Source organism: Lolium perenne, chromosome 6 (genome assembly GCF_019359855.2).
Source record: "Lolium perenne isolate Kyuss_39 chromosome 6, Kyuss_2.0, whole genome shotgun sequence".
In the NCBI taxonomy this organism is placed as follows: Eukaryota; Viridiplantae; Streptophyta; class Magnoliopsida; order Poales; family Poaceae; genus Lolium; species Lolium perenne.
The window spans coordinates 152,389,545-152,461,633 of record NC_067249.2 but is presented as its reverse complement, the minus strand read 5'-3'; the positions used below and the strand labels follow the sequence as shown (position 1 = coordinate 152,461,633).

General features: G+C 42.7%; 1 protein-coding gene across 1 annotated transcript; it reads right to left on the bottom strand.

The window, feature by feature from the left end:
* Window positions 1-30,322: 30,322 nt before the first annotated feature.
* LOC127310297 (uncharacterized) lies at window positions 30,323-31,421 on the bottom strand. Its single transcript, XM_051340979.2, has 3 exons — window positions 31,197-31,421; window positions 30,864-31,113; window positions 30,323-30,336 (listed from the first exon to the last, which is right to left on the bottom strand). Exons 1-3 carry the CDS (start codon window positions 31,419-31,421, stop codon window positions 30,323-30,325), a joined length of 489 nt encoding a protein of 162 aa, XP_051196939.2.
* Window positions 31,422-72,089: the final 40,668 nt, after the last annotated feature.

The window sequence follows — 72,089 nt, the reverse complement described above, 5'->3', positions numbered from 1 at the left end:
ATGACGAAACTCCTGATGATGGGTATGATACCATTACTGATTTTGTCTATAAAGAAGTATGCAAGTACGATGCAGATCATCTATTACTGATAATCAAGATCCATCCAGCAGGGAACGCATGGAAAAATTTAGGTATCGTGTTTTGGCATATGTATTTACATTCAATTTAGAAACACTGCCTGACAAATAATTTATTAAATTTTCCCAGAAATCAGAAGTTTATTGGATATGGTGAGATGGATGTTACAATTGGTGATGTTGCTGACTCCTTTGAAGATGGTGCTCCTATTAAAACCAGTATAATGACAATCATGGTAGATTTAGCGCGGGATATTTTTCGAAACCCTGAAAAAACCGTCTAATAGTGCCATTCATGGCAGTGGTAAGAAATATTATTATTATTATTATTATTATTATTTTTCTTCATGCACATTTGTATGCGGAAATTTGAGGCAGCGCTAACATAAAAATATAACACCCAAACAGTTAAGGTGCAATAGGATTAAAAGGAACAATGATGGCAAAATGAATACGAGGAAATTGGCAAATCTCATCAGGGCAATTAATCCGGTTGAAGATTGTTTCCAGTTGGACAGATACGATATTGTAAGTTTCAGTGTGGTGTCCATAATTATCTTAAAATAAAAAGTGTGCCTTAAGACAAATAGCTGGATTGCATTTTTTTGTTTACGCAGATAAAAGTTCCATGTTTCGAAGAAGGAGATAAAAATTGTCCTGTGGGCACTATTTCGTCATGTGCGTGAATTTAAAGAAAAAGCGGTTTGAACTTCTAGACTCACTTGGAGGGGGAGGAGCTGAACATCACTTTGTTAACACGGCTGACGTGTTCAAGGAAATTTGGAAGGAAGCGTACAAACAAACCAACGGAAATTTGTCACCTGAAAACCTCGACGAATTTTCGTACCAGAAGCCTAAAGTTATTCCACTTCAGGGAGAAACGTAAGAATTGTTGCACATTTATTAAATAAGTATTGTTGAACCTTTATTTATATAAAGAGATATGCTAATGATTTACATGGTGATCGATGCAGGTTAAACTGTGGAGTCTACATGATGATTTTCCTCATGTTCTGGAATGGAAAGTCTATGTTGTTCATTCGACAGAACGATATATTGTACATCAGAAAAAGATTATTATACTTGATTCTTATGTGGGAAAGATTGGAGGTTAATATTGGTCTGATTAAAACAATCGACAAAGGTAGTTAGTACTTCACATTTCTTACTAAAGATTTACTGCGCATATAGATATTTCACGGCATATTTATATTATTGTTTTATTGTTTGGTGTAGGTGAGCTTAAAAAGGTCGTTTCGGGAGAGTGCAATCTAATCAGGATGAAATCACCTGTCAATCCAAACATGCTTGTTATCATGGACCTACCTGATGTCAATATACCAGAACCTAGGGTTGTTGATGATGGAAAAGAAAACTATACTGAAGAACAAGAATACATACTCATCGGTAGCCAGGAAGACTACAGCATGGAATGCTTCAAGGAAAGTCGTAGAACGGAAGAAACATCAAAGGACGAAAAAGAAGACAAAGAAAGAACAAAGAGCGGTGAAGAAGACATGAATCAGAAGCAACAGAAATCTGTTGTCGCCATAAACTATGAAGACAACAACACTGAATACTTGAGGACTAGACAAGCAAGAGTTGACGATCCTTCAAGGTTGCACCAAGTTTTGTTTACTCCAATAAACAGAACCTCTTCTTCATCGCCTGGTTACAAAATTGATAAAGATTTGCACTGTAGCCTCACCAGGTCACAAAGTCTTGAGACTCCACCGAAGGTTTCAAAGTCCTATCATGTAGAACCGAATGTTGAGCAAAGAACTAAGTTGGTCAAACTGAAGAGGGACATTGTTACCCCGTCTAACGTCACGACAGCAAAGAGACCAAGAGCTACTGCCAAAAAGTTTTGCGAGCCTGTGCCGGACCATAGACCAAGGAAGTTCAAGTACCAGAAACTTGCAAACAACCTATATGACCTCCTTCTGAAAAAAAAGAAATTTGATGTGTAAGTATTTCATCTTGCACTGCATAATCTTCATCTCTTCAATTATTTATTTTTTAACCTTTGGATTTTCATGCAGAACTGAGGTATTCAGATTTCAGAGCACCGGTTATGCACAGTTCTGTTCCTGACATGAATACCTCTTACACGGGCCTTGAGATTAAAAACAATTTGGACCTAAAGAGTTAATGGATGGTAATAGCATTGACTACATCATTGACGAGATGACGAGCACGTCCGATTTGTACGCTAGTGGAGAACGAGTGTTGTTAAGCCAAGGATTTATCATGGTATGCCTTGCAGTCAACAATGTATGTTGCACCATAAAAGTGATTATATTGTACACTAACTACTAATATAATATATGTTTGCAACGAATGATGCAGCATGTTCTCCAGGTGGCTGTTTGGGAACAGACAGAAGAGGAAGTAGAAGAATCCGTTCAAAAAATGAATGTTCCATCTAGCTACACAGAAGATTTCAACGTGGATATTGCATCGAAACTTTTCCATAACTATGTTGACAGAACAAAGTGCCTTCTCGACTCAAAACTTGTAAGCTCCGTTCCTCTATAGGTGCAACATCATTCCAGCGTACATATCTACTATTTCCATCTTGTTCTTACATGTCAAGTCTCCAAACAGATAATGATGACGTACTTCAAGAGTTATCACCATACTTTGTATGTGATGAACAAATATACACAAAAGTTCGAAATACTGGACTCTAGAAAATATAATGCCAAAAAAAGTGATGACGACCATTATACAAGGAGCAGATTCCACACAGAATGCGGGAAAATAGTAAGTATAGTAAAAATCCACATGCATGCTTTTTCACACAATACTATTTATTGTTGTCAATCATCATTTTTTACGATCATTTATTCCCTGATTCCTACAGATGGCAAGGATGGAACTTGTACTCAAGAAAGTATACAGTGCAGACAGATACAATAAAAGTAATCAACCAAACAGCTGGGTTGCCTGTGCAAACAAGCCAAGATATATTCCTTGCCCACACCAAGGAGTAAACCAGTGCGCATTTTAGGTTCTGATGGGTGCGTACCTATATGATGGGATTAGACTATTGGGTGAAAAGGAAGGATATGAGACAATTAAAAAGGATCATGTAAGTGTTACTGAAATTCATATTCTTTAATGAGATACAGTGTATATATGATATGCAGTACTTGTAACCACTGTTGCCTCCATTCATTGCAGCCCACTATAAACGCCAGAAAAGCTGAGTATCTGTACATTTTAATATTCAGCTTCCGCAACATGGTGAAATTCCCAACCGGAATCCAAGAGTTACAACCATCAAGCCCACTCTACGGATGATGCTGTCATAGTAAGCATGTTCACATGTACAACAATGAATTTTAACAAGAAAACTAATTTGTCTAATGTGTTTATTAATTAGTTTCAACTACTGTCTTTTGTAGCACATTCCCTATGGTGGATGGTGGACAGCGCACGTGCAACTAGTACCTGTCAAACATCTTGGTTAATACAACCGCACCATGAACCGTCGGATAGTAAACTTCACTACATTGTGATTTGTTAGTACTTGTGAATATGCTGTAGGTGTACTTTTGTATCAGTACTTTTGTATCAGTACTTATTAATCGAGAGAAGCAATCATATACTATTCTTGCTGCCTATGTTGTACTCGTGCAACATTCCCAACTGTACTCCTATTGCTAATCAGAAGGAAAAGCTTTCCTAACGAAGCCGTACCTTCATGCACCTGTAGCTTCATGCAGAAAGAATTTTCACCTGTAGCTTCATGCAGAAAGAATTTACACTCATAATTACTTTCAACTACTATCTTTTGTACTCGCCGTTGTGGTCGACCCTGTTGGCACATGTCCATTCCCAGATAATCAAAAAACACACATAAAACATAGGGAAACACTACTGTACACCTCTTCCTAACGAAGCTGTACTCGTGTGACCATCACCGCTGTACTCGATACACCTTACACATGTACCTTCTTGCGGATCACAAAATTTGCAGACAAATACAGAGAAACAGTAATGTATTCATCTTGCTGCCTAAGCAATACTCGTACGCCCTTCACCGCCGTACTCGACCCTGCTGGCACATGTCCTTTACCGGAGAATATAAAACATGCAGAAAACATAGGGAAACACTACTGAACCCTATTGCTAACAAAGTTGTACTCGTGCACCCATCACTGCTGTACTCAACACACCTTGCACCTGTACCTACCTGCAGAATCCACAAGTCGAAAAAAAATTCAGAGAAGCAGTCTTTTGCTGCCTATGATGTACTCGTGCGTCCATCACCTCTGTACTTCTCTTTCTCACGAAGCTGTAGTCGTGCACCCATCACCGCCGTACTCGACAAAACTTACACCTATACCTTCTTGCAGAATCCACAATTTGCAAAAAAATAAATTATAGAGAAACAGACATGTATTCCTCTTGCTTCCTAAGCTGTACTCGTGCGCCCTTAGACGCTGTACTCGACCCTGCTGGCACGTGTCCATCCCAAGAGAACAAAAAACATGTAGAAAACATAAGGAAACAATACTGTACCCCACTTGCTAACGAAGCTGTACTCGTGCACCCAGCAGCGCTGTACCCGACACACCTTGCACCTGTACCTTTTTGCAGAATCCACAAATTTCTCTTTCTCACGAAGCTGTAGTCATGCACCCATCATCGCCGTACTCGACAAAACTTACACCTGTACCTTCTTGCAGAATCCACAATTTGCAAAAAAATAAATTATAGAGAAACAGACATGTATTCCTCTTGCTTCCTAAGCTGTACTCGTGCACCCTTAGACGCTGTACTCGACCCTGCTGGCACGTGTCCATCCCAAGAGAACAAAAAACATGTAGAAAACATAAGGAAACAATACTGTACCCCACTTGCTAACGAAGCTGTACTTGTGCACCCAGCAGCGCTGTACCCGACACACCTTGCACCTGTACCTTTTTGCAGAATCCACAAATTTCTCTTTCTCACGAAGCTGTAGTCGTGCACCCATCACCGCCGTACTCGACAAAACTTACACCTGTACCTTCTTGCAGAAGCCACAATTTGCAAAAAAATAAATTATAGAGAAACAGACATGTATTCCTCTTGCTTCCTAAGCTGTACTCGTGCGCCCTTAGACGCTATACTCGACCCTGCTGGCACGTGTCCATCCCAAGAGAACAAAAAACATGTAGAAAACATAAGGAAACAATTCTGTACCCCACTTGCTAACGAAGTTGTACTCGTGCACCCAGCAGCGCTGTACTCGACACACGTTGCACCTGTACCTTTTTGCAGAATCCACAAATTACACAAAAATAAATTATAGAGAAACAGTCATGTGTTCCTCTTGCTGCCTAAGCTGTACTCGTGCGCCCTTAAACGCTGTACTCGACCCTGCTGGCACGTGTCCATTCCAAGAGAACAAAAAACATGTAGAAAACATAAGGAAACAATACTGTACACCACTTGATAACGAAGCTGTACTCGTGCACCCATCACCGCTGTACACGACTCACCTTGCACCTGTACCTGCCTGCAGGTCCCAACATTTGAAAAAATATATATAGACAAACAGTCATGAGTTCCTCTTGTGAAAACGGATAGAGGCTGTCCTTGGTGCATTTGCATCTACTGCATTTACTGCATTTGCTGAACTCAAGTATTAGCTATACTCATGCACCTGTCATTTCCCCCCAGTGAACAAAAAATATGCTGAGGAAACATAGATATACACTGATGTACTCCTCTTGGTGCCGAAGATGTACTCGTGCGACTGTCAGAACTGCACTCTACTCTGCTGGCACCTGTACCTTCCCAGATAAACCAAAACTTGCAGAAAAATTTGGAGAAACACTACTGTGTTCTACTTGGTGACAAATCTTTGCTTTTTCAACCTCCCACACTGTACGTTCCCAGTTAACTCAATTATTGCATAAAACATATAGAAAAACTTCTGTACTCCTCTTGATGTCGTTGCTGAACTCACGAGCCATTCACCACGATTTCGATACATACCGACACCTGTCCCTCTACAGTGAACAGAGAAACATGCTCAGAAAAATACTGCGACAATGGCAGGGTTTCGAGTGAATGTATTCCTTTGTATTTACTCTTTTTGTGCGATCTGATGCCTTTGTCAGGGTTTCGAGTGAATATATTCTGCACAGAATGACACGACAGTGGCAGCATAAAAAGCATATAAAGCATGCAGCGACAAGCAACTAACTGACAATTTTTTGACACTCATTGACATTGAGTGACAATGCAACTATAAAATGCAGTCATTCTGGTTAAACCATCTTATTATATTACTTATTTATTTATCCCATGTTCTGGGTGCTTGTTGAAATTATGTAATTAACACACGTTCTATGACAGCGTTTATGATACATTTATTTAGTACCTGTGCAATTCTGGAATCTTTCTCTCTCTTACTCTTCTTACAGTAGTTGCTTTAGGTCCTGTGCCCCGTCAGTGTCTCGAGTGAGTATATTCTGCAAAGAATGACATGACAAATGCAGCATAAAAATCATATAAAACATGCAGCGACAAGCAATTGAGTGACCATTGTCGGACTGACTGACAATGCAATTGAGTGATTCTGATTCCACTGACTTCTTGCAGTGACTTCTACTTTTTTTTCATATAAACAGTAGCTACTGCATTGTTGGTTTGGAGATAGAAGCCATTGTTACCTTCCTGCAGAACAAAGATTTTGCAGACAAATATAGATTTAGTCCTGCGCCCGTCAACGCTGTACTCAACACTGCTGGCACCTGTCTCTTCACAGAGAACAAGAAACATTTAGAAAACATATGGAAACATTACTTTACACCTCTTGCTAACGAAGCTGTTCTCATGCACCCATGACCGGTGTACTCAACATGTCTTCCCGCACAACCGAAAATTTGCAAACAAATATAGAGAAACAGTCGTGTACATTTATTGCTGCCTAAAATGTACTCATGCGCCCTTCACGGCTGTACTCGAGCATGCTGGCACCTGTCCATTTACAGAGAACAAAAAACACGCAGAAAACATAGGGAACCGGTACTGTACTCCTCTTTCTATCAAAGATGTACTCGTGTATCCATCACATATGTACACGACACACCTTACACCTGTACCTTCCTGAAGAACCCAAATTTTGCAGACAAATATAGTTTAACAGTCCTGTACTCTTCTTGCTGCCTAAGATGTACTCCTGCGCCCTTCACCACTGTACTCGACACTTTGCACTTTGTCTCTTCACAGAGAACAAGAAACATTCAGAAAACATAGGGAAACACTACTGTACACCTCTTGTTAGCGAAGCTGTATTCGTGCACCCATCAGCGGTGTACTCGACACACCTTACACCGGTACCTTCCTGCATAACCCAAATTTTGCAGACAAAAATAGGGAAGCACTTCTTGTAGTCCTCTTGCCGCCTAAGTTGTCATCGTACGCCCTTCACATCTGTACTCGACGCTGCTGGCACCTGTCTACAAGAGAATAAAAAACATGCATAAAACATAGGGAAAACAGTACTGTACTCCTCTTGCTATCGTAGCCGTACTCGTGCACCCATCACCGATGTACTCGTCACACCATACGCCTGTACCTTCTTGCAGAACCCAAAATTTGAAGAAAAATATAGTGAAACAGTCATATTATCTTCTTGCTGCTTAAGCTGTACTCGTGCAACATTCCCAACTGAACTCGACCCTGCTGGCACATGTCTCTTCACAGTGAACAAAAAACATGAGGAAGAAACACTCATGTATTCCTCTTGGTGGCCAAGATGTACTCGTGGCCGACACCTGTACCTTCCCAGATAAATCAAAACTTGCAGAAAACTTGGAGAAACAGTCATGTACCCTACTTGGTGACAAATCTGTACCATTTCAACCTTCCCCACTGTACTCGAGCCATGCTGGTTCCTGTACGTTCCCAGACAACTCATTTTTTTGCATAAAACATATAGAAAAAACTACTGTACTCCTCCTGGTGTCATTGCTGTACTCACGCGCCCTTCACCACTGTACTCAATACAGCTGACACTTGTCCCTCCCCAGTGAACAAAAAAACATGCTGAGATAAATAATGCGACAGTGGCAGGGTTTCATTTGCATTTGCTCTTTTTGTGCGACCTGATGCCTTTGTCAGGGTTTCGAGTGAATATATTCTGCACAGAATGACACGACAATGGCAGCATAAAAAGCATATAAAGCATGTAGAGACAAGCAACTGAGTGACAATTCTTTGACACTCAGTTACATGCAAATATAATAATGTCATGACAAATGCAGTCTAAAAATCATAGAAAGCATGCAGCGACAAGCAATTGAGTGACCATTTTCATACTGACTGACAATGCAATTAAAAAATGGAGTTATTCTGATTCCACTGACTTCTTGTAGTGACTTCTACTTTTTTTCATATAAATAGTAGCTACTGCGTTGTTGGTTTACAGATAGAAACCATGCAGTATTCTAGGAGATCCACTGGTTCCAGGACACAAGAACCTGCTCCTGCCAATCTCCTAGTTTACCACAGAAGGAGTGCAAGAGAAAGGGAGTTGGCAGATGAGAGGAATAGAGCATTCCTTGAGCAGGAAGCTGTGGGTGGTTTGCAGCAGCTAGGTGAGTGTCTTGTGAGAACAGCTATCATGGCACTCCCTTCTCCAAATGCCCCACCTAACATTAGAAGGGCATGTGCACCTAGCATGCCATCAATGTCTGAGTTGCCAAGAAGAGTCGATGGATTGCATCCTAGGGAGGCAAGAATTCGGCATATTTGTGCAGGGGAGTACCCTCCACTGGAACATTTGGAAAGGGCTCTTGAAGGACAATACCTCCATGCATTGGTACCTCCTGAGACGGAGAAAGAAGTAACTGCTTCAATTGTTCTGTGCAAGGTCAAAAGGGCCATGAAGAGATGGTTGACCAGGGTGAGAAATAAATTAAGGAAGTATTAGTGTTTTGTGTCTATGCAGCCATGTAGTGTATCTGTTTCTCTGCAACCATATAGTGTGTGTACGTGTGTGTACGTGTGCCACTATGTAATATCCTCCAAGGTACAATAAAACGTGTCGTTCTTAATTACCAGCATTTGCTACATACAGATAAATGCATGTGCAAGTAGTTTATTGCATTACTTACACGATTCTACATTAGAGCTAATACAAATAAGTACGGAATAGCCTGATGCGTAAGTCCAAAAAAAAACATAGTACACACGTACTGACATATTTTGTTTATAATTTGTAAACAGACAATACAGCGCGCGAGACATGGTAATCCCGATAGGCAGATCAAAAACTTTATTAGGCACATATTTATAAAATTTATAGTAGGTACCATAACACACTTGCCACTAATAGGTAACAAAGTGCATTGAGCCCGAGTACGGCTCAGTCTTATATGTAAGTACTAGGTTATATTCTGTACACTCACTTAAATTTTTTTTTTTTTTTTTTATAAAATGACAGTAATGCGTCAGACGGACAAGTGCCAGACTGGCTTATGCACGATACAGACTACGCAAGAAAATGAACCGCTTTGCGGTTAGACTAGTAGTGGAACCGCTTTGCGGTTAGCGGAATTGAATCGTATACATCTGTAATATAGCGCTCTACATTCCTCTCTAAATAATCACCACCATCCCCACTAACTCCCGCATTCCACTTTCTCCTCTATTTTGCTGCCCAACGATCGATCGCCGCGGCTTACACTGCTCATCTGTAGCGATGGAGCAAGGTGACAGCAGCAACTCGAAGACGCACGCGTATGTTCTTGCTTCTGGTCCGCTGGCAAACATCACTACGCGATCAGATCTTCTTACCACCGCTCGCATTGCATATGGTATACCGGAGATGCGCGATGCTATCAATGAAGACCGAAGCCTCCCGTTCGGGTCCCCGTGCATTTTACACAGTCTACGACCACAGGAGTATTCTGCTGATCGGAACTCGCATGTATTTATTTTCAATACTATTTTGTTTTTTATGTTATTTTTTGACATAAATTTGTGAGATTAATGATGCAAAACTCCTATAGGGAATTGACGCTTCCCTGACGCCGCTAGACTCTGCTGCGGTATCAGCATTCGTTCCATGTAGGGTGATAGGCCGTAATAATAAGCATTGGGTTGGCGCGAATGGGGACTGAGTTGCATTTGTTCAGGATCAGGCACAATGGACCTTGATGAACGTCTACACCAAGGCGGAGATAACACTTCCTTCGATTCGAAATGTTGGGATCCATCCGGATGACCATTTCAGGTATTGCTGGATAAGTCAAAAGTTATTTCACCATCTTTTTTGATTTATTTAAGCCAAAAGTTTTTAAAATACCACCCAGGTATCATTGGGAGATGGCTAGTCTCGTGTTACTAAAGATCCAGATTACTGGTGAACCATTCATGTTTGAAGGCAGATGGCACTACTGTGCCATAGCAGTGTTTGACAAGACATTGGCAATCATGATGGGTGGAATGGACTACGATCGAGGATCCTAAAAAATGACTTCCTTCGTCCGTCATTCTATGCTGATGCCATCTATGATGAAGGTAGGATCTATGCTGTTACGGAACCCTGTGGGGATGTTCTTGTGTGGCAGCCAATGGAATATGGTAAGTTCGTATTCTATTTAATTTACAACAATTTTGCACTTTTGGTCTTTATGCCATCAGATATATTTAATTGTTTCCTATATTAATTATCAGGCAGTATACAATCAAACTTATCTCAATATCAGATAATTTGTTCAAATTCCCTATGCATTTTTTAATTTAGTCACATTTCACCTGTTTTTTTTCTTCCAACCATATAAAATTTTAGTAATTATCACAAAGTATATGATCAATGCTATGTTGTTTACATAAATATTTATCATGTTAAATATACTGTAGCTATGTTCAGGATATAATCTGTCGTGTAAAATAATTATCATGTTAAATATTTATCATGTTTATTTATTTCTCGTGCTCACCGTTTTTTTTTGTCTTTTGCCTAAAACACAAAAAAGGTGCAAGTTCAGGTCCCCGTGTAATCTCAACGCCCTTGAACGAGGACGCGGCAAATGTTAACGCAGCCGGCCAAGATTCAAGAATCTGGTTCCTAGCGTCTGGTCTTGGTGGCAACATTATCTTGGTTTGTATCCGAGGACAAGGCGAGCCTGTGGGTATTCTAACCAATTACAAGGGCAAGAATGTGTGGAATTGTCCTTCCCTGCATTGTGATGTATATGCAAGGAATGGGCAAGTTACCGATCCCGTTGATACAGCCTGGCTGAGGTAGGGGGATCTACAAGGTAACTCTTTGTTCCTCGGTGTAAACTACCCATTCTTGCTAGATGCACCAGAACCAGAAGCTGGCAACGCTGGCAACACATTTCCGCTGTTCAAGCCGGACAGTGTTTTTGCTGCACCAAACTACGTCAACCATATCCCATGTTTCCCAGATTGGTGCCGCATACCAGTTGATGGCGGTGCTTCTGTAGGCTCGACTTTTGTTTGGCCTGAGCTCAACTGGGGTGAGTTTCACGAGGTACCGATGTGGTTTGTGCCAACTCTGCCATGGTCAGATATGTGAAAGTTAGGTCTAGCTTGTGATTTATGCTTGTGTGCTATGCTTTCTATCTCAATTCGTGGAACCTTGAATCTATGTATTGTATTTAAATATGTAAAATTATCATTCCATTTAGCATCGCTGATGTATAGATTTTGTTGATGTTAAGGAAACCAACAAAGAAAACCTGGTACTATTCTTCGTGCCACATTTGTACACATCTCAGTAGAACCGCTGTACTAGACTTTATTAGTAACTGTGCCTTTAATGCCGCAGAAAGTACGAAGAAAATCAAAACTACGAAAGCTTATTCAGGTATTGCATAGGCAACTCCTATGATAAACAAAAAACAACATACAGATTGCATAACATAAGACACGATTGCTGAAAAATAAAGATGACACACATACAGATTGCTTAACATAAGAAATTGTTCACATCACAGAAACATCGATGTCGAAGTTCAGGTACAAACATAATACAAAAAAAGAGAATAGTAGCAACGTTCACACCCAACAAAAGCTAAAACCATGTCCCAACTTAGATAAAGTAACACAAACAAGAAAATGTACTACATCTTCAAATGACATCAACAGAAATAACAACACCCTGCCTCCGTTCCATGATACCACCATAAGGATGGAAGAGAAACATCACCACTTGACCAGCTACTAGTCCATTCTTCTTAGCAAAATCTTCCCATGCATCAGGACTTATTATCATCCTACCATCAGTGGAGGGATAGAACTGTCCAACAACAACTGTTGTGTTATCTACTGATAAAACCACAGCACCTGAAGGTTCTAGTTGAAGACCTTGGACAACAGTGCTTGGAATTTTCTGCACAGCACAACAAAAAAGAAACAAAGTAAATATATAAGCAGGTGTGTACATGTGATGGTTTGTACTACAACAAAAAAAAAATTTTAAAAAAAATACATGTATGAATAAGGAGTCACGGATTACATACTTACCATCAGGGATCTGTTAATGTTTGTGGTAGTGAGTTTGTGGATAAACAATGGTCCCAAACCAGTGCCCCTCCTATTGATAATTGCCTTCCATCTAACCAATATGTTGGTAGACCAATCAAGTGGCCTTGTCATAACAACAACACTGTGTCTATCATACACTGATAACAAAAAATCAAAACGAAGAAAGTATGAATAAGCTAACGCTTGTTTAAGATGGAGACATATTGCATCATAAGTAAAAAATATGAAAAAATAAAAATCATGTAACCTTCATCTGGTTCTTCATCACTTGATTCACTGTAAGAAACACTCGAAGTACCAGCCTGGCCATTGATGATCTGGGACGTTGTTGCTGAATTGCAATGTCCTACTCTAATTGGTCTATCGGAGTTGTTGGTCATTTGAAACATAATGAAATCACCAGGACGAGAATCGGAATTGCATAGAAATTCCTTCCACCCCCAACCATAAAAACTAGTTACCGACTCAGTCTCCACTACATTGAAAGTGTAATTCTTGCCTACAGTATCAGAGACACGGACTTCACTACTGCCTGCACATATCATGTTTATCTTGTTCCTAACATAGCATGGGACATTCTACAAGAAATGGAAACATGCAAAATCAAAAAAAAAAAACGACAATAAGTTAGTATTTAAAAAAAAACAGGATAAAAATATAAATAATACGTTGGTGCATAAATATATATAGTAACAAAATGTACCAGCGAATCTTCAGAATTAACCAACAGCTCTGTTATGAAAAAGGAACAATCCCTTGTTTTGGCCCTGCATGGTCCATCTGGATTACCACAAACATTGCAGACCATATTGAAGAAAATCCTGCTCACATGGAAAAGGAGACCCGTAAGTAAAGTTTCTTACTCACAAAAGAAGAATAAAATGGATTGGTAAAGTATAAACAGGCAAAGAAGATGAGCTCAAAGAGATTACATGAAATAGATCTAGAAAGTACCATTTGTAGATCGGATCTATTATGGTTAAATCTTCAAATATGATTTGTTTTTAAAAGTAGTTGTCCATGGTACTTACCAGTTTTAGGATAAACATAGCAAAGAAAACGAAGAGACAAAAAAGGCAAAGGAAGAGGAAGACAAAAGAATCCAACGAGTTCCTAGTGCAAACACATGAGGGTACGGGAAACAACATAGATAAGAGAAAAGAAATCTATACGCGATACAGATATGGAGAAGACCCACCGAGATAGAGAAAGAGGACGATTGCTTCGATCTGGATTGATGGACCCGCTGCACTGGCAGAATCTCTCGGCGTGGGCGTAGACCTAGACGAGCGAAGATGGAAGAGGGAAGAAAAGTGAGAATAGCTGCAAAGTGATAAGGTTGTCTATATATTGAAGCCGAGCCGTCTCACCTCACCAACGCTGTAGCATTAAAAACACGGAGTAATATAATAAGTTAACTCATGCAGTAGTAAAAGCATTCTTGACTCAGATGCTCTCTCCATAACCTGACGCAGCGGGACGTAGGTAATCCGTGATTGGCTCTTAAATTTGCGCAGTTTCATGCATGCTAACATTTATTGCATGCATTGACCGAAATAAACAGCTGTATTTGTTCACACTGCATGAAGTGAACCAAACTCGGATCATTTCAAACGACATGTAGATAAAAGTAGAAACACGGTCTCTCGTACTCCTTCTGGTGCGGACGCTGTACTCGTATCTCTTTCATTGTTGTACTCCTCAAGCCATGCACTTGTACCTGCGCTATAGAAAACGGATATATTTATGGAGAACCAAACAAAAACACAGTCCCGTACTCCTATTGGTGCGGACGCTGTACTCGTATGTTATTCGTAGCTGTAATCTTCAAGCCATGCACCTGTAGCTGCGCTATAGAAAACGGAGTTCTTTCCAGATTAACAAACAGAAACACAGTCCCGAACTGCTCTTAGCACGAACACTGTACTAATTTATCCTTTACCGCTGTACTCCACCTGCCTTGCACCTGTATCTACACTAGAGAAAACATATATCTTTATGGAGAAATAAACAAAAACACAGTGCCGTACTCCTATTGGTGCGGACGCTATACTCGTCTGTTATTCATAGCTGTACTCTTCAAAACATGCACCTGTACCTGCGAAAAAACGAAGTTCTTTCCAGAGAAACAAACAGAAACACAGTCCCGTACTCCTATTGGTGCGGACGCTGCACTCGTCTCTTATTTATAGATGCACTCTTCAAACCATGCACCTGTATCTGCTATATAAAAAACGAATTCCTTTCCAGATAAAAAAAACAGAAACACTGTCCCGCACTCCTATTGGTGCGGACGTTGTACTCGTCTCTTATTCATAGCTGTACTCTTCAAGCCATGCACCTGTACATGCTCTACAAAAAAAGGAAGTTCTTTCCAGAGAGAAAAACAGAAACACGATCCCCTAATCCTATTGGTGCGGACGCGCTCTCGTCTCTTATCCATTGTTGTACTCTTCAAGCCATGCACCTGTATCTGCGCTAGAAAAAAAAGGAAGTCCCTTTGCACTTCATATGCATTGCACCTATACCTGCACTAAAGAAAGCGGATATCTTTAGGTAGAAACAAACAAAAACACAGTCCCGTTCTCCTATCGGTGCGGACGCTATACTCGTCTACTCCACATGCTTTGCACCTGTACCTACATAAATCGTAGATCTTTCCAGATAAACAAACAGAAACATGGTCCCGTACTCCTATTGGTGCGGACGCTGTACTCTTCTCTTATTCATAGTTGTACTCTTCAAGAATTGCACCTATACCTGCACTAGAGAAAACGGAAATCTTTATGGGAGAAACAAACAGAAACACGGTACCGTACTACTCTTGGTGCAGACGCTGCTCTCGTCTGTTAATTATATATGTACTATTCAAGAATTGCACCTGTATTTGCAATAGAGAAAACGGATATCTGTATGCGGAATTAAACAGAAATACGGTCCCGTACTACTATTGGTGAGGACGCTGTACTCGTCTGTTCGTCATATCTGTACTCTTCAAGAATTGCACCTGTACCTGCGCTAGAGAAAACGGAGATCTTTACAGTGAAACAGACATATCTTCTCGCAATAGGGCCTAGCCCGGATCATACCGAGTGTACACCCTGGCAAAGGCATCCGGACACAAGATACATTCATATAAAAAAGATGTCTACTTCAAACATTTCGGGTATACCAACAAAGAAGAAAAAACAATGTAGACAACAGACACATTCATATCAAACAAGGACTAGTTCAAATAAACAAGCAAATTTGTGTTCAGAAGAAACAACATTACAACTTTTACTGATAGGGTAACAGAAAAAAGAGGTGGGAACACACTCCCAGCAAAAGCTTAAGCAAAACAAACTAATAGTTCATACGAGCCATAACTAGTACTGGACAACTTAGGTGTGCCTGATCTTGCATTGATAACCAATAGATATCTTCAACTTGTCCTTCAGCAAACACTTGATCCCTCGTTAATCTGACATTGCAAGTACTTATACATATAAATTTATGCTGAATCAACAACAGCCCAGGTGTCATTGATGTTCTGCCTGCTATAAATTGGCTTGAACGATCCATCAAAAGCAGGGTGTTTCTTCCTTACAGTAGCAACTTTGTAAAACTTCAACATCAAGCGAGAACATATGAAGAAGTGATTTATGGAAGTGTAATCAAATGCGTAACGATTGGAGAACTTCAAGTACAAATGAGCCTTCCTCATCAACAACCCACTTCACATCTGGCAAGTTTGCAACACGCAATGCATAAACAAAATCCTTAGGGCCAGCAAAATACTTCAACTCCACCCTGAGCAAACAATCAGCAGGCCCTTCCTCCACACCAAGGATCCACATTGTTGTAGCAGACAGTGTTGGGTTCTGAAGCAGCTCCGCATCTTCAGGTGGCGTACCAAATCCCCTCGGATAATTCAGTATATCCATCCCTTCGTGTACAGCAAGGAACTGTTGCACATTGCCGTAGAAAAAGCTATCTTCACTTGGTGACATCAAACTAAGTGTTTGAACCTTAATACATATGATCAACTTATCATCATGCTTGAACATGATTCGATCGGAACCCAACAAGTACGTATCAACTGGATTACTGCATCTAACAAGCAGTTGAGAATTGTTGGATGTGTTGATCATGTATCTTATTGGAGCGATGAAAAGTGACACTTGCTGAGTGTATTGCGTTGAACAAACTCTCAGTTCGAAAACAGAAACGAACACACACAAGCATCACATCATTCACTGCACCAGGTTCCAGCCCGAGGTACTCCAAAACAAAACGTGAAACAACGGGCCTCCTAGTCTCCTCACGTGCCATAATGTGATTTCTGTCCAAACAAATATTCACATGTGTTACATGCATTCGATGATAAACTCATTAGACTATATCCCATCACATTTATTTTTCATTTATACCGTAAAAACCAAACAATAAACTTTAAGTTTATCAGTGCATGCATAGTGCATTTTACTTGCAAAGCAGAGTCAGAAAAGAAAAAACAAACTAAATGCATACAGCCACCCAAATACCATAAATGCATCAAAACACAAGTACAGTAAACAACACAATTACAAAAAATGGTACACAAAGCTAGCATATTTTATACCAATAATAGACAGATCTGTACTGAACATGTTTCCAAAACATATATGTCTACACATCAGGAGCATGCATCATACTAAAAAATACAACCATGTGCACAAACAGCAGCATCTACTATTTCTGAGTTTCAGATGAGGTTGTCGTACCAGATCTCTCAACTGCAGCAACCTATCGTACCAGATATATCAACATACATATGTCAACAAACTACCAATGAAATACGACAGCGAAAAAATATGAACAAAACATCAATATTAGGTGGACGAAAAAATCAAAATCAATGGTCGGATATGTCTATTGAAGCAGTTGAAGGTTAATGAATTTTTTACCAGGAGAAAAAATGCCACCGGTAGAGTAATGAGGGTCTTCGAGGACCCTGGAAGCGAGGAATGAGGGTCTCCGAGGTCTCTGGCCACGAAGAATCCTCCCGGCGACGAACCACCGAGGCAAATATCTTCCTCCTCCACCCCCACCAGGCGAACTCGTTTACCTTGCAAAATGTCTCCCACACTACAGTTTGAACAGGGGGAAGAGGGTCCCGGGTCTTATCCAGAACAGAGAGGGAGTGGGTGGTGAGACACGTGCTCCCGCGCAACGCTTACACCTGTGACATAAATGAGAACACTTGGCCACACACATTAATGATTTAAGTTCAGAGATTTGAGACTTTACCATTCCAATCTCGAGGCAGATCCAACGACACAATAGCATATCCTAGCAACGTGTCTCCGACATGCCACCGGGTACTGCCAAGTGCCAACGCGTACCCTGACAGCGGCACCATGGCAACCGCAGTATCGTAACATCGCTTCCTGCCTGCCACCGGGTAGACATGCAGTTTGGTTGAACTCTCATCATCATGCTGTACTCGTGTTCGTGCCGCATCTGTACGCGTGTATGTACCACCACTGTACTACACACTCCCAGCAACAGTACACTATACCATGGAGAAAAACCACAGATTTGCCCCAAGAACCGACCAGTCCACGACGCACCGTTCCTCCTCAATGTCGACTCCCAGCGACTACGGCGATGGGTTAGATGGTGGAAGACGCGGCGGGCATTGCGACGAATATGGCGATAACGTCTCAGAGTCCTTCGACAACTCAAACACAGTCGAGGGCGACGTGTCGCTGTTCCCGGCGGCTGCGTCGCCATTGGCGAAAGTTTGGAAGGAGCGCCCGGCTGATAGCCATCGGTGGACCTCATCACTCGGCGGCGTCGAGTAAGCTTGCTTCCCTCCTCTGTAATTTTTTGCGGCACCGCAACACAGGAAAATCTAGGGTTTGGCAATATACAAAATTTCGATTTGATTTTCCTGTGGTTTTTTCGTAGCCTGGAGGATGAAGTGTGGGAAGTTAGGTTTCACCTAGATGGAAAAGATAATTTGGAGAGGAAACTAGGCAAATCTTACATTACCTATACCAATATGCTAGCAATGTTAGAGATACGGGGATATGGCCAAGGTTTTTTTTTGACCCTGGACTGTGAGGCAAAAGCCCCACAGCAATTTTCTTTATTTAAAACATAAGAAAGTCTGCAATATATACAAAAGAAGAGAAGAAGCTAAGAAAAAACTCAAAAACAGCCTCTAAGGTAGAGACTTTAACCAAGAAAGAAAACTATCTCTATGTTTGTCTTTAATCCTATATTGCAGTAAAGACATATCATGGATAAACTTGCTTCTCCACTTAGTGAAGGAGCTCCTTTCACTTCTGAAAATCTTCTCATTTCTGATTATCCAAATGTTCCAACATGCCACCATCATTACTTCCATAAAGAAAGGGTGCTGAAAGCTTCTTCTGGCCTGATCTATCACATCTTGCATCTGATCATGTTGATGCCATTCTATCTGCAAATAGTTCCAAATTCTGACACTGAAATTACACTGAAAGAATAAATGTATTCTATCCTCATAGTTTCTTCCTGGACATAGCACACAGTGTGTATCATCCGTCACCTTCCAATTTCTTCTTTGCAACAAGTCCCTGGTGTTAAGCCTATCCACCAACAACAACCAGGCAAACACCTTCGTCTTCATAATACAACATGACCTCCACAACCACTTATATACTCTGGGTACTTGTAAATGGGAATGTATATGTCCATAAAAGCTTTTAGAGGTATACTTCTCACCCCAGCAATACTTCCAAACATCCCTGTCCTCAGTTAAAGGATTATTATGCATAAGACTTTGCAGCTCCAAAAGTTCCTGGTAAGCCTGTGTGGACAGTGGCCTATGAAACAGATTCCCCATTTCCTGAGTATGGTACACCTGGGCCACTGAACAATTTTCATTGATCACAAAAGAGAATAATCTTGGGAATCTTCTACACATTGGTCTAAAGGAATTCTGTAACACCCAATTATCAGACCAAAATAGCAAAGTATCTCCTCTTCCATGGTGAACCCTAGCCACCCCTCTAAAGTTATCCACTTGCTTTATAACATCTTTCCACCAAAAAGACCCACAAATGTTTTCAGCATGTGGAACTTTGTCCTGATAATAAGCCTCCCATACTAAGTTCACCCAAGGCAAATCTTGCTTATTGTAAAACTTATCAAGAAACTTAATCAGTAGTGCAGCATTTTGCTTCTGGAAATCCACAATCCCCAGACCACCTTTAAACTTAGGTTTACACACCATTTCCCAAGCTGCTAGTGACTGTTTTGGTTCCCCTTCCTTATCCCTCCATAGACATTGTCTGAGGATTCTATCTAACTGCTTAGTTAATCCAACTGGCAGCTGCAAAGTGCAAAGGAAATGAAGAGGCATGGAGGCAAGGGCAGAGTTAATCAACTGCAATCGAGCCCCTTGAGATAAGAAACTAGAACTAGCAGTTAACTTCCTTTCCAATCTACAAACCAGGGGTGATAACTCTGTGATTGTTGGCTTAGTTGTACCCAGGGGTAAACCTAGATAAGTGAAAGGCATTTTACCCACTTGACACCCAAAGGCCTGGGACAAATGCAGTAACCTATCCTCAGACACATTGATGGGCAACATATAAGATTTCTCATAGTTTATCCTCAAACCAGTAGAAACAGAAAACTTCTGCAATGTTTCCTTAAGGGCCAACAACTGTAACTCATCAGCAGGCAAAATCAACAAAGTGTCATCTGCATATTGCACTATTGGGAAATCCTCATCACTGGTTTCAATAGGTCTGCATAATGTACCCATCTGCACCATATCATTAACTGCAGACTGTAGCAGGTCTGATCCAAAAATATAGAACAAAGGTGAAATTGGATCACCCTGTCGAACCCCACGTTTACACTGAAACTGCTTCCCTGGAATTCCATTCAACAAGATGGAAGAGGTACCAGAAGACATTATAGCTCTAGCCCAGTTAATCCATTTTGAGTTAAATCCTTTAAACTCCATCACTTTGAGAATTGCTTCATGCTCAATTGTATCAAAGGCTTTAGCAAAGTCCAATTTCAAAATAACAATTGGTCTTTTTGAGAGCTGACAGAGATATAGATATTCAAAAGCCCAAGCTAAACAATCCTGGATAGTTCTAGACCTGAGAAACCCATATTGATTTTTATGAATACAACTCAAAATTCTGTCTTGCAATCTATTAGCTGCCAATTTTGTTAAGAACTTCACACATACATTGGTCAAAGAAATAGGACGAAAATCAGTCACCCTAGCAGGCACTGGCTTCTTGGGTACTAAAGTAATGTAAGAACCATTGATATTCCCCAATTGTATAGTTTCATCATGGAAATCGGCTGCTAACTTATAAAAGTCATGCTTGACAATGTGCCAACATTTCTTGAGGAATAAACCATTAAAACCATCCGGTCCAGGTGCTCTATCCACTGGCATTTCCTTAATTACATCATCCATTTCTTTTTGCTCAAAGGGTTTTGTAAGATCTTCCAGGCCATCCACCCTCTGCAGAATTCTTGCAAGATCAAACTGCATAGAAATACTCTCAGAGCATCCCATCCTTCCTTTATATTCTTTCCATAACATTCCTGCCATAGTCTCATGATCATTGATTTCATTACCCTCCTCATCTATCAACATAGCAATAGTGTTCCTCCTATATCTTTCAGTTGCCATTGCATGAAAAAACTTGGTATTATCTTCCCCTTGTTTGATCCATCTGATAGTGCATCTTTTCCTCCAATAATTGCATTCTGCCAACAGCAAATCATCCAAATGAAGCTTGACAATATTCCTGAAGTTAAATTCCACTCTAAAAAGAGATCTCTTTTCTTCCAAAGTATCCAGGGCCAAGATCACTTCATTACATTTTTGTATCAAAGCTTTTAATTTGGTCAGACTGACATGCCATTTTTTCAACTCATATCTTAACCTTTTCATCTTATCAGCCACTATAGCTGAGCTATAAGATTTATGAGACTCCTTTTCCCAGGAATTAGAGACACACTCCAAAAACCCAGGCATACTGACCCAGTAATTATCAAATCTGAAAATTTTAGCCTTGGGTATATTAGTATCAATATTGACAATACAAGGCACATGATCAGATCCATTTTTGGCTAATGGGATAACCAATGTGTTAGGGAAAGTAGAGATCCAATTTGCACTAGTAAGAAACCAATCCAACTGCTCTAGAAGAGGATCCTGCTGCATGTTTGACCAAGTGTATGCTCTCCCTTTAATGGGAATTTCCAGGAGCCCCAACTGCCCAATGATTTCATTAAACAGAAACATGTCATTGATGTCCCCACCTGGTTTATTTCTATTATCTTGTGAGCGCATAAAATTGAAATCACCAAGAAACAACCAATTTTCTTCAGCAGGGATTTGCAAGTTGTATAACCAAGAAACGAAATTATCTCTCTCCACACCCTGACAAGGCCCATATACACACACAAGCGTCCAGGCTTCATTATTATGCATAGAAGAGAAATTAATTATTATGCCATATTTTTCAGTTTGAACTAGAACTCCTGAGAAAATCGCTGAATTCCAAAGAACCAAAATACCCCCTGATGCACCTACTGAAGGAGCACAGGCAAAGCAATCAAACCTCTTGGGGCAAAATTTTCGAATAGTTCGCCAATCAAAACTCTCACACTTTGTTTCTTGCAAACAGATGATATCACATTCACCTTCTTCAATTTTTGATCTTACTTGTCTTTGTCTATTATCAGCATTAATTCCTCTAACATTCCAACAAAGAATTCGCCACTTTCTCTTATGGAATGTACTCATAGATAATCACCATAAAATAAGCAACAGATAATAACTGACATATAATATCAGCCAAAAGCAACCACCAGCACATAAACCATGTCTCATCAGTAGTATCACCCACTCCACCCATGACTGACATAAGTACAACCATGAGAATACAAATAGGAACACAAAAGCTAGCCAGAACCAGATTGAGAATACCCCACATCACTCCAAACATAAAATCACACATATCCTGATACTGATGCACACACCACCAGGCCCCAAAAGCTCCCTCATAAACCCTGCTGGTTGTACTAATCATGATTCTCTTCAGGCTTGGTCTTCTTCTTGGCCACAGCCTCAAGCTGTTCCAGTGTCAATTTGCTTGGATCAATCCCTAGGGAAAGTCCCACCCTTTGTAACACATGCACAGGAGTGACAGGGTAATCTTCCACTGCCCTCCCCTTTTCCTCTTCCCCAGCATCATTGCCTTTGTTCTCCTCCTCATCATCTGCCCTCTGAATCAGCAGCTTGGCTCTTGATTTCTTCTTGATCTTTGGCTGAATTGAGAGCACAGGTTTGGGTTTATAACCCTCTGCTAAACAGCTTCTTGTAAACCTTCTTTCTGCAGGCTGAACCAGCTGGGATTTTGCCCTTCTAGAAACCCTTTTCTTGGAGACCACCGGAGTGACCATGACTTCCATTCCTTCCTCACATCCTTGCTGATTTTCACAACTCTTCATCTGCAGTACAGTCTTAATTGTAGTATTTTCCTCCAGGAGAGTCACCCTGAGCCCTCCTTGCCACCTTTCAAGATGCTTACCCTGTATTCCAGTGAGAGCCCAAGCAGAGGGCAACTTGTTCAGATCAAGCATAGCAAATGCTGAAGCCTTCATAGCCTGTGGAATTGTTTTCAGACATAAAGCAGGTAGAACCCAATCAGCCATCTTTCTCCATTGCATAGCAGGTGGGATAACAGGCCCAAACCTAGTGACCACCATGCCAACATTGATGACATTGAAAGGGGGGTTATCCATCTGAAGGAAAGGCTGAGGTACTCCACCCTGCATATTGACAGACGAGCTAGAATCATTCGACATACTTAGTACCATGGATACAGGCTGCTCATGATCTGCTTCAGCCACTTCCTCCTGCTGTGGATCAATGTTATCATGATGTCCATCCGGATTGCCCTGTTCTTCCTCAACAGCATCCCACCCAATCTCTGGATATTGGGGATTGACAAAGAGGTTATTGTTGGGCATCAGTTGACCAGGTAGCGGATGCGGATTGCCATCTAACGGCATCTGATCCTCGTCAGCAGGTAACACATCAGCAAAATCCGCAGACAGTATGAAGACAGGCGCAGTCCAGGACTCTCTCACCCCTCCTACCGTGCCAAATTTCCCAAAGACCACATCACGCGGCACCAACTGCGGGGAGGGGAAAGATGCATACACCAGTGCCCTTTCCTTGATAGGATCATGATGATTCCAAGAATGAAACTGCCCAAAGGTTGAAACGGCATTGGCTATGTCAAGATTATTGCGATAATCAGGGTGCATTCCAAGGAACATGAGCCAGCCCCGACGAAAACCCATAGCAGCACGGTGATTTTGCGGAGCTTCTCCAACATGCAAAAATCTAAGCTCTCTATTTTGCAGCTGATAGAGTCCATGCTGAACCAATGCATTAACCGAGTTTGGTCCATTCATCTGGAAAAGCCCTACCCCGAATAGACTAGCTTGAATCGAAACAACATTGCGCTGCAGAGGACCAATCAGAAAATCGTGCACCTGTTCCCTCCAAAGCGCAGCAGCTTGAGGAGGTGGGGGCGGGTCAAGCACCGCAATGCAGTAGTCCTGGTGCTCCGACGGCGGATCGTGCGCCGGGAAGTAGTAGGACCGCGGCAACCTCGTCGGACCGCCGTCAATCACCTGATGACCCCACGGCAGCCAAGGAATCGGGTCAACTTCATAGACGGCCATCGAAGCAGATGAAGTCGGCGATGTCGGCGGGACAGGGTTGCTAGGTAGAGAAGTTGCAGGATTTGTTTGGATTCGCGGAGAAGGCGAGACGGCCGGTAAAGACAGGGACTCTGTTTCGTTATTGGAAGAAGGAACGGCGGATTTAGGAACCCATCGTTTTTTCTGGTAATACTGTCCAAAACAATTACGTTTAATATGCCCATAAGTGAAACAGGCCCTGCATCTGATATCATTTACACAATCCTTGGTTTGATGACCCATATTCAAACAACGCCCACAGGCCCAAACCTTATAAGCCATATCATCAATCATCTTATTAAAATCATCCTGGGCCTTCTCTTCCGAAACATGCTGCAATTCAACCTCACCAGCCCAGCTAGTATCAGGCCTGTCAGTGCCACTATTTGAAACAGAGTGAGCATCCCGCTCAACTGAAATAGAGCTAGGATCAGATAATTTTTCCTGAGCAAAAGGAAAATCTTTAACTGAACCAAAGGAAATATGAGGGGAAGCCTCTGTAATAAACATATCCTTGGGTAATTGTACCGTTGTAGACTGTGAATAACCCTGACAAGCTGAATAATTTAAATTATCAGCAAAACATAACTTCCTTTTCTCAAATTGATTTTTCTTAATCGCTGATTTCTGTGGGTTCAACTTAAGAGCATCCAAACCCTTCTTAGAAACAGTGCGAGATGGGCTGACCAGAGTCCATTCCTCTTCAATCTCGTTTTTCCAATGTGAAAATTCCCACCTCCAATTAGGACCACCACGTCCCCAAAGATGAAAGAAACACTTAAATTGTGCGCAAGCAAACTTTCTAAGCTTTAGGATGTGAAAACCAATCTCTTTACTTGCCACACAGAAAGAAAAAACCCTGTCACTCAACCAGGACACTTTAAGCTGATCACACTGCCCACCAATCACTGCTTCCAAAGCAATACTCACTAAACTTTCCTCCATTTTGAAGACTGATCTACCAAAAGAAACCACCATCATGAAATGACCCGAATCTTCTGCAGGAGTAACTGTAGATTGAAATTTAGCAAGCACATCTCTGGCAAAATTTCTACCATGTGAGAAGCTAAAGCCAGGACTCATAGACTCATGAGCTTCAGAGAAATGAGAGTGCTGACGACCACAATCAGAAGAAGGAGTCTCTCTAATTGTCTGCTTCTGCTGTTGCAACAGATCATCCTTTGCATTTATCACTGGAGGGGTAGTGTCCTCACCACCTGATACTATGGTCTGCTTATGCAAGATTCCTGCCTCCGAATTCGATGGAGTGTGCATCGGCAGTCCCATCCTTACGACATGCTTAGGAAAAAGGAGTTTTGCACCCACGCTAAAAAGATCCTTCTTCTCTCTAGGTCTGAAACCCACCCGATCACCCTTCGCATTTTTCAGCATGAGTAAATCCTCATATAGACATAAGGAACCATCATAAGATTTCATTCTACCTCGATAAAGATCACGGATCGTCGAATAAGAGATCTTCCACGTCTTCACCAAGTGCGGCACATCAGAAGAGACATATACATCCGGTAAAGTGATATCAGACGTACTTTTGTCCTCCATGCATGGCGAGAGAGTACATCTAACCACTTTGGCCTCAAACGAAGAGAATTGCACCACAGATCCAATTTTCAAGATCTCATTATCCGTCAAGAATTTCCCGATGATTGGAACACCATCAGCCGAAGTGAGAGTGATCCACTCCTTCAAGGTCCACAGATGCAATTCGCCCTCTAAGACTTCTGGATCCGAGGAACCGGGATCGGACGTCCGCGAGTATCTCACCATCCACTTCCATGAGGGGGGCGACATTGGTGAGAGGGGAGAGGTGAGGGCCAAGATTACCTGAGGTGAAGAGAGGGAGGGATCCCCTCTCGCCTTGGAGATCACCGGAGTTAGGGTTGGCCGCCGATCGCCATGGAGATCGCCCCGGAAATTTGAATCTTAGTATTGCAGTTTTGCCGGTGTGTTCACAAAGCCACAGCAGCTAATATACTATGTAAAACAAGAGGGAGCAGGCATAGAAGGGATGGCACTCATCAACAACATGATTGACGTTGAAGAAATGCTTGAACTGTATAAGGATGCCGCACGTGTCTCCATTTCTGTAACCAAGGGTGAATCAGGTCTGACTGCAGATATAAACAGGAAACAATGTGAAGAACAAATTCCTATATCTGAAATAGGAGTGCCTGTTGTTTATTCAGTAGACATGCAAGGTGTGCTGACTACAAAATACCACTTAGTACATGCTATTCCTATATCTGTAATGTATGAGGATTGTCTGTCGATTGAAAAACCCAGGTTCCAGTGATTGCAAAAGGTTCAGATGATGATATGTACTCTAGCACCACCGGGTCACAAAGTTTTCAGACTCCGCCGAAGGATTCAGAGTACAATTATGCAAATGTTGAGCATATTGATAACTTAGACAAAAAGAAGAGGAAACTTGATTCTCCATCTGAAGCCACGCCAACAAAGAGACCAAAAGATACTGCAAGAGATCACCGCGAGCCTGTGGCACATTATAGACCAAAGAAGTTCAAACACCAATGCAAAGCAAAAAGACTGTACAACCTCCTAGTGACATCAAACAAATTTGCATCGTAAGTACTTTACCATGCACTGCATAATGTTCATATCTTCAACTTGTTAATTTTAACCTTTTGGATTTCCTTGCAGGACTGAGGTATTCAATGCACCAATTATGCACAGTGCTATTCCTGACTTCAATGTACCAAACGATGGGGCTGACATTGGAAGACAATTTAGTAGTGGTCAGTTACTGGATGGTACTACATTGGACTACATCATTGACGAGATGAGGAGTACCTCCGATTTGTACGCTACAGGAGAACGAGTGTTGTTAAGCCCAGGATTTATAATGGTATGCATTGTAGTCAACAATATATGTTGCAGTATAACAGTGATTATATTGTACACTAACTACTGATATAATATATGTTTGCAACGAATGATGCAGCATGTTCTCCAGGTGAGTATTTGAATCAGACACAAGAACAAATAGAAGAAGCCTCCCAAAAAAGGGATCAAACATTTAACTACACAAAAGATTTCGATCTGCAAACTGCACTGGACACTTTCCCTACATATGTTGACAAAGAAAAGAGCCTTCTTGACGCAAAACTTGTAAGCTCCCTACTTCTAAAGGTGCAATACAATTACAGCATACAGAACTACATTTTTCATCTTGCTCCTATATGTCCAATCTCCAAACAGATATTGATGCCGTACTTCAAAAGTTATCACTATACTTTGTATGTGATGAACAAATACAAAAAAGAGTTCGAAATATTGGACTCTAGAAACTATGCTGACACAAAGGGATGTAGTCCACTGTATACAAGGAGCACATACCATATGGAATGCGATATCATAGTAAGTATAAAATAATTTTCCGTGCTTACAAAATAATAATATATGTTGTTGCGGATCATTAGTTTGGAATTATTTATTTCCTGATTCCTATAGATGGCAAGGATGGAACTTCTGCTGAAAACAGTATATGGTTTAGACGCATACAATGCAAGTAATCAACCAAAAAGATGGGTTTCCCTTGCAAACAAGCCAATATATATCATATGCCCACACCAAGGAGTAAATCAGTGCGCATTTCTTGTCTGATGGGTGCGTACCTATACGATGGAAATGTTCTGTTGGGTAAAAATGAAGGATATCAGCCAATTCTAAATGATCATGTAAGTGTTAGTGAACTACACATTGTTAGTAAGATACATTATTTATAATATATGCAGTAACTACTATTGTCTTCATCCATTGCAGCCCTTTATAGACAACATTAAAGCTGAGTATCTGTATATCTTAATATTCACCGTGCACAACAAGGCCAAATTGCCAGAAGAAATCCTAGCATTAAAACCTTCATGCTCATTTTATGAGTGAAGAAATCATAGTAAGAATGTTTATATGTTCAATACTGTTTTTTTTCGTAAAACAATTAAATCTCTCATATATTTATTAATAACTTGTTATTCATTGTTGCCTACTATATTTTGAAGCATATCCCCTATGGTGAATGGTGGAGCACTACACATGAATCGTATGTGTCGGTTCATTTCCTCGAATACCTTTTGATGCTATTTTGGTTGCAAAAACTTGAATACATTGTGATGGTCTTAGATCTTAGTACTTGTGTTGGACCTTCATCGTGTAATGTATACCTATATCGTGTAGAACTTTCTATACACTATAATCCAGTTTTTTTTATTCATTTTACAAGCAACTACTTGTATTGAACTTGCCCTTTTATCTGGTGTTTACTGATGAGTCGCGTACTAGTGAATATGCTGCAGTATGTACTTTTATATCAAGTACTTATGTATCACAGAGCACCGAAAACTTCAGAAAACATGAATAAACACTATGTACTCCTGTTGATGACTAATATGTACTCGTGCATCGTTGACAACTGTACTCGACCCTTCTAGCACCTGTCCCTTCCCAAAGAAAACAAAACTTGCAGAAATCATATAGAAACAATCATGTTCTCCTTTTGGTGCTAAACCTGTATTCATGCAAACTTCACGACTGTATTCGTCCCATGCACCTGTATTTTCCTAGAGAACACAAAACATACAGAAAAAATCACGTACTCCTATTAGTACAGAGGGTGTACTCGCGAAACAATCACCAATGTACTTGATACAGCTCACACCTGTCACTTCAGAGTGAACAAAAAAACATGATGAAAAACATAGAGAAACAGTCCTGTTATCCTCTTTGGTGTCAAAAGATGAATTCTTAAAACCCTCACAACTGTTCTCGAGACATTGTGACACCTGTATATTCAAAGAGAAAGCAAATCTTGCAGAAAACATGAAGAAAAACAGTCCCGTACTCAAGTTCCTGTAAAACCTGAACTCGTGCAACCTTCACAACTTCTCTCGGCAACTTGTGGCACCTGTATCTTCACGAAGAACCCAAATATTGCAGAAACCTTGCAGAAACACTCATGCACTCGACTTGGTGTCAAATCTGACCTCGTTCAGTCTTGACAACTGTACTCGAACCATTGTGGCGCCTGTACCTTCCCACGCATAACCAAAAACTTGCTCAAAACATGGAGCAACACACTTGTAATCAACTTGCTATCAAAGTTGAACTCGTGCAACCTTCACATCTGTACTCAACCCATTTTGGCACCTGTAACTTCGCAGAGAACCCAAAATTTGCAGAAAACATGGAGAAGCACTCTTGTACTCAACTTGGTGCCATTGCTGAACTCGTGCAACCTTTAGAACTGTACTCGACCCATTGTGGCACCTGTACATTCCCAAATAACCAAAAACTTGCAAAAATCATGGGGAAACACTCCTGCACTCCACTTCCTATCAAAGCTGAACTCGTGCAACCTTCAGCACTCTTCTAGACAAATTGTGGCACCTGTATCTTTCCAGGGAAACCAAAACATGCATAAAACGTGAAGAAACATTATGTATTTCACTCTACGTGAAACTGAACTCGTGCAACCTCCACAACTGTACTCAAGCCGCTTTGGCTCCTAATCCTTCACAGAAAACCTAAACATTTCTGAAAACCTAGAAAAACACTCATGTATTCCATTCGGTGTCAAAGATGAACTCGTGCAACCTTCACACCTATACTCGAAGATTACTGGCACCTGTACCTTCCCAAATAACGCAAATCCTGCAGAACACATGGAGAAACACTCCTGTAATCCTCTTGGTGCCGTAGCTGTACTCACGCACCCTTAACCACTGTAATCTTTTAAAAAAAAGTCTCGCTGTACCAGTGCGCCAAGTGAACAAAAATAATGCTAAAAAAACAAACAGATGCATTCATGTACTCCTATTGCTGCCAAATCTATACTCGTACTCTCTTCACAACTATACTCGATGTAGCTTGCACCTGTACCGTCCCAGTGAAAGACAATACTTTCAGACCGTAATAATCACAGCACGAGCACTGTATCCCAGAATAAAAGCAAAGTAAAACTATAAATGTACTGATCTTAGTTCCTACCCGTAGAAACGAAAATTTGCGAAAAAAAAGAAGAGAAATCCCTATTCGTGTTTCCACCGTAATCATATCCATACCACCGCTGTATCGTCTACTAAAATTTTGTGATCACATATACTCACAGAAATAGAAGCTACAATTTGAACAAAAACAAATAAAAACATCTGTACTTCGACCATTAAATTTTGTACGCCGAAATAAAAAATTAAATGTGAACAAATAAAAGCCGGTGTACTTAAGTCATACATTACAGTCAATCATATGAATGATAACAGTATCAGTCAATCATATGAATGATAACAGTATCAGTCATACATTGTACATATATCCAGTAATATCGTATCCCTTGATTGCCCATTTTTTTCTAGGAATTTCAAAGCTTAGCCGTGCATCCAAGGCTGCATATTTGACCTGATCAAAGCTTAATTCGGGTCTTGCCCATCCTTCCTCTCTTATTTTCTTGCAAGAATCACCTTTCTTTTCCAAATTTGTCCCCAACACAGCATTTGACAGGTCATAGAGTGATGGTATTCTTTTATTCTTAACACCAGGATCTAATTTATGAATATTGATCATCTTCTGCAAGTCGAACGCACACTTGATGTTTAATCCGTAAGGCATCAACATCCTGCGATCCATATCAATTGCTGCACCAAAGAACCAGATCTTCTCCGAGCTCAAGAATTTCTTTAACAAACATGGAACCTTTGTTGCCTGAAATATCTACGAAAATTCAAACTAAAGGTCAACGACGTATATAATTCGGAACAGTTGGTAAAAAACTTGTATGGTGTCATTTGTGATACCTGAAAAAGAATGATGTCATTGGCAACACATAGCTGCAAAACTGCTGCACGTTGCCGTTTATCCTCTGGAAGAAGTTTCTGCTTGATTCCTTTCACTTTGTCAGTGAACTCGCAATCAAGACCAACGATCTTTGCGCTGGCGTCGCAAAGGAAATCTTTGGATACGCGGTAGATCCACTTCTCCATTGTTGCAGCCCTTGTAGTTACGGTGACCTTGAAATCCATTGAGAGATGCTCGAACGAATATACGGTGTCACTTGTTTGGGGCGCCATAAGGATGGGAGAAGAAAATGGTTGAATTGATGGTTTTGATACCCGTCCACTTGGTTTGGGGTTCTATTTATACAAGATCAAGGCGGTGACGATGAGTGAGAACACATCACTGCCGAATTGTATACCCTCGTTGGAATGTGAACAGACTGATAACTTAATAGCGGATTAATCAGTAATAACTGTGGGTTAGACGTGCAGACGCAAAAGGGGCTTGAGAGCAATGAATTGCGAACAAGGAGGGGGTTATCATCAATTATGCCTACCCTACTATTGAGTTATCACCGTTGACCGATACAGTGGTGCCTTTTTTATTTTTCTGCGCTCGTTGTGTTTGTACCACTGCAGTTGTAAGACATGCTTCACTTGATTCGGCCAGGCCATGTCTAGCAGGAAGCACCGTTTCAGTGTAGCGTAGAGCATTTTTTGCCACATTGGATAAATATCAAACGAGTTATTTTTCACTTTTAGAATCACCGAGTAAATAATCTATATTTTGGATTTTTTACAAATGTTACATCGATTATAAATTTGACAAAAAAAACACCTGGTGCGACTACACATTGATGCATAATCAAAAAGTGAAAAACACCTGGTGCGACTACACAATGTACTTGACATGTTAAATAAAGTGAATTATGCATAATCAAAAAATATATATATACACAGTTGGCTATCAACAAATAAATATAAAAGTAAATGCGAGAGTTTGATGCATTTTTTCTAAATCAACAAACCGTTTTCCCGAGCCTAAAAAAAGTGCCGGCAACAACATGCCGCCCCTTCGCCTAACACGCGGATCAGGCGTGCCAGCGCCTCACGACGCAGGAAATTTTGGGCGTTGGAGCCACCTATCAGTAACGCTAGGGCGTCACGTGAGATATTTTCACCGACGACGCCGGGCCGGAAACTCTCCCGCATGCCGCGCATGAAATTCTACCGCCAGAACAACGCACGGGAGGTTTCCCGCCACGCCGACAGTCTATATTATCTCACCACCCCCGCCTCATTGGTTCAAACAACCCAGAAATGAAAAAGATTCGATTCGTGGGATGACGTGGCGCTAGAGGGAACAGTAGGAATCATGGTGTCGGACCCACATCTCGCAAATAACGAGGAATGGGCGATGGTGGCGCCATCGGCACCCGTATGTGCCGATGTTGCGAACGAGCGGCAACATCAGGTGGCGGGGCAATGGAAACACAAGGAGACGCGGCCATTGCGGGAAGCGCAGCGGCGACAGGAGGAGGAGGAGGTTCTGCGGCGCGCGGCGGGAGGAAGAGGAGGAGCTGCTAGAGCGCCAGGAGGCACGGCGGTTGCGGGAGGCGGTGAACCAGCGCCGGTGCTAGGCGCGCCAAGAGCAAGGGTGGGAGGACTTTGCGCTCAGGCGGTTGCAGCAGGAGGAGACGCAACATCAGAATAAAGTATACGAGCGGCGGTGTTTGGCGCAAATGCAGCTCCGGCTACGAAGGCAGTAGTTGGATTTGCCAGAAAATATTATTCATCGATCCTGGATGACATTAAAATGAATCTACAAATATAAATATTTAGTTTATGTAAAAAATCCCATCGGGACCGCCAGTGTGGGAACAGCTCCCCCAAATAGAGGACGGCATCCACCATACCGAAGTGCCAACACATCGTTCGACGTCTACTTGAGGTGCGCAGATGCTCTTACGTGGTAAATGAAATGTTTATATCACTTGTTATTACGAAAAAAAAAGATACAACGGGTGTGGGATAGAAGATGTTGTGACACAATTTACTAACAAATACATTCATTGTTACTAAACTGTGCAACAACACCTTATATCCATACACAGTTTTACCTCAACATAAATGACACGTGAGAGGAGTCGAACTCACAACCTGTGCACAATATCTTCGAACCACTAGGACACACGATTATGTGTGTTGCAATCCTTATCTAATTTATAAAATACTAGTACTTGTACTACGTACTCTTCCACCATTATTAAATTCTACTGACTGCCAAACAGGGTTAGGGTTAGTTTTATCCAGTCCTCCGAAGTCCGAACCAGGGCGTCGTGCAGCTGCGGTAATCAGCAAGAAGACGGCGCAAAGATAACAGCATCAACAACTGTCAGGAGCACTTACAAAATCAATCTTCTGGACTGCTGATCTACTATCAGTCCTCTCACCGCAAGCCTACCTGTACTGAGCACAAAATCCTCAAAGGAAATTTCGTGTCAATTTTGCTTTTCTGATCTTCAATTAGGCATCTAAACTGTGAAAGCTCAACATACATAGTTTCTAATCTGGAGAAAAGCTCAATATTGTTTGATATCATCAAGGCAAAGTAACAAATCTTTACTCTTTATTTGTAACAAAATAGCAAATCCAAAAATATAATGTAAAAGATGTCAGTTCCAAAGTGGTCGCTAGGGCTCATCCCGTTAGACCAGCTTCGTAGGATAGCCGACGAACATAGGAAGCGTGAGGAGGAAGACAAAATGGCGTACGACCGGAGACAGACGAAGCTGCGACAGAAGCTACTGTTCCTCCAGATCTGCTTGGCCTCACCGTGGTAGATCACCCAGATGGCGAAGGATTGGCGTCCACAGTTGTCAGGGCAGGGCCTGGAGGAGCAAATTGCAATGGCAAAGGTAATGTTGGATCTCAGGGGTGAGGATGACCCAGCGCGAAAGATGGCGGTTAGAGGACTCAAGGATCTGGACGAGATTATGCCGTAAGGATCATCGTGGCGGTGGGGAACCTGCTCTCACAGGCGAGTCATTTAACAGGATCTGTTTAGAAGTGGCTGTAATAAAAGATCTTACTATGCTTCCTATTACTATATGGTTTTGTTTGGATGCTGCAGCTGCACTTGTGTTAAGGTAAGAGATGTACTCCACCATACTGGGACCTGTACCTACCCAGCGAAACCGACAGATTGCAGATAAACAACAAAATAACCAGTTAAAAACAACAACATCTTGAATAACCAATAGACTGTTAAAGCTTACAATAGTGCCTTATTATAAGATTCTTCAATACAACCGAGACATAGGTACAAATAAGAATAAAACATCCTTCAAACGAACTTCAATACAATTTCAACACATTGTTTAAACAAAACAACTACATTATAACTGATTTAGAATACTTCAACAGGAACACTTCTAAAGTTTTCGGACAATTCTTCATATCTAAAAGCCAAATCCCCACAATCCATCTGTCACGGTAGGAACAAACCACATAGGAGACTCAACAATATCACCCCAGCCAGCCGCAACATATTGGAAAGAGGAGCCAATGCCAACTCCACCATTGAGTGACATCCTACACCAATCTGGAACAGGCTGTGGTACTTGGTGGAAACGCTTGTGAGTAGCAAACACAGTCTGATGTGAAAACTGGAGCTACATTGACATCGTTGAGACCAGCTACCTCAGGAGGACCAAGCAGAAACGGGTAGTTTATACCAAGAAACAAAGATGTGCCTTGCAGATCTTCAAGCCTGACCCAATTCGGTGTGACAGCGTCATCACCATAAGAATCTCTAGCATAGACATGACAACGCATCGACGGGTAAATCAGTAGCTCCCTCCCCATATGATCGATCGGATTACCTTCACTGGGTTCACCATGACCTCTAACATTAATCCAAAGAATAGTGCCTTCATGCCCCGGAGAAAGGAACCACGTGCCGGGAGCAATGTTGTTGCCATCATGAACACCACCATGTAGATTTGGCTGCTCAACAATCTCTGGAGCAGCTATCACCTGAGGAGCAGCACCGGCACCTATTTTTTTTGCTTAAACATGGTTAAGATAGATCGGATACTATATAACTAAGTTAAGAAAAACGTGATGCAAAAAATAGTATACAATAAGTGCAACAAAAAAAACTATACCACCGAAATCAAAAACTCACCCCAAATAGTAGGATCCCAAACAAGGACATCCCCTCTGGGTGCAGTAACAGCGTAGATCCTACCACTGGTAAGAATGGCATCAACATACCTTGACGGTGCAAGGTAATCGTTGCGAAGGATCCTCCACTGTACGTCCCTACTACCACCACGCATGATTGCAATTATCTTATCAAACACTGCTATGACATAGTAGTTCCATTTGTTTCCAACCCTGTATGGTTCAGCAGTTATCTGAATCTTCAACAACTGCATGTGTGCCAAATCATACCGATACAAGAAAGGCCCATCTGGAGCGATGCCAACGTTACGAACGGATGGCAGAGGGATCTCCTCGTCTGTGTAGACGTTAAGCAGAGACCACCGTGCTTGCTCCTGAACAACTGCAACCCATTCGCCATTTGAACCAACCCAGTGCTTGTCGCCTGGCCCGACCTATGTACAAGGTACAAATGCTTTTGCGAAAGGAGCGTCTAGTGGCATCAGTGATGCGTCAATACCCTGCGAATTTTTGAATTTTCTAGTATGAAATACAGTACACAAACATTTTCGTGCAATCCATGGAAAACAATAAATACCTGTTCAGTGCGATCAGCGGGCCATGAACTAGGATCAGAATGCAGCAGACAGGGCGATCCAAACGGGAACCTTCCATCCTCACGAATAGCATTGCGCATACCTGGCATACCTCGGGACATTCTGGCAACGGTGATGACGTCTGAGTGAGCGTTGATATGCATCAATGGACCAGAAGCGATTGTAGAAACGAGAGAGGAAGAACCCTGCTCCATTGATCATGATTGCAGAGAAGAAGAGTGGATTTTCCTGTACGGCAGTATGTTGTTGCTTCTTACCAGATGATGTGATAGAGATACAAGGAAATGTCCAGAATATAAGAGGACTCGAGTTGGCAGTTAGTAGTAGCGGTTGCTAATTTTAGACCATGAAAAACACTTATGCGCCAACACCTATAAAACCGTCAAAAGTAGTGGGGGTGAAAGCAGTTACAGGGATGAGGGGGTCGTCCATCAATTCCAAAAATAAGTTTAATACAGAGCATTAAAATAATCCATTTCATGCTATGTAACCGTACTTACGCATCCATAGCATGCTATGCAACCATACTTATGCATCATGCTGCACAGCATTACAGTGCACCTGCTGTACTCTATCAACAACATAAATGTACCTATGCAGCACATCGTTCAGTACTTACACATACTATGTATTAGTACTCGTGATTCTGATTGGACAAGATACCATAACTCGTCATCCTGGGATTAGGCTGTACTCTACCCTATTACCAAATGTACCTATCACATAGAACAGAAGAAAGAAACGAAAACAACTGGTTCTCCTCTCCATGACAAAACTGTCCTCGATATAGTTGCAACACCGTACTCTACGCTATTACTAATCGTACCTATCCAACAACCGAAGAAACCAACTATACCAACAAACAATCTCGTACTCTTCTCCATGCAGCACCTGTACTCATTTCGGTTGCAACGCAAGATACTGTGCTATCAACGCAAAGTATTCCGAGGAGACGGATGGGACATGAATGAGCTCCCACGATCTTCGATCCTGAACAGTTTGAACGACAGATTAGACTCGACGATTCCTCTCTCGAGGCAGATCCAACGGCACTATAGCAAATGCCGTTCCGCATTCGCGCGAAGATACTAGCAACGTGTCACGCTTCTGCCACAAAGCCACCGGAGGTACATGTGTAACAATGATTCAACCCATTACCAACGACATCAGACACGTGTTCGTGCCGCGTACTCACAAGCATACAAAGACACAACCGTACTACATAATATCAGCAACATTATATATTACAGAAAAAAGAAACCATCAACTAAAACCAAAATGGTACAGTACTTGAACTTCATGCCACATCTGTAATTTCTCCAGTTGTAACCAAAACCGGAAGAAAAACCCTGGTAATACTATCCATTTTTTAAATAATGAATTAAATTGTTCGAGTATAACTGGCATTTTCGGAATTTCAACAAGACGCGCACAACCCTGACGTCGTGGGACCCATAACATCAACCAATTTATCTTCTACATCTATATAGCCGTATTATGGCTAAAACCTACATACTCAACTCCAATCTCCTCAAACACCCACGGAAGAACTCAGGTCAAGGACAAGGTACAGGCCGAACCCGTACAAGAACTTGTCGGAGCATCAAGATAGCCTCCACTACTGCTCCATCTGAGGTTCGTTTCTTATCACGCAACAGACTGCACTAGGATACATGAATTAGTTTTCTACCCACCTGTATTCCTTTTCTACAAATTAGAACACATAGACTATGCGGCAGCTCCCATTCCTTCTCCAGTCACCCGTCTAGCAAAAAGCGAGGACAAACCCTAGCGAGCCGCCAAACACCTATCCTCTCTACACTCTACTCCTCCCCATCAACCAACGGTGAAGGAATCTGTGGAGATCTGAGTTGTTGCTGCGGCTGCTGCCCCGTGCACGACCACATGGTAGGAAGCTAATCCTGCGGGGATTACAGTAGCTACTAACTCCGCCGACTCCGCCAACAACCCTTCAATCCGCGACGACGGGTACCTTTAGAGATCTGTGAGCTCGGGGACAGTATGGATTAATTCCATCTGCGTCTCTAAAGGCACCTTTCGTTCTTAAATATTTACTTGCTTATTAGTCCGACCGTTGTAAACAATATTAGCTACGTATTGCACTCGTATCTGCAGATAAACACCTTATTAATCTAAGGCGTAACTACAAACTTTTCTCGTGAAACAATGAATATAAACCAATAAAAATTCAAACAATTACCTTCATCCCCTACGATACATCGTCTTATTAATTTAAGACAGAAGTACAGCCTAATGCCTGAAAGTTGCTTTAATCCCCTGCAGATTGTTGCATTTCAATTTCAGAAGGAATAGCAAATCTCCGGTATGACAAGTCAACAGGAATCACGGTCTTTGAATGAAGGTAATGTATAAACTCATCCCTCAATGCCGAAATGTGTTACTGTTATGATTCATTTGAAGTCAAACCAGTTTAATTTTAAACCATATTAAAACAAAAAATATCAAAATTTCTAATATAATTTTTTTCTGGTGCTTACCATCAGTGACAATGAGTTTACGATTAACTAAAACGTGTCTACAACTAAAATGTGCCTACATAAAACTATAGTAGCTTCAAACAATTATATTAAATTTTAAACACAATTTCCATGTATTAACCTTTGGATAGATGATTTCTGCGATATTATTGTAGCCACTATAAATCATGAGGAAGCTCCAATTGCCCCACTAAACTTGAAGCCACCGGCGGTTGTGTTCCCAGAAGAACAAGACAACATAAATGCAGTAAATGCAAATACACAGTCTAAAAGGAAAAATTGTGGAGCAAGAACAATCGCAGGTTCCTCTAAAAATATTGCAACAGCAGTCAGACCGCCTCCCCGCAGAAACAGTTTGAATAGCCTTGCAGGAAGAAAGCACAAGAATATATCATCAGAGAAAGAGGCAGCAATAATGGAAAAAGAAACTCGAAACATGTTAGAGAAGACTGCCAATATTGGTTCTAAAAGTCCAAGGAGAAGCAAACGATTGTCATCTACAAAAGAGACAGTAGTCACCAGCTCTAGCCAAAGTGCTCCAAATATCAATGGAAAAGAAAAAACACAGCCTACAAAAACTGCCAAAGAAGGAAAGAAATCAGAAAACGTCACATCAATAAGAAATTCGTCTCGCAATACCAAACATGACGCTGAGCATGACGACAACGAAGAGAACAACACCAGCGATGAAGGAAACGATGAATACAACAAGGTAAATATGAGTATTTTATTAGTACCTTGGATACAAAAAAATGCATTTATTATGTTGTTGAACATTTTTGTCTAACACAATTGATTTTAATAATGCAGAACATAACTGGAAATTCAGAAGATAAAAAAAATAAAGGCAAGAAACAGGAAAAGGCAAGAAGGATTGCAAAAAAGGCAAAAATAAATTTTATGGCCAGAACAATCAACAAGACAGTTAGATGCTCACTTAAACAGCTATTCACCTGTGTTGAAATACTGAAGGAACGGCATATAAGAAGGCTTCGGGATGCAGGTTTGGGTCCCTTACTTGACAGCAAGATCAGGCAAAACATTAATATCCGACTTGCCTGCTTCCTTATGAATAGAATTGATCCAGCAACCATGACTCTGAATCTAGGAGTAGCAAACAAAGTAATTGAAATTACTTCTTATGCTATCCATCTGCTGTTTGGGCTACCAGACGGTTCAAACACAGCTCCTAGACCATCAGAAAGTGGCAACGACAAAACATTGCATGAGTTGAAGATTGAGCTTGGCTTTAGAAAAAATGAGGATATAAATAATGATGACCTTTGCAAGGTTCTGACACTGTTGGTTAAAGATGAAGTGAACGATGATTTTGCTCTGAAAGTATTTGTGTTGATAATGTACATGAAATTCATATGCCCTGGAACTGATGTCCGTGTGTCAAGGGAGGCAGCAATGGTAAAAAATCTGGACATATCAAAGTTGAAGGACATGGATTTGTGTCAGTTGCTAGTAGATGAGCTCAAGTGAGCAGTCATCCAAAGATGAAAATCAAAATCAAAATGGATCACTGGCTGCATCATAGCACCGATCTGTTATATCTTGACTGTTGTATGAAACAAGACCTTTCAGATCTTGATAAAAGAACACCTCGTACACACTTCATGGATTATGAAAAACTAAGGAGTATTGCTGCAGCAGACTGTGCTAAAAAAGGCGGTGAAGACCCCAACACCTGGATATTTGGAAACTTACCTGTAAGAGAATTTCAATGACCCTTTTATCTTTTTGTTCATTATTTCTCAGTATCGCACAAGCTAATACAATGTTTTCATTTTATCATTCATACGATGGAAAGCACCAAATGACATAGTTTACTACCGTAAAAGGAATCCATCGAAGAGGATGTATCCGCATCATGAAGACCAAATGATGTCGCAAAACGTACTTTCGGAGGCACAAGCATTCCAGCTGGTGGTTCCACCGAAGAAGAAAACACCAAAGGTGTATCGGAAGAAACATTCGAACAGATTGACAACTTGCTGACTAGCGCGCATTTAATTGTCACACAAAGTACCAACTACATTTGACCGCCTCAAAATCTGGAACAGCTGAAAACCAAGCAACTACTGTCAAACAAATTTCTGACAACGAAGCTAAAGTTATAGAAAGTTTACAGAAAACAACATTTCATCTCAGACAATCTTTCGCATTGTTCAAGAAAGCACAGGATGAACGTTGCAAGCAAATTCAGCAAGATGAAAGGATAGCAAATAATGAGGTACGACAAAAGACATAATCACACTGGCAATTTTTTGTTGTATGTCTTCAAATTTAACAAATTGAGCTACATATGAATCATAATAAAATTTAAATACAAAAAAGCAGGTTGGCAACGAAGCTGCATCTCCAACTCAAGGAGGCACTGCAGAAAAAAACAAGAAGTGAAGAATGAAGAATGAAGAACTGAAGTCTAGAAGTTGGAGATCTGATGTTGTGTGCTTTTGTGTAGCATGCTTGCTCTTGTTTAGTGATAAGGATTGAAACTTTTTATCTTGCAATGTGTTGCTGAAACTTCTTCTATTGTTTGGTCACACTTGTGTTGGTAAATTATTGAAACTTGATGTTTATCAGCTCTATGCTATATTGCTGAAACTTGGTGTACCTGTTTATTTGATGAAACGTGTTTTACCTTTTGTACCCATATTATTGTACCTTTTGCTTACATATTGTGCGCCAATGAAGAAACACCAGTATCAAGTGCAATTCCAACTCCACAATCCTTGATCATGTACCTGCGCTATACAACTCTCTTGGTGAAAACGCTGTACTCGTCTATTACTCACTCCTGTACTCCACAAACCAAACCTGCACCTATTGCAGCACAAGTTTTTGATCCTCTTGGTGCGGACGCTGTACTCGTCTCTCCGTCACCTCTGTACTCCACAATACTTGCACATGTAACTCTGCCAGACAAAACAGAAATTGCTGCAGAGAAACAAAAAGAAACACGGTCCGTACTTCTACTGGTACGAACACTATACTAGTCTTTCCGTCACCTCTGTACTCCACAATCCTTGCACATGTACCTCCGCCAGACAAAACAGAAATTCTTGTAAAGAAACAAAAAGAAACACGATTGCGTGTTCCCCTTGGTACGGACGCTGTACTCGTCTCTACGTCACATCTATACTCCAGAGAATGATCCAGATAAACAAAGAGAAACAAGGTTAAGTGCTCCTCTTAGTGAAGACACTGTACTCGTATTTCCGACACCGCTGCACTCTATAAGACTTGCACTTGTACCTGCGCTAGAAAAGAAGGAATTTTTTCTTATTCCCTTTCATACCAGCGCTGTTGTCCTTCTTATTCTTGTCTTTTCGACAACAATCCCATCCACACATCTGACACTAATGAACCACAACGTCCATAGCATACTGGAACATTATAATATATGTAAAGGGCAGTGCACAACAAAGCCCCGCAGTAGGTCCCGTATGTCATAGAGGCAGAATAGGATAATTGTAAAAGAGAGTGGACGACAAGGACCCACGGTAGCTCCCGGATATAATAGTGGCAGAATAGAATAAACCTAAAAGAGAGTAGACGACAATGCCCCCAAGTAGGTCCCAAATGCATAGAGGCATAATAGAACAAATATAAAAGTGAATGGACAATAACACCCCGAAGTAGGTCAGAAATGTCATAGGGTAGAAACCACACCAAAACTACTCTTATTAGCTTCTAAAATCAACAGTTCCACACCAACCGCTTTGCAAGAATCCTCCTCCTTATCCAAAACAGGAAAAGAAAGTAACAACAGCAAGGGAGCATCGCCGGCATTTCCATCACAGCACACCAGCTGCAATTGGCAAAACTATCCCAGGTTTCGGATCCTTGGTATGTATATCTCCAAAACTTCTAGATCCGGTGAAAAATCCATGTTCCAAATAGATCAGTCGAATACCACAATAATACAGAAAACAGATCTAGGGTCTAGTGGAAAACAGTCTCACTACGCTTTTTTTTTTCACACCTCGTGAATCAAGCACCAACTTGAAGTTCCGCTCATGGATCTGGTAGCAACAAACATTACAAACATACATCGTATTCCAGGTCAACAAAAAAAAAGCTAAAATATTCTAATACTCCACACTATGATGTTTAAATGACATCATCGCTTCGAACTAAATTAAAAGAGAAATAAACTATTTATATCCAAATTGTATTTGTTTGCATTCGTGAATAATCTGTAGTTCTTTGGTCTCCAAAATGTATTGCAAGCATATGCAATTTGATGGTTACCTTCTTGTTCTAAACAGAAAATTCTTTCAAGACTGCAAGAGGCTGCACACAACAGGGCAAAGAAGTACGGATACTTGTGCAGAAGCTGTCCAATATGCGAGTCCGACCCTCACTACCAGGTTTCAAATAATCAAATTTAATGCTTTGTTCCACAAAAAATATTTTACTGATCAAGTACAATGAAAGTTGACCTAAATTCAATTTAAATATGATTTACAATGAATGAATTAATAATTGAAATGTCATCTCTAGGAAACACTGCTTGCAAAAATTCAGGAGATTGCGCAATCAAGAGCCGAGGAGTACGGATACTCGTGCAACAACTATCCAACATACAGCGTCGACCCTCAAGACCAGGTTTTCAAATAATCATAATTTAATGCTTAGTTGCGTAGAAACCATATTATTTCATGCCATGCAATGAAAGTTGATTTAAATTTATCTAAATCTTAATGCATCTAAACTATATGATCTACAAACAATGAATCGTCATATTTAGGAAATTCAGGCAACATGTAATCAGGGTACAACCAACACTGCCATTGAAAAGAGCCAAAGCAGTGATGAAAGTGACAACAAAGACGAGACAAAGGTTTTTACAGAGATATTGATGAAAGTTATGCAAAGTTTATCTCAGATATGCGCAAAATAACTGTTAGAGGTACATATATTAGCAACTAAAACAGTAAACATTACAGTCAATATATAGTTTCTTAAAAATAATACCTCTTGATTGTAGGACCTGGACTGTATGGAGACGAAAATTTTGACGAAGCATGCGTCTTTGGAAACCACGTGGAAATGAATTACAATTAAGTACTCGACCTAATAAATGAAGTCATCACGGACCAGACACCAGCTATTAAACATTATATTTGCACCATGACTAAATCATTTGTTACAAGAGGCATATGTAAGATGGTAAGTTTATATCGACAATTATATTAAATACTTATTGTCTACATAACAAGAAAACTTCTGACGTAGTGTACCACAAAACTAATGATGGTTCGTTAATATCTTTTTAGGAATTTTCAGAAGAATTCACTACTGAACACATTTGGGGATTCATACAAGAACCTGTTAAAGTTGCTGTCAGCTGCACATCGAGTCACATTACAATGTATGCTACCATGAAGATGGATAAGAATGGGAAAGGAAAGGTTTCCCAGATATAGTTGAAGAATTTTACCTGAAAGGAGACATTTGCTCATTTACCTTCAAAGATGAAAGAGGATCTCCATTCTTACATGGCAGTGCCTGGCTCAAGCTTGTCATAACAAAGCTAAAAAGTGAGGCATAAGTTAAAATAAGTACAATGTGTCAGTACTGAAACATTGTGAACCACGCAACGAATTACGTACAAGTATTTCTATTTGGTTATTAGTTAATTCTACTGTCATGTGTACATTTCAATATTTTATAAGTAATATTTGAGACACTCATCGAATTTATTCACACTGCAATGTTAATGCTAGTGTCATGTGTCTGAAATTCTATTGTTTCGAACTATACTCGACTCGTCATCACCGCTGTACTCGACAAGCCTTTGCACCTGTAACTACACTAGAGAAAAAGGAAAGAGACACAGTCCTGTACTCCTCTTCCTACCTAAGTTGTACTCGACTCTCCGTCACCGCTGTACTCGACACGCTTTTACACCTAACCTGCGATAGAGAAAACGGAAATAATGTACTCCTCTTGGTGCGAAACATGTACTCGCTTCGCCATCACCGCTGTACTTGACACGCATATGAACCTGTACCTGCGATTAAGAAACACAGACTTGTACTCATTTTGATGCGAAACACATCTTTGGATTAGCCGTCATCGCCGTACTCAACACCCTTTCGAACATGTACCTGCGCTAGAGGAAACGGAAAATCTCTCCAGATAAATCGGAAGAGAAACACAGTACCGTACTCCTCTTCATACCTAATCAGTACTCGTCCCTACGTTCTGGATGTACCTCACAGCCCTTCGAACATGTACCTACGCTAGACAAAACAAACGGAAATCTTTCCAGACAAACAAACAGAGAAATGACCTCGTACTCCTATTGGTTCGTACGATGTACTCGTCTCCACGTCGCGGATGTACTTCACGAGCATATCACCTGTACCTGCGCTAGAGGAAAAGGAAACCTCTCCAGATAAATCGAAAGAGAAACACAGTACTGTACTCCTCTTCATACCTAATCAGTACTCGTCCCTACGTCGTGGATGTACCTCGCAGCCCTTCGAACATGTACCTACGCTAGAGAAAATCAAACGGAAATCTTTCCAGAGAAACAAACAGAGAAACGACCTCGTACTCCTATTGGTTCCTACGATGTACTTGTCTCCACGTCGCGGATGTACTTCACGAGCATATCACCTGTACCTGCGCTAGAGGAAAAGGAAACCTCTCCAGATAAATCGAAAGAGAAACACAGTACCGTACTCCTCTTCATACCTAATCTGTACTCGTCCCTACGTCGTGGATGTACCTCGCAGCCCTTCGAACATTTACCTACGCTAGAGAAAATCAAACGGAAATCTTTCCAGAGAAACAAACAGAGAAACGACCTCGTACTCCTCTTGGTTTCTATGATGTACTCGTCTCCACGTCGTGGATGTACTTCACCAGCATTTCACCTGTACCTGCGCTAGAGGAAAAGGAAACCTCTCCAGATAAATCGAAAGAGAAACACAGTACCGTACTCCTCTTCATACCTAATCAGTACTCGTCCCTACGTCGTGGATGTACCTCGCAGCCCTTCGAACATGTACCTACGCTAGAGAAAATCAAACGGAATTCTTTCCAGAGAAACAAACAGAGAAACGACCTCGTACTCCTCTTGGTTCCGATGATGTACTCGTCTCCACGTCGCGGATGTACTTCACGAGCATTTCACCTGTACCTGCGCTTGAGGAAACGGAAATCCCTCCAGACAAATCGAAATAGAAACACAGTAAAGTCCTCCTCTTCATACCTAATCTGTACTCGTCCCTACGTCCTGGATGTACCTCGCAGCCCTTCGAACATGTATCTACGCTAGAGAAAATTAAACGGAAATATTTCCAGAGAAACAAACAGAGAAACGACCTCGTAGTCCTCTTGGTTCCGACGATGTACTCGTCTCCACGTCGCGGATGTACTTCACGAGCCTTTCACCTGTACCTGCGTTAGACAAAACGGAAATCCCTCCAGACAAATCGAAATAGAAACACAGTAAAGTCCTCCTCTTCATACCTAATTTGTACTCGTCCCTACGTCCTGGATGTACCTCGCAGCCCTTCGAATATGTACCTACGCTAGATAAAATCAAACGGAAATCTTTCCAGAGAAACAAACAGAGAAACGACCTCGTACTTCTCTTGGTTCCTACGATGTACTCGTCTCCACGTCGCGGATGTACTTCACGAGCCTTTCACCTGTACCTGCGCTTGAGGAAACGGAAATCCCTCCAGACAAATCGAAATAGAAACACAGTAACGTCCTCCTCTTCATACCTAATCTGTACTCGTCCCTACGTCCTGGATGTACCTCGCAGCCCTTCGAACATGTACCTACGCTAGAGAAAATTAAACGGAAATATTTCCAGAGAAACAAACAGAGAAACGACCTCGTAGTCCTCTTGGTTCCGACGATGTACTCGTCTCCACGTCGCGGACGTACTTCACGAGCCTTTCACCTGTACCTGCGTTAGATGAAACGGAAATCTCTCCAGACAAATCGAAATAGAAACACAGTACCGTACTCCTCTTCATACATAATCAGTACTCGTCCCTACGTCCTGGATGTACCTCGTAGCCCTTCGAACATGTACCTACGCTGAAGAAAATCAAACTGAAATCTTTCCAGAGAAACAAACAGAGAAACAACCTCGTACTTCTCTTGGTTCCTACGATGTACTCGTCTCCACGTCGCGGATGTACTTCACGAGCCTTTCACCTGTACCTGCGCTTGAGGAAACGGAAATCCCTCCAGACAAATCGAAATAGAAACACAGTAACGTACTCCTCTTCATACCTAATCTGTACTCGTCACTACTTCCTGGATGTACCTGATAGCCCTTAGAACATGTACCGACGCTAGAGAAACTCAAACGGAATTCTTTCCTTAGAAACAAACAGAGAAACGACCTCGTACTCCTCTTGGTTGCGACGATGTACTCGTCTCCACGTCGCGGACGTACTTCGCGAGCCTTTCACCTATATCTGCGTTAGACGAAACGGAAATCTCTCCAGACAATAAAAGGGAAGATCAAACAGAAATATTTCCAGAGAATAACAAACCTGTACTGGACTAGCCGTCATCGCCGTACTCCACACCCCTTCGAACATGTACCTGCGCTAGAGAAAACGGAAATATTTCCAGAGATTAAAAGAGAAAACGGAAATATTTACAGACAATTAAAGAGAAAACGGAAATTTTTTCCAGAGAAAAAAAAGATAAAATCAAATGGAATTCTTTCCAAAGAAACAAACAGAGAAACGACCTCGTACTCCTCTTGGTTCCAACGATGTACTCGTCTCCACGTCGCGGACGTACTTCACGAGACTTTCACCTGTACCTGCGTTAGACGAAACGGAAATCTCTCCAAACAAATCGAAAGAGAAACACAGTAACGTACTCCTCTTCATACCTAATCTGTACTCGTCCCTACTTCCTGGATGTACCTGACAGCCCTTAGAACATGTACCTACGCTAGAGAAAATCAAACGGAATTCTTTCCAGAGAAACAAACAGAGAAACGACCTCGTACTCCTCTTGGTTCCGACGATGTACTCGTCTCCACGTCGCGGATGTACTTCACGAGCATTTCACCTGTACCTGCGCTAGAGGAAACGAAAATCCCTCCAGACAAATCGAAAGAGAAACACAGTAATATTTCCAGAGATTAAAAGAGAAAATCAAACAAAAATCTTTCCAAAGGATAAAAATACAAAAATAGAAATAAAAGAACAACAGATTGATGCGCCGAAGGCGCCTTGATACGAGGCGAAGCCGAGCCGTAGCAATCGCTTCGACATATGGGGGTAACGACAAACGGGGACAACGACATATGCCATCCATTCATTATGTTTATAAATGTTTGATGCGCCGAAGGCGCCTTGATACGAGGCGAAGCCGAGCCGTAGCAATCGCTTCGACATATGGGGGTAGCGACAAACGGGGACAACAACATATGTCATCCATTCATTATGTTTATAAATGTTTGATGCGCCGAAGGCGCCTTGATACGAGGCGAAGCCGAGCCGTAGCAATCGCTTCGACATATGGGGGTAACGACAAACGGGGACAAGGACATATGTCATCCATTCATTATATTTATAAATGTTTGATGCGCCGAAGGCGCCTTGATACGAGGCGAAGCCGAGCCGTAGCAATCGCTTCGACATATGTCTTCTTGTAGGTGTCTTCTTCTAGCACTCTGTTGGAATTTTTAAAAAAAAGTAAGTTGAAAGTGCTACCTCCCTCCCATTAATTCCCCAGAAAACTCACAGCCCGGAAATACAAAGGGAAAAAGCCAAAAAGGAAGTCCCGCCCAATTTTTTAAAAACTAACAGCGCGCGTAAAGGGAAAAAAACGCTTAACGGGTCCGCATAGTGTTAACGGGTCTACCGGAGCGTAAAGGGAAAAAACCAAACCCGGAAAACGGTTCGCGTCTTTTTCTGGGGACACGGTCCGCGCCCGACGCCAGAGCGCGCGCGCAGGATGGCTTTTTCCCTTCGTAAAGGTCGATCTCTAGCTAGTCGTACCCGCTCCCTACCTGTCGTTTCGCTGAAGAGATCAAGATCGCTTGTGTGAGCTTCGGAGGTTTGGCGGCCCAATTAACCTAAGTAAGACTTCGCGCGGTCCTTGTCTTTCTGGGCTTTTGACCTTTGTCCAGGTAGTTCTTATGAAATTTGAGCGAGGAAGCTATTTAAGCTGGTCGTACTCTTCCTGGCGCGGCGAGGTGGGACTAAAATATGGACTGAAGACGGCGCTGCCTTCCGCTGTTCCGCATGGTTGTGTCAGACCTGGGATGATTTTGTACGCGGGAGTGCGGGACCGAAGACCGATCCATGCTGCTGGTGCTACGCGCTGCTCCGCTTTGCTTGCTGCCTGCATCGAAAAAACAGTACGCGCATGTGCAGACTTGCTCCAGCTAGTGATCATTTTTTCCACCACCTAGCTAGCTCGTTTTTTTTTTTCTCAGGGAACCTAGCTAGCTCGGTTGTGCACACAAGTACGCACATGCATGCATTTTTTTCTTTTTTGGCGTGGAGCTGACACGCACATGCGCATACGTCGTTTCACCCAAATAAAACTCAAGTACCTATTTAAGTAACTTTGAGGCCCATCTTTACGAAATTATTTTGAACGAAATAAAATAGCGTCGATAGCTAGCTAGGCTAATCTGAACGAAATAAAAATACAAAAAAGTAATACTAGCATAAAACAGAAAAATAAAGCTAGAAGTCTGGATTAAATATTGTTCAACACACGAATCTCATGGAACGAGAATGTCCGGAAAAACAAATATTGTTCAACATCATAGACGGCGGGGAACGGGAGCCTGAACGGAGGGGAACAACTGCCTAGACGGAGGGAAACAACATCGTAGACTGTGGGAACAGGAGCCTAGACGAAGGGGAACAACTGTAGGATAACGTTGCATAGAAAACAAAAATTTTCCTACCGCGAACACGCAATCCAAGCCAAGATGCAATCTAGAAGACGGTAGCAACGAGGGGATGATCAAGACTAACCCTTGAAGAGATTCCAAAGCCTATAAGAGTAGGCTCTTATTGCTGCGGTAGACGATCACTTGCCGCTTGCAAAAGCGCGTAGAAGATCTTGATCACGATCGCTTCCGGTGCCACGAACGGGCAGCACCTCCGTACTCGGTCACACGTTCGGTTGTTGATGAAGACGACGTCCACCTCCCCGTTCCAGCGGCAGCGGAAGTAGTAGCTCCTCTTGAATCCGACAGCACGACGGCGTGGTGTCGGTGGTGGTGGAGAAATCCGGCGGAGCTTCGCTTAAGCGTGCGGGATGTGGTGGAGGAGAGAGACCGCTAGGGTTTGGGGAGAGAGGGGGGTTGGGCGCCGGCCCTCTAAGGGGTGCGGCCAAGGCTGAGCCAAAGAGTGTTCAGCCCCCTCTCTATGCCCCTCATTATATAGGTGGAAGCCCCAAGAGTTCTAGTCCAAGTCTTCGAATAAGACCCCAACACTAAAACCTCCCATATGTGGGAAACCTACTCAAGGAGGGAGTCCTACCCAAGGTGGGACTCCCACCTTTCCTTGAGGTGGGCTGGCCGGCCACCCTAGGGGAGTCCACCTTGGACTCCTCCCCTTTAGGGTTGGCTGGTCATGCAAGTGGAGTCTCTTCGGGACTCCACTTTCCAAAGTGCCATTCTTCCGGACTTTTCTAGAACCTTCTAGAACCTGCCATAAATGCACCGGATCATTTCCAAACTTGGAATATGACTTCCTATATATGAATCTTATTCTCCGGACCATTCCGGAACTCCTCGTGATGTCCGGGATCTCATCCGGGACTCCGAACAAATATTCAAACTCCATTCCATATTCAAGTTCTACCATTTCAACATCCAACTTTAAGTGTGTCACCCTACGGTTCGTGAACTATGCGGACATGGTTGAGTACTCACTCCGACCAATAACCAATAGCGGGATCTGGAGATCCATAATGGCTCCCACATATTCAACGATGACTTTAGTGATCGAATGAACCATTCACATACGATACCAATTCCCTTTGTCACGCGATATTTTACTTGTCCGAGGTTTGATCTTCGGTATCATTCTATACCTTGTTCATCCTCGTCTCCTGACAAGTACTCTTTACTCGTACCGTGGTATGTGGTCTCTTATGAACTTATTCATATGCTTGCAAGACATTAGACGACATTCCACCGAGAGGGCCCAGAGTATATCTATCCGTCATCGGGATGGACAAATCCCACTGTTGATCCATATGCCTCAACTCATACTTTCCGGATACTTAATCCCACCTTTATAACCACCCATTTACGCAGTGGCGTTTGATGTAATCAAAGTACCTTTCCGGTATAAGTGATTTACATGATCTCATGGTCATAAGGACTAGGTAACTATGTATCGAAAGCTTATAGCAAATAACTTAATGACGAGATCTTATGCTACGCTTAATTGGGTGTGTCCATTACATCATTCATACAATGATATAACCTTGTTATTAATAACATCCAATGTTCATGATTATGAAACTAATCATCCATTAATCAACAAGCTAGTTAAGAGGCATACTAGGGACTCTTTGTTTGTCTACATATCACACATGTACTAATGTTTCGGTTAATACAATTATAGCATGATATATAAACATTTATCATAAACATAAAGATATAAATAATAACCACTTTATTATTGCCTCTAGGGCATATCTCCTTCAGTCTCCCACTTGCACTAGAGTCAATAATCTAGTTTACATTTGTAAAGATATAACACCTTGGCCTTATGGTGCTTTATCATGTATTGCTCACGGGAGAGGTTTTTAGTCAACGGATCTGACACGCTCAGAAACGTATGTATTTTGTAATTCATTTGCGTCTCAACGCATCACTCATTTCCAAATGAGTCGGCATTTAAATATGTTTGGTCTTCTGGTGGAACCTTAATTCCGCGGTCTGAAATATGTCACTAATATTGTCACACACAATATAGCTTCAAAGTTCTGACTCTGTCGGAACTACACCAAGTTCTCAAAGAACCTCTTGACTTAACATCCTTTGTCATTGTCAAAACAATGACATACTCTGCCTTCTTTTGTAGAATCCATCACAATATTTAGAACTCTTCTAAATCTTAGCATAGACAACTTCTAGCTCATTGTGCTACCTTTTAAACAACACTTAGTCTATATTGAGATTGAAATTATATTTTATATGTGACAAAAACAATATTGGTGTAACACCTTACAGCGATTTGTTTGTCATTTCTTCATACAAAAAAATATATATATATCCTTAGTTCTTCTAAAGTACTCAAGGATATTCTTACTGTCGTCCAATGATCATCATATGAATCATTCTGGTAAATGCTCATAACACTTTATAGCACATGATATCTGACTGTGTACATATTATTCGTGATCTATAATCACTCATGTGTTTTTACTCTTTGAGTGTCAGATACACTCAAGTCTTGTTAAAACTTTACATGACAAGAACATCTTCTTAATATTTCTATATTGAACTATTTCAATATCCATTCTATGTACTTTGACTTAAACTTATTTTGTGTTTCAATCTATCTTCATAGATCTTGACACCAAATTTGTTTCAGTCATTATCTTTTCATTGAAATTAATTTCTCAATGAAACCTTTTAATCAAGTATATAATTACATCATTTATAACCAACTATATGTCACCTACATAAAGTATTATAAATATGTCTTAGCGCTCCCACTTAATTTCTTGCAAACGCAAGCCTCTTCATCGTCTCTGATGAAATCAAAAACTCTTTGACTATTTCATCTGGTGAAGATTCCAACTCCGTGATACTTACTTCATCCAATTGAAGTTCGTATACCTATCTAGTATTCCACGGACCAGCAAAACTCTTGGTTGTATCTAGTATACACCTTTAATACACTTTTTTTTAAGTAGTGTATTTTGCTATCCTACTAACATATCTCATAAAAGAAATATGTAGTGATTACTATAATAATCCACATAGACTATAAGCATTACTACGGAAGATCTAATCTTATCGTAGTCAACTCTTTGAACTTTGTCGTAAACAATTTTTCGACAAGTCAAGCTTCTTTTAAGGATATTCCATCCAAGTCCATCAATTTAATAGATCCATTTACTTTCAAAAAGTATTTATCTATCTTGGATTTCATGGCGTATAGCCATTTTAACGGAGTCAGGGCCCATCATAACTTCTTTGTTTGTAGTTGGTTTATCATTGTTCAAAATCAATCCTTTGTTCACAAATCATTTATTTGATCACAAAGTAAACCATACCTACAAGGTTCAATATGTATTTCGATCTCCATGGCTAAAACACTTTGTAGTCATGGGAGCCATGATCGTCGTGGCCGCTTCCGAAACAATTTCCGATGCTGCGCTACTCTGATCATTATGCTCAGGTTCATAAACCTTATCAAATTATATTGTCCTCCCACTCAAAAACTTCACTAGAAACAATTTCTTGGAAATAAGTGGGAAGAATTCCCAATCAATTCTCTGGGATAACCAACAAAGACATTCATCCGTTTTTGGTTGTTAACTTTTAGACCAAAATTTAAAGAAAAGACTATTAGGGTTTATACCCATACCATAACTTGTATGGTGTCATTTCAACGGATCATGATGATGCTCTATTCAGTGTAAAAGCAGTAGTCACTAAAGCATTATCTACAAAAATATAATGGCGTCATAATATTTTATCTCATCATTAATCCAACAAAGTTTGGATACATCTCTTGGATACTTCTTCATCACTATGATACTCCAAGAAACGTGAGTTGTAAAACAATTTCATAACTCTCTTAGATGTTCGCTAAAACTCGTAATTCAAATATTTCCACCATGATCCAATCATAGATATTTGACTTTTCTATTACGATGATTTCCACTTCATGCTGAAATTTATTTGAATCCATTCAAATGTTTCAAACTTTTCCTTATTGAATATATCCACATATATACTCAATTCATTGTTTGAAAGTTTTCATGAAGTAGAAGAATCTCCCGCACACAACTATGCTCAGTGAACCACATACATCATTATGTATTTTTTTTTACTAAGTTTGTTGCCCGTTCAACTCTTGGCCTATGAACGGTATTTTAATCATTCTTTTTAGAAAAGATTTGCAAGCGCCAAATGATTCAAAAATCAAATGACTCCAAAAATCCATTTGCATGGAGTTTCTTCATGCGTTCCTTTCCAACATGACCTAAATGGCGGTTCCACAAATAAGTGGAATTCAAATCATTTGTCTTATGGCATTTTAGCGTCAGTGTTATGTATGTGTGTTTCACCATTAAGATTTATAATAACTTATCCATCGTACATGGAGTAATGTCATAATTTAAACAACTCATTGTTTTCATTTGACCAGAGCAAAATAACAATTATTAAGTTCTTTATTATAAATTCTAAGGGCTAGATAGAATGCCAACGACGAACATAATAACACTTTATTTTGTTCCAGACGTGCATTCCTATCATATTCCTTGTCAGTCACTTAGGCCATTGTATTCTTGTATTGCGTTGTTTTGTATGACACTTCATACCAACCAATATAGTACTAATACCCAAGAATTTCATAGTGTGACTTAACTAGGAATACAACCATAACATGTATATCATTTATATACACCTGAGCTAGACTTTCTAGTCTTTTCTTTTCTTTTTGCCAAAATATCTTTTGCAGTTTCTCTTTTAGCTTTCCTCATTATTCAGAAAACACTTCAACATCATTAACTTCTAGGTTTGTTGGTCAAATACCAATAACCTTGAGGTTCTTACTTTGAAGTTGATCATCATATGACAAGTGTTCCAGATTTCACTATTAGTAACTTTGTAATATGATGAACAATTTCACTCATAATTTTATCCATTATATCATGATGACTTTCCGAGATCATGTCTGTACATGCTAGGCTCGTAAAGTTTAACCTCAGTATTCGCATGTGCAAATCTGGCTTACACCCGTTGTATGCACACGTAGAATCTATAACACCCGATCATCACGTGATGCTTCGATACGACGAGTCTTAGCAACGGTGCATACTAAGGATGATAACTTCATGTATATGCGAATATCGTTAGTGCCCCAATAGTTGGAGGATTGGGACGCCTTGCGTCTTCAATCTTCGTACATTCCCATAAAACTTATGAGTTTATGTAGTCTCACCAAATTATATTCTATCATCTTGCAATAAGGTCTTAGATATCATATATATCTCATACCTTGATTATTTCTGAAAACTAAATTTTCAGCTCCTTACTTTTCAAACAGATTTGAACTTCAAGTTTCACGGAGACAAGATAACTTTAGGTACTAATTGAAACCATAGCTCTTTGAATCAACAATGTGAGGTTTACTAAAAGTTTGCAATAGGACTTAATTAATTCTTGATTCTTTAACAATACGGTACCAATCCGTAAAGTTTCTTCTCAGATTTTAACAGTATTTCTATCTCAATAACAAGACTAGCGCATGGTAGAAAACGGATGCCAATACTACAAAATTAATTCAAAATACTACTCAGACTATGTTTATGATAATTAGTTCATGTTTTAATCTAATTACTAATGAACTCCCACTTAATACAACATCCCTCATAGTTGTTAAGTGGTACACGATCCACATCCACTACACCAAAACCGATCATCACGTGAGATGATGTAGCTTCAATGGTGAACATCAACATGTTGATCATATCATCCATATGACTCGTGTTCAACCTTTCGGTTTCCGTTGTCCCGAGGCCATGTCTCCAGACATGCTAGGCTCGTCAAGCAAACCCAAGTATTCCGCGTGTGCAACATGGCTTACACCCGTTGTATATGAACGTTGAATCTATCACATCCGATCATCACGAGATGCTTTGAAACGACGAACTTTGGCAACGGTGCATACGAGGGGAGAACACTTTATTATCTTGATATTAATGTGAGGGATCATCTTATAATGCTACCGTCGCGATCTAAGCAAAATAAGATGCATAAAGGATTAACATCACATGCAATTCATATGTGATATGATATGGCCCTTTAGTCTTTGCGCCTTCGATCTTCATCTCCAAAGCACGGACATGATCTCCATCATCAACGGGCATGATCTCCATCATCGTCGGCGTAGCGTCAAGGTTCATGGCGCCGTCTTCATGGTTGTTCACCTCATGTAGCAACTATTACAACTACTTTGAAATACTACTCAACATGAAAATTAAAGACAACCATAAGGCTCCTGCCGGTTGCCACAATACAATAATGATCATCTCATACATATTCATCATCACATTATGGCCATATCACATCACCAAACCCCGCAAAAACAAGTTAGACGTCTCTAATTTGGTTTGCATATTTTACGTGGTTTAGGGTTTTCGAGTAAGATCTAATCTACCTACGAACATGAACCACAACGGTGATACTAGTGTTGTCAATAGAAGAGTAAATTGAATCTTCACTATAGTAGGAGAGACAGACACCCGCAAAGCCTCTTATGCAATACAAGTTGCATGTCGAACGAGGAACAAGTCTCATGAACGCGGTCATGTAAAGTTAGTCCGAGCCGCTTCATCCTACTATGCCACAAAGATGCAAAGTACTCAAACTAAAGATAACAAGAGCATCAACGCCCACAAAACCATTGTGTTCTACTCGTGCAACCATCTATGCATAGACACGGCTCTGATACCACTGTAGGATAACGTTGCATAGAAAACAAAAATTTTCCTACCGCGAACACGCAATCCAAGCCAAGATGCAATCTAGAAGACGGTAGCAACGAGGGGATGATCAAGACTAACCCTTGAAGAGATTCCAAAGCCTATAAGAGTAGGCTCTTATTGCTGCGGTAGACGATCACTTGCCGCTTGCAAAAGCGCGTAGAAGATCTTGATCACGATCGCTTCCGGTGCCACGAACGGGCAGCACCTCCGTACTCGGTCACACGTTCGGTTGTTGATGAAGACGACGTCCACCTCCCCGTTCCAGCGGCAGCGGAAGTAGTAGCTCCTCTTGAATCCGACAGCACGACGGCGTGGTGTCGGTGGTGGTGGAGAAATCCGGCGGAGCTTCGCTTAAGCGTGCGGGATGTGGTGGAGGAGAGAGACCGCTAGGGTTTGGGGAGAGAGGGGGGTTGGGCGCCGGCCCTCTAAGGGGTGCGGCCAAGGCTGAGCCAAAGAGTGTTCAGCCCCCTCTCTATGCCCCTCATTATATAGGTGGAAGCCCCAAGAGTTCTAGTCCAAGTCTTCGAATAAGACCCCAACACTAAAACCTCCCATATGTGGGAAACCTACTCAAGGAGGGAGTCCTACCCAAGGTGGGACTCCCACCTTTCCTTGAGGTGGGCTGGCCGGCCACCCTAGGGGAGTCCACCTTGGACTCCTCCCCTTTAGGGTTGGCTGGTCATGCAAGTGGAGTCTCTTCGGGACTCCACTTTCCAAAGTGCCATTCTTCCGGACTTTTCTAGAACCTTCTAGAACCTGCCATAAATGCACCAGATCATTTCCAAACTTGGAATATGACTTCCTATATATGAATCTTATTCTCCGGACCATTCCGGAACTCCTCGTGATGTCCGGGATCTCATCCGGGACTCCGAACAAATATTCGAACTCCATTCCATATTCAAGTTCTACCATTTCAACATCCAACTTTAAGTGTGTCACCCTACGGTTCGTGAACTATGCGGACATGGTTGAGTACTCACTCCGACCAATAACCAATAGCGGGATCTGGAGATCCATAATGGCTCCCACATATTCAACGATGACTTTAGTGATCGAATGAACCATTCACATACGATACCAATTCCCTTTGTCACGCGATATTTTACTTGTCCGAGGTTTGATCTTCGGTATCATTCTATACCTTGTTCATCCTCGTCTCCTGACAAGTACTCTTTACTCGTACCGTGGTATGTGGTCTCTTATGAACTTATTCATATGCTTGCAAGACATTAGACGACATTCCACCGAGAGGGCCCAGAGTATATCTATCCGTCATCGGGATGGACAAATCCCACTGTTGATCCATATGCCTCAACTCATACTTTCCGGATACTTAATCCCACCTTTATAACCACCCATTTACGCAGTGGCGTTTGATGTAATCAAAGTACCTTTCCGGTATAAGTGATTTACATGATCTCATGGTCATAAGGACTAGGTAACTATGTATCGAAAGCTTATAGCAAATAACTTAATGACGAGATCTTATGCTACGCTTAATTGGGTGTGTCCATTACATCATTCATACAATGATATAACCTTGTTATTAAGAACATCCAATGTTCATGATTATGAAACTAATCATCCATTAATCAACAAGCTAGTTAAGAGGCATACTAGGGACTCTTTGTTTGTCTACATATCACACATGTACTAATGTTTCGGTTAATACAATTATAGCATGATATATAAACATTTATCATAAACATAAAAATATAAATAATAACCACTTTATTATTGCCTCTAGGGCATATCTCCTTCAACAACTGCCTAGACGGAGGGGAACAACATCATAGACGGTGGGGAACAGGAGCCTAGATGGAGGGGAACAGGAGCCTAGATGGAGGGGAACAATTGCCTAGACGGTGGGGAACATGAGTCTAAATGGAGAGGAACAACTGCCTAGACGAAGCGGAACAACATCGTAGACTATGGGAAATAGGAGCCTAGACAGAGGGGAACAACATCGTAGACGGTGCGGAACATGAGCCTGGACGGAGGGAAACAACTGCCTAGACGGAGGGGAACACCATCGTAGACGGTGGGAAACATGGGCCTGGACGGAGGGGAACAACTGCCTAGACGGTGGGGAACAGGAGCCTGGACGGAGGGGAACAACTGTCTAGACGGAGGGGAACAACATCGTAGATGGTGGGAAACATGAGCCTGGACGAAGGGGAACAACTGCCTAGACGGTGGGGAACAGGAGCCTGGACGGAGGGGAACAACTGTCTAGACGGAGGGGAACAACATCGTAGACGGTGGGAAACATGAGCCTGGACGAAGGGGAATAACTGCCTAGACGGTGGGGAACAGGAGCCTGGACAGAGGGGAACAACATCGTAGACGGTGGGAAACATGAGCCTGGACGGAGGGGAACAACTGCCTAGACGGTGGGGAACAGGAGCCTGGACAGAGGGGAACAACTGTCTAGACGGAGGGGAACAATTGCCTAGACGGTGGGGAACAGGAGCCTGGACGGAGGGGAACAACTGTCTAGACGGAGGGGAACAACATCGTAGACGGTGGGAAACATGAGCCTGGACGAAGGGGAACAACTGCCTAGACGGTGGGGAACAGGAGCCTGGACAGAGGGGAACAACATCGTAGACGGTGGGAAACATGAGCCTGGACGGAGGGGAACAACTGCCTAGACGGTGGGGAACAGGAGCCTGGACAGAGGGGAACAACTGTCTAGACGGAGGGGAACAACTGCCTAGACGGTGGGGAACAGAAGCCTGGACGGAGGGAAACAACTGTCTAGACGGAGGGGAACAACATCGTAGACGGTGGGAAACATGAGCCTGGACGGAGGGGAACAACTGCCTAGACGGTGGGGAACAGGAGCCTGGACGGAGGGAAACAACTGTCTAGATGGAGGGGAACAACATTGTAGACGGTGGGGAACAACGACCGACGCATAGGGGAACAATGGCCAAGACAAAGGGGAACGACAACCTACACGGAGCGGAATAACGATCTACACGGAGCGGAACAACGACCGACATGGAGGGGAACAATGGCCTAGAAAAAGCGGAACAATGACCGACATGGAGGGGAACAATGGCCTAGAAAAAGCGGAACAACGACTTACACTGAGCGGAACAACGACCTACACTGAGCGGAACAACGACCTATACGAAGGAGAACAACGGCCTACATGGAAAAAAATGAAATGAAACAAAAAAAATTGGAAAAAAAATTAATAAAAAATTTAAGAAAGAAGAAATAAAATAACAAGAATTCGTACGTATAGAAAAGAATGCATAGTAAGAAAGAAGAAAAAGAGACGTTAATATACACATATTGGTTTAACAAAAAGGTAAAATAAAATAAAACCATGAAAAAAGCAAATTAAAAATAAAAGAAACATATAAAGGAAAAAAATGGAAAGATATCCTAAGTACATACGTATAACCAAGAATAGAACGCTCGGGCTACAAGAAGAGGCAACGCTCAGTACGGAAATCAAATCTCGGGTCTAACCAAATAAATATACCTGGACTTGTCCTACTACCTCACGATTGTGGAAAACATAGCACAGACATCCCGCAAAGCTGATTGATCCAAGGAGGCACGTACAAACGGTTGTACGTAAGCAGAACCAAAACTAACTAACGAATCCACCCCGAAGCATCGCGCGGAATAAACAGGCCGGCCCACGAACGAAGATACTTTAGCGAACCGGTGCTACGACGCGCGCGCGCTAGGGAGCAATTTCCGCCAACACGCACGCGCATAACTGTCCAATGGGCACCCAAGAGGCCAAAACCAGGAACCGCTCCGAGAGAAAAGAAGACCCGCGGGCTGAACTACAGCGGCCAGCCGCCGGTCCCTGCCTCCTTCATCGACCGCTTCGGCGGCGGAGAGGCTGGGGATCCTGGAGTATCGGCTCCGGCCAGTAGTTAGGATTGGCGAAGTGTTTTCTGAGACGCTTTTCTATGGAGGTGATTGCGCCACGTCGGAATAATTTGCCTCTGCTTTTTCTCCATCTCGGCGTTGCTCCAACCGGTGGTGTCGCGGGGCAGGTGACCTGGTCTTCTCGCCGGTCTTTGGATCTGGTGGCTAGCGTTCGGCACTCTCGCAGGTGACGATTGCGTTGGCTGCTGCAGTTATGTGTGGCGTCTTGCAGTTGGGTTTGAGGATGATGGCAGGCGGCGGCGTTCGTCTTCTTCGACTGAGTCTGGAGAAGATGGCGGCGTTAAGATCTGGTGACCACGGGAAAGATCCCCGGCCGACATGACATAAAGTCTCGGGCTCGTCCTCTGCGACGACCTGGTTCATCGGCTCAAAAAGCATCATTGAATGCGATGGTGCTCTCCCAGATCTAGGTGTGGCGGTTGTTCGCCTCTTTTTTCGGCGCTACCATGGTGACGGTGGAGGAAGATGGATGATGTTTCGGCGAGGCACAAGTTTCTCCAAGGATGAACTTGTAGTTTACTTCTTATGAGTTTTCTTGTGCTAGTCTTGTGCGGTCATCATATGTGTAATCTCTGTAAACAGATTGTCTAATGAAATATATGGTTACATAAATGGACCGCCTCACCTCTATTAAGATGATTAGCCAGATAGCAGCAAGTCGAATTGTATTTCCGGCTATAAGCCTTTTTTTTAAGTGGATAAGCTATATATTGGTTATAGATAACATAACATCTTATTTATAGCCTGTTCGCTATGCTGCTGAACTTGCTCCTAGCAAACTGTATTACCTAGCCAACCAGCTCCCAATAGAAAGAGTGATAAGGGGAGTGCACGCATAAAAAAATACTTACAAGAGTACGCAAGTTCTTTTCTTCTTCCAATTATTTCACACTTCATTTTTTAGTTTAAAACATTTTTAACATTTTTAAATCTGAACAATCTGAAATTTTGAATATTTTCAAATATGGACATATTTAATGTCAGAACATTTTCAAAAATAAAATAAAAATTAACAGTCTCCAAATCTGAACATTTTACAAATATTTTTTCCAAATCTAAACATTTTTAAAACCACCGCTTTTCAAAAAATATTCACATGTTCAGAACAAAAAAATTACAACTTAATCATGTTTCTAAAAAGTTATGATTTTAAAAATTGTTCATGTGTTCAAAAATGTTTACGAGTTAATAATGTTTCTTAAAAAAATATGATTTCAAAAATTTGTTCACGTGTTCAAAAATTGTCACATGTTAATAATGTTTCTCAAAAAAAAGTATGTCAAATAACTTTTCATGAGTTCTAAAATATTTATAGGTAAAAAAGTATTCACTCCATACCGATTTCTAGGAGTATTACGTATTTGATGGGAAACTTTGACTACTAATTTAGTCAAAAAATATAAGATATATGTCACAAAATTTATATTATTGAAAAAATTAAATATGAGTTCAATGGTCTAATTTTTGTTCGCATATGTCTCATATTTTGCTAAACAAATTTGTATTTAAAGTTATGGGTGTGGATTTTGTATTTACACGCATGGGTGTGGATGTTTTCATCACCGTCCATTATGCTTTGAGATTTGGATAATACCATGGTGAACACGAATCTCGAGAATTAAATGAGTAACACCCACCCATGCATATAAGTACAAAAGTATTTTCATTAAATTTCTTTCTCAAAATATTTAATAATACCCCCATAAATCGGTATGAAGGTAATGTATTCCATCCATACCGGATTAATGGGCAATCACACATTTCGAGAAACAAGTTTGACTATAAATTTAGTCAACAAAATATGAGATATATGCCACAAAATTATACCGTTGGATTCGTATTCAAAAAATGTATCCAATAATATAATTTTTGTGATATATATTTTATATTTTGTTGATCAAATTAGTAGTCAAACTTGTTTCTCGTAGTGCGTATTTGCCCAGCAATCCGGTATGGAGGGAGTACATTACCTTCATACTGATTTATGGGGGTATTATTAAATATTTTAAGAAAGAACTTTAATGAAAATACATGCAGGGAGTACATTACCTTCATACCCATTACACTATAAAATTATACCAGTATAAAGTACATCATCATCTAAACTTTCTAATGATATATATTTTGTAGTATATATATTGTGCTACGTTGGTTAAATTTGTGACTTGTAGGACCTGTAAACCGGGACGGAGGTAGTAGTATTTTTTAAAGAGATGTTGGTCATTAATCACTGAATATATCAGCCATCAATATGTGATCTTTAGACATGATCTAAGAAAATTAATGAGTATATGAATAATATCTTGGACATTAATGTCTCTTTGGTGCTTACCACTCGACCCTACACGTGGCAGCGAGGCGTACTTCCCCGTCAACAAGTGGAGCCTAGGAAAATGCTAGTTTTTTCCTCCTAATATTATCATATATATGTCTTGTAGTAACAAATTAAGAGTACATATAAAGATAAGTCCCTTCGTCTCCCAGTTGTCCCTTTGGGTCTTTGTTTACCCTTATATTCTTTTCTCATCTTGGTTCTTCGGTCCGACTTATCTTGACGGCAACGGCATCTCCCAAGATGAGTACTGACGGTAAGACCTGCTAATATTTTTTTCATCAGCTCTAATTTTATTATACTCCTTTTGTTTTGTTTTAATGTTTCTGTCTAAATTTCTTGTGAATATTTTGATATTACTATCTGATTAGTTCTTTGGTACATGTGAACTTATTTGTAGTATTCTAGTATTAATCATTTGCTTCTCTGGGTATTTGGGCGCCCGTATATTTTTGAGAATTTTGGGCATCAAGGTCTGATGCTGGGGAAATTGGGAGAGATCTGCTACCTTTTCCCTTTACTCATGAGAATTTTGCCGTTTCTGGCAGAAACAATCTGCCACTTTCTAAGTCAAAGTTTTGGTAGAGAGAAAATATGTATGCCCGTCGAAATAGAACACGAAAAAGCTCCCAGTTTCATCTTGCTAAGATTGTGAGACCAGACGGGGTTTCAGAGACACCTTGGTGCCATTTTGAAGGAATTGAGATCTGCACAATGCTATTTCTAGGTTACAATTAGATTCGAGATGAAGCCGAAGAGAAAACGAGGCCTTCGTTTGCATGCAGTAGCAGTTTCCAAACAAGTCAAGCAGTTTAGCTGTGTGCATCGAATTCATGCAGAGGCTGGAGTTTTTCCCCATATGGAAAAAAAAAACAAGTCAAGCAGTAATTAACTAATTAAATATGTATGAGCTGTTCGTTTGCTCACACTAGAGTACTTCAATTAGTTAGGAGTAACTGAAATAAATATTACTCCTCTGTTTCGAATACTGAAATATTGTTGGCATGAACCATTCAAGAAAATATGTCTCTCCTTACTCTATTTAGCAATATCTCTGTCCGCTTCGTTGTATAGATAGCTCTGGCCTCTAGTGGAACTCAGCATATCCTGGCCAATCTCAAAAAGTGCAAATTCCACCCTTTTTCGCGAATTCACCTTCCAAGTTTCCACACATATTACCTAATTTAGTGAAAAGTCTTCCTTAGAGACATACTTGTCATCTGTTCACAAGTTGCATCGACAGGCCAATTACCAAATCTTCTAATTCCATATACCCATTAGCAGGTTAAACCTGAACATGCACATTTGTATTCCCTCCGTAAATATAGTCAACTTTGAATGCTAAATTTTGATGATTAGTCCAACATGAAGCCTGAGAGCATCTCCAGTCGCGTCCCCCAAACCGTCCCCCAAACCGCGCCGGATTGAGCGTTTGGGGGACGTGTTTCGTTCGTGCCGCGTTTGGGGGACGTCGCTCCCCAGTCGCGTCCCCCAAACAAAATTTCGCAAATTTTAAACTTAACTAGATTCGATTAGATTCGTCCAAATTTACATAGATTCGAACGAAATTTGACTAACTTTAAAACTAAACCTAATCTAGAACCGCTTGCGGCGGCCGGAGGCGTCGTAGTACTGCTGGAAGTTGTACATCTCGTCGGTGACGACCTCCTGCTTGCCGCGCTCGTCGACGGGCTCGTCCACGGGCTCGTCCTTCACCAAGCCGCTTGGTCCTGCCTCGCCGTCGTCGGTGAGGTCCACCAGCGGCTTGCCGGAGTCGAGGATGGACATGGCGATCGCCGCGTCCAGGTCGCCCCTCCAGGCGTCCTTGTCGTCCATGGACGCCATGAACGCCGCCCGCAGCCCTGGGCAGTCCTCGGGGTCGTCGCTGCTGGCGATGAGCCGCTGCTGCCGCTCGTACTCCGCCAGCAGCGCCGCCTGCGACGCTTCCTCCGGCTCCTCCTTCACCTCCGGCTTCGGGATGAGGAGGGCGCCGCCGCGCCTCCCTTGCTGCCGCCCGCTGCCGCTGCCGCCACGCCTTGTGTTGACGGGCGTCGCCGGCTCCTCCTTGACCTCCCGTTTGGGGACGGTGTAGGGCGCCGACCGGTACGACGAGGACGGCGTCGATCGCGCCGGTCCCGAGGAAGAAGAGTGCGAGGAGGACGAGTACGTCGTCCTCCTCGGCTGCCATTGAGGAGACGGCGGCGGCGACGACGGCATCTCCAGCCGCGGAGCGCCGTTGCGGATGCCGCGGATGACGTTCTCGAGGGTGCGCCCCGGAACGCCCCAGAACAGGGCGCGGCCGTCCTTGTTCCAGCTGTTGGGGCCGCCGACGAGCCCGTCGGTGCTGTGCATCTCGACGTCGTACTTGGCCTTGAAGTACGTCGTCCACCAGGCGTCGTTGTTCTCGACCGCCCACGTCGGATCCCTCCGCTCCTCCGCGGTGAGTTGAGCCCGCCGGGCCATGACGGCGTCCCACCATTGGTCCGTGCGCGGCTTCGGCGGCGGCGGAACGCCAATGCCGTTCACGGCCATCCTCCAGCCGCCGCTGCTTGGCAGCCGCATGTCCGGCGGGACTGGATACCGGGCGCGGTACAGCGCCCACGCCTCCGCCACGGTGAGGCTGCCGCGTCCGAAGCCGTTCGCCGCGGCGATCTTGCGGGAGGACGACATTTTTTTGAGCGGCGAGGAGAGGATCTGGGAGGGGGAGGCGGCGGCGACGAGAAGGATGAGCGGCGCTAACTGCAGGGCGCCTTAAAACAGCGGCGGCAGCGGGTGGTTGCACGCAATAACTCCGGCGCGGACGGCCACGCGGCCATGCACGACGAGACGCGTCCCTGCGTCGCCTGGGAAAACAGGGACGCCATTAACGTCGCTTGACCAAAGGTAGGCGACGGGGTTTTAGCCTTCCGTGCCGCTGACGGGTCGGCCCCGCGTCGGTTGGCCTCGCTTTTCGTTGTGTCCGGCGTCCCCGGTGCGTCCCCTGTGGGACGGGGACGGGCTCGGGGCGCCGGACACCGTATCGGGCCGCGCCGGACAAAAATGGGCTTTGGGGGACGCGGCTGGAACGCTTTTTTTGTCCGGCGCGCCCCAAATCGCTTTGGGGGACGGTTTGGGGGACGCGACTGGAGATGCTCTGAACATTGACCCCCTCCTTTTGCCCATACTCTCTCTCTCTAACTCTTTCCCCTCTCCCTCTCTCTCCTCAACCTAGAGCCATGACAAGAAATGTACGGTATACTACAAGGTGGGTGATATTAAACACTGAGAGCATCTTCACCGGGTTGCCCCATAGCGGTCTTGATAGCTTTTTGGGGCCGGCGGCCAAAATAGGCTCACACCGACGCGCCACAAAAACGCTGGCGCGTTTTCGAGCCCAATAGATGCGCCGGCAACCCCGTGCCGGCCCCTCGCAAAGGGCGCGAATCGGGTACGCAGAGGCCTTGCGGCACATCAAAAACCGCGCGTGGGTTCCGCCTGGCAGCGAGAGGAGGCGGCGGGTCGCATTGAAAACGACGCAGGAAGGTTGGTCGTCAGCTTTAATGGTCTCCCGCGCGGAAACCGAGGCGGCCGGAACAACCAGACGAAACACAGCCATAGCCACAACCACAGCATGTGGCCTCGCCGCAGCCAGACGCCGAATCAGACTTCTACTCCGACGACTCCCGGTTCGACGCGTGGAACGAGCGGTTCGAAGCAGACGCAGAAGCTGAGGCGGCGGAGGAGATGGCGCAATGGGGCAAGGAGCAGCAGGTCCACGGTGACCCGGAGCAGGCGGCGATCCTGGCCTCCTACAACACACAACGCTTCCGGACGCTCGACGACGAAGAGCTCGAGTACATCAACAACTCCAACTACGAACACGCCATCGAGATCTCATGCCAGCGGTCAGCCACGGAGGAGGCGGGCCGTCTCCTCATGGCGGCCGAATGGCAGAAGATGCTTGAGCTGAACGCTCAGCGCCAGGCCGAGGCGGCCGCCCGCGAGCAAGCGAGGCTCGCCCAGAACGAAGAGTCTCGCCGATGGCTGGCATCGCTGAGGGAGCAGCGCTGCCGGCAAGCTCCAGCGTCGCCAGCGGCCTTGCTCCACCGCCAGATACACGAAGCAAGGGCAGGGAGGTGCGCACGGACACAAGCGGCAAAGGAGAAGAACGACGATGAGGCAGGTCTATCGCGCGCCCCAACCGACAGCTAGTAGATTAGGGTTCAATGTAGTTTGAAGTTTAAGTTTTATTTGTATAAACTAGTCTAAATTCGTACGAATTTCTTTTTTTTTAAAATGTTCTTACATTTGAAGCCTATTTGGAGCTGCCGTGTGGGGATGCCGGTGTGGGAACACCATCCCCAAATGAAGAATGTTATGTCGGTGCCCCCATACGATAGTGCCAACACTCTTGCCGGTGCCTATTTAGAGCATCTTTCCCGTCCCCCAAACGGCGTCGGATCGAGCGTTTGGGGGACATGTTTCATTCGTGCCGTGTTTAGGGAACGTTGCTCCCAGCCGCGTCCCCCAAACGCCGCCCCTAAACATTAAAATACTCACTTTTTTTGCATTTTTATTTCAATAAAGAGAAGAAATATTCCATTAAAATCCAGCTATTGACGGTGCCACTGTTAGTTCTTTCGAGGAAGAACAACCAGAAACCTCTGTGCCTATTTTCGCTGCGAAGAAACAACACCCAGTCGTCGTCCTCCTCGGCGCTGTCGTCGTGGTAGTGTCGGCGACAACGCGTCTCGTCGAACACCTTGACGCTCATATCCCCCTCGCCAAGGTAGGAGCTGGCTTCGAGGTGGTGGTAGCGCGCGAACTTCTCCCAGCCGATGTGGAGGTACATCTTGCCGCGCGCGTCGTAGATCACGTCCACAATCCACCGGCAGCAGCCGTAGGCAGCCTCCCGCAGATGCAGCGATCCCGGCTCGTCACCGGTGACGAAGTCGGCGAACGTGTCCGGCAGCCTCTGGATGCCGTGGGGGTCGCCCTTGAGGACGACGACGAACTCGAACAACACTTGTCGCTCCTCCTACTGCAGGTCTGCCGATGAAGACGACGGCGTCGCAGGCGATGGCGAGCGTGCAGCTCTGCCGTGGCCATGGCCACGACCACGGTCGCGACCTCGTCCTCCGCCTCTACCAGCCATGGCGTCGACTCTTGAGATGGTGGCGGCTAGGGTTGGGAGAGAGGCGCTAGAGTATGTGTGTGAGAGGGACGATGAGAGGCAGCTCTTTTTATAGGCCGGAGGGAGGCGGGGGAGCGGTGACGCTCATTAACGCCGGCACGCAGAGCTAGGCGCGACGACGCTTCGCTGCCCCTCTGCGGGAACTGCACTATCGCTGCGCGCCAATAACTTCCGTCGCGAAGTAGACGACGGTTAGGTTAAACTTCAATGTACCGCAGACGTGTCGGACCCATCACGCCTCGCTTTTCGTTGTGTCCAGCGTCCCCGGAGCGTCCCCTGTAGCGGGATGGGCTCGGAGCGGCGATCACCGTATCGAGCCGCGCTGAACAAAAAGAGGCTTTAGGACACGCGGTTGGGAATATTTTTTTATCCGGTGCATCCCAAATTCCTTTAGGGGACGCTTTGGAGAACGCGAGATGCTCTTAGGGGGCGCCGTGGAGATGCTCCGAGTGAATATCAAAAGAAAGAAACCCATGACGTTGCAGTCATAGGACAAATGTTGGATGGTATCCTGTGCGAAACAAAATTTGCATCATGTGAGGCCACCTCCAGCAACCCAACCTATTTCGAAACCAATGTACTTTCTCCGTTTACAAATAAGTAGACATCTAGCTCTAAACTTTGTCAATAAAAGAGTGTACACATATCTTTCCAATGCACTTTAATTACTTTTCTCTCATCGCACGAAAATCAAACACAATAATATGGATCATATGTTTTTCTTGTTTTCTACATACACTTAGCTCATTAGAGGTAAAAAAATGAAAGAGGAGAAATGCATGTTCTCAATGCATTTTTTACTCTACTTCATAATTTATCTTGAAAAACCGCATATGCACTTAATTAGTAAACAGAGAGAGTATCCATTTTGGTTGGTGCGCGAGAGTTCTCTTTGTAGTCCGTTTGGGTCAGAGACAAACTCAGCGGCCAGATCCACGTTGGTCCGCGATGGCCATTTGCCTTTTCTCCTTCTTTTCACCTAATTGGTCAACATATGAAAAAAAAAACTACAGTAGCACCAAAAACTGAATTAATAGCTAATAAGTTACCACTAATTTGAGAATCACATAGTTACTACTAGAAAAAACGCTACTGCCAGCGGACCAAAATTGGCTACTGACGGTGCACTAGCGTGCGCCAGCGGTGATACGCCGGTGGTAACACGCTACCGCGACACACCAACTTGTTAGACCGGCGGTAGCAAAAATACTGCAGACACATCAGGAGCGCTGGGATAGGTTGTTTTGGAAATTTAAACAATGTTGCCAGGAGCACCCTGAGTTCGAAATTAAAAAGCGACATATTCCACATCCGTCTTTGGATGGAGGCCCTCGGCGATGAGGAGCTCGCTGCTGCACGCCTCAATCCTACCGATGGGGCCAATCCGCGGAGCGGAGCTGCAGAGGAGGCCCTCGAGGCGGCAGCGGCGTCACCTCCCGCGACGTGTGGAGGAGGAGGTCTCATCGGTGAGGAAGAGGGAAAGGGGAAGAGAAGGTAGGAAAAGGATAAGAGGAATAGGAGAAGAGGAAGAAGCGGAGGAAGGGAATGAAGAGGGGGAAGGGGAAGAGGAGGGAAAGAGGGAAGAGGAAGAAATATGAGGAAGAGGAAGAGATAAGCAACAAAGAGAAAGAGAAGATTAGTTCTTCTCGAGTATACCTGATTTTTTTTTTGTATCAAAATCTAAAATCTTAAAAACTGTATTTCTCTTTTTGAATTTGAGGACTCTAAAAAACGTTCTCATCCGGCATCATATTCAAGATGTAAAGCCGTTTCACCGAAACATGACGCCATTTTGCAAAATATATCGAAATTCATGTTTCTTATTTTTTTAATAACTAGATGACGTAACATATAGATATCTTAAAGGATTTTGAAGTGCAAATTCTGCCTACACTTACCGCCGGTGCACCAATATAGTGGTACACCGGCGGTAGAAATATACCCTCACCATACCACTATAATGGTGTACCAACGACAAGTGATGGGAAAGGCGGTGACGTGGCCTAGACCATGGCGAGGCTTAGCCCCGGCGCACAAAATTGGAGGTACGCCAATGGTAAAATGCCATCGGCAGACCCCATGTTTGGTGCGCCGGCAAACCCCGTGTTTGATGTGCATGCGGTAATTCTAGGTCTATAGGCCTTTTCCTACTAGTGAGTTCACATGCCATAGTACCGAACCATAGTGTAAGACACAAGTTTCATAGGGAATAGACAAACTAAGATACTCTCTCTGTTCGGGATTATAAGGCATGACGGCCAATTTGATAAGACCAAGAAAGTCCATAACTCACCTCATTAATTACTACATGCACCAATATTTTACATGCATGAGAGAAGATAGGGAAAAAGAGAACATGCATTGGGGAAGAGAGGACAACAAATGAGATGGGCCTTATAATTTCTAACAATTCAAAAATCCTGAACAGAGGGAGTAGATATGAGATCGCACATCGAGTAGGCGGGTGATCGTTTGCTTATTCTCAAACGAAGCCTATTTTGCAGGGTCCATTTTCACATAAAGTCGGCAAACCTGATCCCGTTCTTCTTGGCGGGCAACTTGGCCTCTGCCTCAATGGTTTTGGACGAGGCATTCCTCTCTTCGTCTTCAAAAGCTCTCTTTTAGAGGTAGATGAAGGTAGCACAAGTGGTCTCTTTCTCCTGGCGTCACTGATCAAGTTGTGCATGTAGGCCTTGCCGTCTTCGGCATAGTAGTCCTACGCATAATTGAACAGCGCAAACATTTTTTTTACATCAAATGGACGACGATAATATATGGCAACCATACCATACCTGGTTGGTCGACGTCGGGCCTGGCATTATCTCAAACAGGTTGCGGGGCACATGCATGTTCGTAGGAGGGATCACATGTGGCCTTTTGCCAGCCTCATGCCCTGATTCCACGGCCACAAAAGTGTAGTTGAGGTTAAGGACAAACACTACCGGGCCACCCTGCCCAGGCGAGATCTCCGGCGATAACGATCTTGACCCGCCGAGCTAGGAGAGCATGAGAACATATTCAGTGGTGCATGGAGCCTCCACCGATGCCGCTGGAGACAGTGGTCGGCGAGGAGGCCATGCGGCTGCACATAAGAGATACCTTGTCGAAGATGCACTGACCATAACAACGCTAGGGACCTGGCCCTTGTTGATGGTGAGCCCGTCCTTCTTGTCAGGAGGATGGCCTAGACAATGGCATGGGAGGCGAAGACTTTGGTGTTGGCCTTAGCCTGAAGGGTTAGGACGATTTTTGCCTTTTCCTTGGCTTTGGCGGTGGCTGCTACGACCACCATTCCCATCGTGGGGTCGCGCCAGCCGGCGCGCTTCTTGGTCTCAATTTCTCACTCATCGTGCACCCTGCACCCAGGGCGGCGGTGGTGGCGGGGCTTCCTCCCTCGCAGGCTAGGGTTGCCACAGTTGCGCCGACATATTTTTGAGGTAATTGCAGAGAGGGACTGGCTTGTGTGCCACTGGCAGGTGGGCATGGGAAGGAAAAGAAAGGACGCATGCACGCAGGCTCTTTATGGGATCTTTATGCGTGACCGCATTCCAAGCCTAAATGTAGGCTGGAAATGGGTTGCCGCGAACCACCCGTCAGTTAGGGTTGTGCCACTGGGCCATGCCCCTTGTCCGTTATGACGAGGTTGCGAGGTCCTTGGCAGTGGAGTTTTTGTGTTAGGCTAATTATTGCACATAAATTTGCTGCCATGTTCTTTGTTAGACTCTACTAATACCTCTAATTAGCCTATTAAATTACTGAGCACAACCGTTATCAAATTAGGGTTATGTCCGTCTTTTTCGGTATATAGGATGGCTTAAAGAATTCTTTCTTAATTTTATTTGTTATATATGTTGATTGCAAGGTAAATATATCCGACGATTTAGTTATGTTATATGTACACGTTTATACTTTGATAGGCCTCTGCCACTTCTTCATCCCCTATTGGTTCATTGTCAAAATATTTCCATGATTTTATTATCCCAAACATAGTTGAACTCGTATATTTTCTATCAACTTTGTTCATTATTCAGGACTAACACTTTCAATGAAACAATATTTAGCACCTATTCAAGGCCAATCTCCGGTTGAGCAAGTGAGGTTGATTGTACCTACTGTTAGATCAATATGCGTGTTGTATTATCAGGGGGCCAAAGGCCACAATATATAGTACATGTACAGGTGCAAATATGCAGGAAGCCCCCTAACATATGGGGAAACTACAATATACAGATATATACTCTAACACCCCCCCGCAAACTCATGGTGGATCCACAACACTGAGTTTGGAGAGTAAAAAGTCATGTTGCGCTCGAGTTTGTGTCTTTGTAAAGAAATCCGCCAACTGCAAATCTGAAGGCACATAATAAACCGCAACAACCTCATCCTGCACCTGAGCACGTGTATAAAAAGCATCAACACCAATATGCTTGGTCAGCTCATGCTTGACCGGATCACGTGCAATACTGA

Excerpts from the sequence above, each read along its gene's own strand:
- LOC127310297 (XM_051340979.2), bottom strand. The coding sequence starts at position 31,421 with ATGGATTTCAAGGTCACCGTAACTACAAGGGCTGCAACAATGGAGAAG. Across the intron at positions 31,114-31,196 it reads ATGACATCATTCTTTTTCAG|ATATTTCAGGCAACAAAGGT; the intron begins GTATCACAAATG and ends GAATTTTCGTAG.